Source organism: Aulonocara stuartgranti, assembly GCF_965226115.1.
Source record: "Aulonocara stuartgranti genome assembly, chromosome: 19".
Lineage (NCBI taxonomy): Eukaryota > Metazoa > Chordata > Actinopteri > Cichliformes > Cichlidae > Aulonocara > Aulonocara stuartgranti.
The window spans coordinates 9,567,406-9,619,832 of NC_138955.1; the positions used below are offsets into that span (position 1 = coordinate 9,567,406).

General features: G+C 37.5%; 4 protein-coding genes and 1 long non-coding RNA gene across 11 annotated transcripts; 3 read left to right on the forward strand and 2 right to left on the reverse strand.

The window, feature by feature from the left end:
• Positions 1-7,638: 7,638 nt before the first annotated feature.
• LOC309695062 (immunoglobulin lambda-1 light chain-like) lies at positions 7,639-39,938 on the forward strand. 2 transcript variants are annotated; one of them, XM_082515464.1, is made up of 4 exons: positions 7,639-7,795; positions 7,888-8,210; positions 38,632-38,665; positions 39,306-39,938. In XM_082515464.1, exons 1-4 carry the CDS (start codon positions 7,744-7,746, stop codon positions 39,626-39,628), a joined length of 732 nt encoding a protein of 243 aa, XP_082371590.1. In that variant the 5' UTR covers positions 7,639-7,743; the 3' UTR covers positions 39,629-39,938. The 2 variants fall into 2 exon arrangements, with proteins under 2 accessions (XP_082371590.1, XP_082371589.1); XM_082515463.1 differs by having other exon boundaries at positions 7,888-8,206; positions 38,628-38,665.
• Positions 9,382-22,621, forward strand: slc1a8b (solute carrier family 1 member 8b). The gene is made up of 11 exons (XM_082515456.1): positions 9,382-9,755; positions 11,042-11,121; positions 11,451-11,666; positions 14,020-14,062; positions 14,185-14,398; positions 15,321-15,420; positions 16,331-16,564; positions 16,717-16,911; positions 17,025-17,159; positions 17,254-17,383; positions 18,247-22,621. The coding sequence occupies exons 1-11, from the start codon at positions 9,591-9,593 to the stop codon at positions 18,391-18,393; spliced, it is 1,659 nt and encodes a 552-aa protein (XP_082371582.1). The 5' UTR covers positions 9,382-9,590; the 3' UTR covers positions 18,394-22,621.
• Positions 20,796-29,498, reverse strand: elavl1a (ELAV like RNA binding protein 1a). Of its 5 annotated transcripts, none has more exons than XM_082515461.1 (7): positions 29,372-29,498; positions 27,399-27,458; positions 25,705-25,885; positions 25,148-25,251; positions 24,409-24,562; positions 24,018-24,243; positions 20,796-23,906 (listed from the first exon to the last, which is right to left on the reverse strand). In XM_082515461.1, exons 2-7 carry the CDS (start codon positions 27,432-27,434, stop codon positions 23,582-23,584), a joined length of 1,026 nt encoding a protein of 341 aa, XP_082371587.1. In that variant the 5' UTR covers positions 27,435-27,458; positions 29,372-29,498; the 3' UTR covers positions 20,796-23,581. The 5 variants fall into 5 exon arrangements, with proteins under 5 accessions (XP_082371587.1, XP_082371585.1, XP_082371584.1 ...); XM_082515459.1 differs by having other exon boundaries at positions 24,400-24,562; XM_082515458.1 differs by having other exon boundaries at positions 25,705-25,896; positions 27,398-27,458.
• On the reverse strand, positions 30,894-35,956 carry tspan37 (tetraspanin 37). Of its 2 annotated transcripts, none has more exons than XM_082515021.1 (7): positions 35,870-35,956; positions 34,101-34,292; positions 33,938-34,012; positions 33,713-33,811; positions 33,078-33,230; positions 32,892-32,975; positions 30,894-31,819 (listed from the first exon to the last, which is right to left on the reverse strand). In XM_082515021.1, the coding sequence occupies exons 2-7, from the start codon at positions 34,206-34,208 to the stop codon at positions 31,742-31,744; spliced, it is 597 nt and encodes a 198-aa protein (XP_082371147.1). In that variant the 5' UTR covers positions 34,209-34,292; positions 35,870-35,956; the 3' UTR covers positions 30,894-31,741. The 2 variants fall into 2 exon arrangements, with proteins under 2 accessions (XP_082371147.1, XP_082371146.1); XM_082515020.1 differs by lacking the exon at positions 35,870-35,956 and adding an exon at positions 35,373-35,810.
• A 3,968-nt stretch (positions 39,939-43,906) lies between the features above and the next one.
• LOC309696216 lies at positions 43,907-45,773 on the forward strand. The gene is made up of 2 exons (XR_014273386.1): positions 43,907-44,618; positions 45,259-45,773. It is a non-coding gene; the product is annotated as an uncharacterized lncRNA (long non-coding RNA).
• Positions 45,774-52,427: the final 6,654 nt, after the last annotated feature.

Here is a 52,427-nt window from a genome sequence, read left to right on the forward strand (position 1 = left end):
TTTGGACAGTACACTTGTCCAGGCAGGTAAGAATTTTTAAGAAAAACCTGGGAAATCTGCATGAGGTGTTTACATTTCTATCAGAAAACGTCTCTCTGTTGCTAACCAGAATATACTAAAAAGCTGTATGTATAAAAAGTTCTTGCAATGTAAGAAAGAGTAAGGCCAGTCACTGTCAGTGGTAGCAGTGAAGTTGCCCTTCAACTGAAAGCAAATACAAACACATTTTCTCAGAAGAGGTTTTATTGAAACAAAAAGAAACACATACTCTTGTGTCACCAGTGCACATTAAAGGAATGTTAATTACACATAAGCATATATTACATAGATGTGCACTCTTCAAACAATTTATTAGGTACATCTTGGTAATGCTGGGCTGGACCGCTTTTTGCCTTCAGCATTGCCTTAATTCTTTGTGAATTAGATTCAAAAAGGTGCTGGAAACATTCCTTAGAGATTTTTCTTCATATTGGCATGATAACATCACACAGTTGCGCTCACGTTTTCATTCAAACTTTGACCACGTGGCAAAGGTGCTCTTCTGGACTGAGATCTGGTGATTGGGGAGGTCATTTGAATACAGCCCCCCGCCCAGTCTCCTACTGCGCAATTTCTGTGAAAAATGTAGCCTCAGTTTAAAGTTCTTAGCTGAGAGGAGTGACACCCAGTGTGGTCATCTGACGCTGTAGCCCATCTGCATCAAGGTCTGATGTGTTTTTAGTTCAGAGATGCTCTTTTGCATACCTTGTTTATAACAAGTGGTCACTGTTTCCCTCTCAGCTCGAAGTACTCTGTTGTACCTAATAAAGTGGTTGCTGAATCTTGCTAGCATGACTTTACTGGACTACACAGTAATTGGTGCTATGTTCTCAGTTTGTATATTTTTTTTGTGTGTTTTCTGATGCATATAGTTGCATAATTGTGTCATTTCAAGGTTTTTATTCAGTAATCACAGAGATGAAGTGATGTACTAGCCTTTTGCAAGGATGAGTCAGTTAAAATGCCTTAACGGTTTTTAAAACTGCATTAAGAACAGTAAGAGTGATGCTCCTGATGTGAGAATTACACCAAAGTGATTGAGAACAACTTTAATATCTCAGTGTTGACTCTTGATTCCAGTAGCTTATGACAATAAAAGTTGTATGTAGAGTGTACTTGTCTAGGCAGGTCTTGATTCTTAGGAAAAAGGGTGTTTATGCAACATTGAAATCTTGTGATTTCAATGTTGGCAACCAAGATATATTAAAAACCTGCAATAAGCTGTTGAAGTGAAAGAAAACTTTTTAAAAGCGTTTGAAACTTTTATATAATAAAAACCAGTCGTGTTTTTTATAAAAGAAAATAATTATTGTAACAGTGGAAGTAGCCACTGCCTGCAGCCTCGCAGCTTTACATTTGTGTAACAAAAACCACCTCACCCATGGATTTCTGTGTGTTTACAAGGTGAGTCACAGCAATCTGAGTAGACAAAACCTTACAGCAAACAACCAAAGTACAAAACAAATATTGTTCAGGACATATAACTCAGATCTTTCTAAACTGCTCGTTAATCCAATACAGAGAATGGTCTGAAAAACAGAAAGTGTCAGTGAGCGGTAACGGGTGAAAATACCTTGTTCATCTCATGGTCATTGGAGAATGAGTACCTTGACCTGATAGGAAGGCAACAGCACCTCAAATAGGCATTTGTTACAAACAAGGTATGCAAAAGAAGACCTATGAACGCACATGGCACAGATGGGCTACAGCAGCAGAAGACCTAGCTCTTTATTAAGTCTGCCATTTGCCAGCTAATAAAGTCTGTCGGGCGAGTCCTGCATTTGGGTCCACTGCCTGGCACACAGTACTTCATGATACCTTCAGTCATCACATCTCAGTCGAGTAGAGCAACTTTGGGATGTGACTGAAGAGGAAATTTGAATGAGGAGCTTAAAAATCTGCATTACACTTTTGAGAACTGCTTTAAGTGAGAAACTGTAAAACAGTCATTAGATAATACAAATAACCAGCCAAAAATAATAACAGATTCATTACACACCATTTCAAATACTTCACAAAATGTAAATAAAAGAACAGTTTTCACAAATTGTAACACAGGTCTTTCCGAACTCTGCTTGTTTCAGTTCTACAAAAATAATAAAGATGTGGGGACCAACATATGCCAAGAAAATATCACTCGTATCATTATTGTACATCACTGGCACTGGTTGAACTGTTGATACAAGCCAGTGTGGAACTGTGCTTTCATGTGTGTATGTCAAATTCTGACCAAACTATCCGAATATCACAGGAGAAATCGAGACTTATTATACCAGCAAACATTTTCCAATCCTATTTTGTTTAGTTTTGGTGAATTATAGTTTGTTTCCTGTTCTTACCTGACAGGAGATGCATCCTGTGTGGCCTTCCACTGCTGCAGTCTATCTGGTTCAAGGTTTGAAGGATCGCTTCTGCATTACTTAGTTGTAATGAATGATTATTTGAATTATTGTTGCTTTCCTATCCTATTCTCCTTTGAACTCTGGTATCAAAAAACTCCCAAAAAAACATGCAAATAAAGAAAACAAACACATTGATACTGCCTTCCTTGGGCATTTTCTCTTTTTCAGATCATAAGATGATTGTCTGTAAACCCTAGAAATTTCTTTGTGGGAAACAGAACAAACAGCTGGCACAAACAACTGTGTCAAATTCAAAGTCACTTAAATCACCTGATTTAACTGCTGCTCAGTTTGAAGTTCAGCAGATCATCTTGAACATGACTACGTGCCTAAATACAGTGAGTAGCTGCCATCATTGTGTCTTGAGAGATTTGTGTTATGCTGTGGCATCCAGTGTACTTAATAAAATGGCCAGTGCTTTTTTGAATTCTGTTCATATGGGTTTTCATTGCATGTGCAAAAATATAGTCCAACATGGTTACAAAAATTTCATTTGAAATTGCTGTTCCTGATCTTTGTCTCCGTCTTCATCTTCATCATTTCTTTCAAATGGTTTCCATCTATTTCTGGATCCACCTTCAGCTCAGATTTGCCTTTACTCTGAACTCACTCACATTAGTTTCATCACATCAGTAGCAACAAAATGCAACAATTTTAGAGATGTTTGTTCAAGAAATAATGGTTATCAATAATGATTGATAAGCTGTGTTGAAATTCTGCCTTCAGTGGTTATCATTATACATCACAATGGGAAAACTACAAAAAATGTGTTTGGCTGCAAGAGAAGATGTTCAGAGTTTTGCAGAAAAGTTTTACCAACCAGTTTCTTGACTCATTAAATTTGGTTTATAGAATGAGATGTAATACTGGGATTTTGACATGATATTAATGACTAATGGTAATCTAGGAGCCACTGAAAACTCATACATGAACATTTAAAGCTTGGAACACTGTTGTTGCGATACAATCTTGGTCTCTGCAGTGTTTCTAACGTCACGGATGAAGCACCAAGATTAACTGATACACATGATCATGGACATTTACCAAGAGTTGTTGTGAATTTGGATTGTCAGCAGAGGGCAGTCTGCGACTATCTATGGTTGAAAAGACCTTCCTTGGCTTCCTTGGGTAATCTTGCAAAGATAAGAAAGCCACAGGCATGGAAGTGGGAAGTCACATTTCTGCATATTCAGTCCACAGGGATATGCAGAGTTATCTTACACCCCCCTCTCTCAGTTTCACAGGGACAGATGTGCCCAAATGCATTTTGCATGATTTTATGCATCACTGATCTTTGGAGTTTAAGTTCTCCTTTCAATGAGAGTCTGAACTGTTTTCATGCACTCACACTGAAAACTGCATCAAGATGATGTTGATAGCAACTCTGACTCTCGTGTTGGGTTTTCTAATGCAAGGTGAGAATTTCTAAACATTTATTAACTTTTTCATTTAAATGTTTTAGTTTTATCGTAATCTTCGCTGGTGATTATCAAGGTTTTTTTTTAATCAGATTTAATTTTGTTTATCATTTCAGATTCCTTGGCCAATAAATTTCTTACTCAGGCTGATAAATCCAAACCTGTCAGTCTTGGTGGGACTGTGACCATCAGCGCCACAGGAAGTTCAGATATTGGTGCTGATCTCAGTTGGTACCTTCAGAAACCTGGACAGCCTCCCAAACTTCTTATATATCAAGCATCAACTTGCTCCTCAGGAACTCCGTCTCGATTCAGTGGCAGTAGATCTGGTTCTCAGTACACTTTAACCATCAGTGGGTTTCAGGCTGAAGATGCTGGAGATTATTACTGTATGGGTGTGCATACTGGTGATACTCCACCAGTATGCACACCCATACAGTGATTTAGAGCTGCACAAAAACCTCCTTCAGTCTGAGTGAAGGCTGCAGGTGCAGAGTGCAGTGAAGAGACTGTGATGAGAATAACCGGTCCACTGAACACAACAATAGAGTCATCAAACACATACACAAAATAAAAGTTTATAATAAGAAGTTTTAACATAAAAATGTATATCATTTAATCAAGCCCCGGCTTGGACAGTCTCGGTCGTTGTGTCCTTGGGCAAGACACTTCACCCGTTGCCTACTGGTGGTGGTCAGAGGGCCCGGTGGCGCCAGTGTCCGGCAGCCTCGCCTCTGTCAGTGCGCCCCAGGGTGGCTGTGGCTACATTGTAGCTTGCCATCACCAGTGTGTGAATGTGTGTGTGAATGGGTGGATGACAGGTTGTGTAAAGCGCTTTGGGGTCCTTAGGGACTAGAAAAGCGCTATACAAATACAGGCCATTTACCATTTACCATTTATCTTTTCTAAAACATGGCTGCTGCGATGGATGCATTGATAGAAAAAAATATTACATCCCCATAATTTTCCCCTACTGCTATTGTAAGTATAATATAATGAACATGTTAATCTTTATCTTTAACTCTGTTGCGCAAAAGTATGAGATTCACAATGCAGCATAAGGTTTAATAATTAAACATAAAAGCTCTATTGCAAAACTAACTAAATACAAACACAGTGTTTTATTGTACTTTTATTTCATGCTGTAAGTTACATTCCTTATTATCAGAGATGGGCAGTAACGCGTTACAAGTAACGCGTTACTATAATCCGATTACTTTTTTCAAGTAGCAAGTAAAGTAAGGGATTACTATTGCAAAAACCGTAATTAGATTACCGTTACTTTCCCGTAGGAACGCTGCGTTACTGCAACCGTGATTTTTTGCGAGAATGTCTCATGACAGTGAGTAAGCAAGTGCGACGTTCGTGACAACAGCTGTGTGCAGATCAACAATGGATCATATATGGAATGCAGGAGAGAGTATGAGCATGCAGCGTTTAAAGCGTGGAAGTACTGACCTTACTTTGAGTTTGATTCCATAAAAAGTGACAAAAACTTTAGCGTCCGTTGTGCGTAGGAAGAAAACTTCTTTTTACAGCGAAAAAAACCCCTAAACTTCCAAGCAAGCACGTAATGGGAAACTCAGAGAAACTCGCGGATTCTTCCACTGACCGCTGCGGCACACCTGCACCAGGGTAAACCTCCGCCTACCGCAGTCCTGCTTTACAGGTGAAAATAGAGCAAAATGACCGCTGAGTATTTGACTTTATTTATTTTCTGCTGTGTTTTACTTGCATCTATTTGAAAGACTGAGTGTAAACACAAAAAAATATTTTATTTTATGTGCTGGAATGTGCAGAAAATAGGTTTAAATAGGTTTAAAACAAATTTCTTCCAGTCAGAGAATGTTGCATATAATTAAATTTTTGCTTGATGCATAAAGTTAAAAGATTAAAACTGATAAAACAAGTTTTAAAAAGAGACTTTTCCATTTGATTACATTTTGTATGATGGATTATGCAGAAAAAGTAGAATTGGGCTGAAAGATCTATCGCTTTATCACCTCTTCAGGTTGTAAATCGTGTTTTTAAAAAGTAACTAAGTAATTAATTACTTTTGAAAATAAGTAATCAGTAAAGTAACGGGATTACTTTTTGGGGGAGGTAATCAGTAATTAGTTACTGATTACTTTTTTCAAGTAACTTGACCAACACTGCTTATTATAGTGGGCAAGAAGCAGAACATGAATATGAACATTTCTCGAAAGATCAAACATAGTTTTACAGACACACTGGAACAGAGATCTGTAGATTCGAAAACATCATTTGTAGACAGGAAGTGTTGCTGAAGCTCTACTCTGAGCAGTGGTCAGGGTCCAGGGTTTGAGTGACGGGGCTCTGTCCACTCAGACTGGCCTCACAGCTAACTGAGCCCGCCTTCCTCCACTGGTCTGCAGAGAGGCTCAGGGTGCTGCTCCAGCTGTAACGACCATCTGTCCCCAAGACCTCCAGGCTGTTTGACAGCCCTGAAGATGGGCTACAGCTCCCCACCTTCCAGCCCAGCTTCCAACCTGAGGGGAACCCTCCAGTGGCCAGACACACCAGAGTGGCACTGCTTTTCTTCTCCTCCTCTTTAGAAGGAGGGAGGACAGTCAGGGTGGGCCTCAACACACCCACTGGAGGAGACAGCGCAGAGAGAGGAGAGAGTCAAAAAGGTGAAGAAACTTTGAAAGGCAGTTATATGGTAATCTATTCCTATATCTATTGAATAATACTTCAAAGTGAATAACTCATCTCTGTGATAATGTTCCTACATATAAATGAACCAAGCTGAAACACTCATGTGAACAGTCAAATCTTTGTCATCTGTTTCATTCACTTCCTTTAAACTACATTTAAAGTTAATGAGCCATGAACACCAAGATGATCTGCAGTTACTCTAAAAAAATCACTTTTTTAATTTGGCAAAACTACGGATCACATTTTAAATCTAAAAATAAGCAGATATTGAAATAATGAGCTAAAATATTACAGCTGCTCTTCTGCAGTGTTACATTTTTAATTTATTAGTTTATTTTGACTTTTCTAAATATTTTTAAAAAATATAAAGTATGATGAAAATAGATAATTGTTCATTGATTCAATGAATTTAACTGCAGCTTGGAAAGAATACGTTTTTTTCTCATTTTGTGACATCAGCATTTTTTCAATTTAACCTTAATTATTAGCAACATACAAAAATCTAAAGTTCATTAATTAGTATTATTATTAGTATATGTAGTATTATTAATACTACATGTTTTGCAAAGTAAAAGTTTTTGGTACTTACAGTTAACGATGAGTTTGGTTCCTCTGCCAAAAGTGTACCACAGTGATACAAACTCACTAAGTGGCCACACAAAAACCGCCTGCACTCAGAACAAGTATCTAAGCACTTAGAAAATGTCTGCTACCCCAATACTTAATCTAAACGGCTACATTTATGCTAGTTTTAATCTAAAATGCTTTAAAAAGAACAAAATAATTTTCCTACAAATAAAGATAATATCTTGACAATCTACAAACTGGAAATAGAAACAATTACTGTCTTTGTAACAGAGCATCTAACAAAATGCTTCTCAATACTGACTACTAACAAAGCAAATTTAAAGTAAAGTAAAAAAAAAATCACAATTTTCTATACTTTAGATTTCATACTAATCACACTCAAAATAAAACGTATCAATTGCAGCCATGGACACCTTAGTTGCAATCCCAATGTAAATATTTTCTTCAGTTGTTTCACGTTGCCTTCAGTGTGTTGAGAGCAGAGAAATCATTTCCATAGAGAGGAGGCTTTGCATCATCAGCTGATCCTCCAGAGAACTGAGAAGGTTTATAGTCCTGTGACTTCAACACTGCAGGACTCACATCTGTCAGTCAACACAGCAGAAAGCACAACCACCATGACTCTCATCACCATCCTCATCTGGACGCTGACCTGCTGCTGTTTTACAGGTTCATTCACTCAGCAACATTTCAAACATGATGTGCTGCTTTTTCTCTCATTGATTTCTGCTGATAAATGAATGATTTGTTTCTGTCTGCAGGATGCAGCGGTCAGGTGACTGTGACTCAACCTCCAGTACTGACATCTACTCCTGGATCCACTGTCACTCTGACCTGTAGGACCAGCCAAGCTGTTGCTAGCTGTCGTGATGGTCTGTGTATGTACTGGTATCAACAGAAATCTGGACAGACCACAAAGCTCCTAATTCGACATGTGAGCATAAGACATTCAGAAACACCAACTCGATTTAGTGGCAGTGGAAGCAGCTCTGACTTCTCTATGACCATCAGTGGAGTTCAGGCTGAAGATGCAGCAGTTTACTACTGTAAGAGTATCCATGTAATAAACAGTGCTGATGTGTTCACACAGTGATTTGTAGCTGTACAAAAACCTCCCTCAGTCAGACTGCAGAGACACTGAGCTGTTACAGCAGGAACTGACTGCAGCTGCTGAAGAGGAAGAAACTCTGACACAGACCCCTGAACACAGAGCTGGCAGTAACCTCACTAAGTATACATTTCTTATTTAAAGATACATTAAATTAAATATTTGATTCTGATCATCTGAAATATATATATAAATATATATATATATAAAATAAAATTGTTTCTAGATGATACAGTGGTGACAGCTAACAAAGCAACAAATTCATACACAAACACTAGGGGTGGTTTGCTATTCGCTTCACTTATAAGAGGTTTTACACCCACGCTGAGGTTTTAGCACTGATGGTTCTGTAAATATTTAAATAAAATTATATTTTTAATAAGAATAATAGTTATTGTTTGTTAATGTTAGTGTATGATGCATTTGAAAGTAATTTGGGGCTTTTGGCTGGAGGATTAAGATTTAAAAGCAGAGATAAATAGATAAGTAGTAAGTATTTGTTTGCTGTTTGTTCCATCCACTAATCTTACTGCGTGCATTGTCCAAGGATTAAATGCTATTGGACTGGTTAAAGGTAATGTAGGAAGACATTGTTAGAATGCTCAGTGTCAAATTTGGATCTCTTTCCAGGTCAGTGTGGACTAAAAGGATTAGCAGACATCAACAAAAAGCATTAAAACAGCATGCAAACAGCACACTACAACAGACAGCTGGTAGCTCAGAGTACTCAGCTGTATTGATCACTAGTTTCCCGCTGCATAAGACAATACTTTATATTTTTCCTTTAAATTCTTTATATGATCAATCTGGTGTCACTAGCTATAAATTTAATTCTGCTTGAATAACAGTGTAGATTGTAGTGTGTAAACCATGCTAGTGTGAGAGTGGTCATCTTTTCCTTCACAGCCTGCAGGGTTAAAGTTCATGCCTTCAACTACAAACTAATTTGAGCTTCTTTTTGTACCAAGATGGTATTATTTACTAGTTTAAGTGACAAATCATGACATTAAAGCTACCCAGTGTATGTCCAGACCTCATAACTCATAATGAGCTTACCTTTAGCCTCTTTAATAAGCCTGAGTGTCTCTAAAGGAGACTTTGTTCGCATGGGATAGGGATAATCCTTTTAGACACTGCTTTACCAGGAACAAGTCAGCCAACGTTTCCTCCTTCAGACTGGATGAGCTCCTCAGAGTTAAACAGGACCCACATTTCTTCAGGTACACCTGCTCTCCTCTGCCGTGGATCTCGAGAGATACATACCGACAATTCTCACTCATCAAGAGATTCGGATATCTGCTGCCAGCGACGGGGGTGGGGGGGATTTGCTGGGATACAGACTGAGCCTGAATCAGGATGGAATGTCTGCAGAAGTTATTAGAAAATATAGTGTCTCTGAAAGTCAGGGCGTACGTGAAGGACTACTGCAAGAGGAATGGTCTGCTGACACTCTCGGTCTTTGCGGTAGTGACCGGCTGTGTGCTTGGATTTATACTCCGGTCATTCAACCTCTCCACACAGGTATGAATTAATGGATGAATGTATGAATAGAGAGAAAATCAAACTAAGACAAAGTGACTCACTTAGGCTCTAACAGACATTCGTTACATTAGAATGTTGTCCAGAATATGTACAAATTAGTTAGGATAACTCCAGTTAGGATAAAAGGAATAGGCAATGAGTACTCCTGACATGTTGACATGTCTGCACTGAGGCTGTAGATAAGGTCCGTTATGCAATAATGAGAAAGAACACAGACACAGACAATCAGTTCAGAGGTAAGAGGAGAAGATAAGCATAAACAACTGAACAACTGTAAAAATTTTAAATATCAATACTGGATTATATGCAACTTTGTGTATGTGAAATAACCCAGGATTCAATCAGTTTTATGGAGTTTATGAAATGTTATTGGTTTGATTCACCAAAAGAAAGAAAAATTAATCTGTTTCCTTTCAAATACAGTGGTATAAAGAAATAACTTGTCCATTATTTGAGCCTCATAATATAAAATAAACAATAAACACAATTTCCAGATTCAATAAGTTTAGTTTGTTTCCCAGGAGTAGTTGAAAATGAATGAATTAGTCTGTCATTCCATACTGAATTTCTCTCAATGTTTTGTTTTTTTCCAGCCTGTATTTATGATTTTATTTCCATGTGTAGCAATGTCTCATTCAAGGTTACAGACTACAACCATGAAGTCACTGTGATGTAAGACGCTCTTAAACTGAGAAGCTTATGTGTCCAGTGTGGATCCTCAATGTAATCTTGTCTAGTAGCAGGAATGCTCTAAAAGTACATTTTTATTTCCATCCAATGATCAGTGAAAGAATCTGTGAAACACAAGCATAATACTAACTTTCTTTATTATTAAGAATTTAATATTAATCAAAATTACTACATGTGACTTATGCAAGAGCAGAGTTTGGATGTTCTCTCTGCTCAGAGAGTTACTCTGACCTCCTCCCACAGTCCAAAGCCATCCACGTTAGATTAACTAAATTAATTTTAAAACCTAAATGTAATTTATTGGTGATTCTAAGATTGGGTTAAGTCTGGATACGATAGTGTGTGGTTTCCTTTTTTCTGTGTGTTGACCATCTAATGAGGTAGCAACCTGTCCAGTGTCTACCCCTAACCTGACTACACTACACTACAACAGGTGACATATTCTGTACATACTTCTTGTAAATAATGATTTTTTTTAACTGTATTGAGCTCATTGCAGCCCCCCCCCCCCCCCCCCCCCCAAAAAAAAAAAAAAAAAAACAAGTCCAAAGCTTAACTGTTCCTGTCTTTAACAGGCCAAGATGTACTTCTCATTCCCTGGAGAACTGCTGATGAGGATGTTGAAGATGTTGATTCTCCCACTTATCACCTCCAGGTAAACGATAGCTTTGATTTTTAAATCAAATATATATTTGAAGGAAATATTTTTACAGAATTTAGAGGTGTGGAATGTCCTGGTCACAAAGATTAATGGTACAGTCATTCAAGAGCTGAGATGCTGGCTTTGAATTTGGTCTGGGACATGTGTTGGATGTCATATTTCCTATTGCTCCACTTCAGTTTGAACACCACCAGTTAAATGTCACTTCATCTATTGAAAATCTGCAGCCTTAGAAAAACAAACAACTAATTCAAATCTACTTCAGTTCCAGTCTTTCGTAAAGCCAACATCCATAATCACACCTCTTCTACTTTCCTATCCAGTCTTATGTCTGGCCTGTCAGCCATGGACACCAAGGCAAGCGGTCGTCTGGGAGTCCTGACCATCACTTATTACCTGTGGACGACCTTCATTGCTGTCATCGTTGGTATCGTGCTGGTTATCATCGTTCACCCAGGGACCGGCTCTGAAAAAGACAGTCACCATTCACATTCAGGGCCTGTTATGACCTCCGCTGATGCTCTGCTGGACCTCATCAGGTTAACATTCACACAGAAACAAAAGATTTCAGTCTTTCATCTATTCACACTACTATTCATAGCAAACCATGCCATATCTGGCGTTCAAACATATCATCTCTACAATGGCACCAGAGATTATCTAACGAATTATAAGATTTTTCACTGAATCAGGACATTTTAAAATGCTGATGCTGCTGGATGAAAGCTAGCAGTTGTGTCAGCAGGATGTGCTTGGCAAAAAAAATAAATAAAAATAAATAAAAATAAAAAATGGCAAATTACTCAGCAGCAATCTGAATCTAAATTGTATATTGTTGCAGTGAACATTAACAGAGATGCAAACTCTGTATATAATTACTTTTTCAGCAAGCTTTCTCTCTTATATATACATATATATATATATATATATATATATATATATATATATATATATATATATATATATATATAATTACTTTTTCAGCAAGCTTTCTCTCTTATATATACATATATATATATATATATATATATATATATATATATATATATATATATATATATATATATATATATATATATATATATATATATGTGTGTGTGTGTGTGTGTTTTAATAGAGCATTTCACAAGATCAGCTCTTAGAGCTCCCGGTAAAGTGATCTCTCTTATATCTGTTTCATATTCCTTAATTAATCTCAAACTAAAATAAATAAATACACAAATAAGTAGAAAACGACTTAATTTGGTATTATTTGGAAAATCATATTTCTCACAAGCAGTACTTTATTAATATGCAGAAAAACCCTCATTCAGGTTTGGTCAATCACAAAATCTCCTCAGATAGGTTAGATTTCCAGAAAGACATGAGAGCTTTGCAGAAATCTGTATTCATCAAAACATTAATTTACATTTGATATTAAACTGTTTCTGGCAACAGTGGAGGGATTTTTAACACAGAATTTAAATGATAAGCTTTAACATCATCCTTTAAAATCCTTGTAGCATTGTTGCAATGTCACTACCCTTGCAGCAGCTTGACTAAGAATAGGGAAAGAGTTAATTGTGACTCTTTAAGCTGACACTTTCTCAGAAGATCCTACTGCAGAGTCACTTTGTTAGATTGAACCTGTACTCCTGTACAGGCTCAGGCTTATTGAAGGGCCATTTATGTCAAAGATCCGCTTATTCTTAAATGAGATTAAACTGGAGAGCTGTGGTGAGGTGCGCATTTCAGTCGTCTTATGTGTTTGGTGCCAGTGTCACTGACGCAGGTTGAATAAAAACAGTCTGATGATGCTGGCTCTACCTGTTCAGCTTCCATCAACCTTAACATGTGAAACTCTCTGTGCTGTTATACTGTGTGAAAACGTAACCTGTGTTTTTCTCACTATTCTTATAAAAACTCATTAAATCTAGGAAACTATTTTACTTTAATGAGTTCGGCCACTGGAGACATTTACGGTATATGATGACATATGAGTACAAGTAGTGGGCTAAATAAATATCCGCTATGTAAAACTTATTATTGTAAGAATAAATGGAAGTATCAAAAGTTAACATACTCCAGAAGCAAGAGAATTGAGAAATGGCAGTACTGTTCAAGCCACTCGAGGTGCTTTTTATATTCTACTGGCTCATTTTAAAGTTGATCTATTTTACAAAATGACGCAAAATATGCAATTTCATTTTTAGTACTAGCAGTTAGATTCACCATCTACAAGAACTTCCTACTGTAAACAAAAGTGAGACTGTGTTTTATTTATAAGGTTTACAGTATAATTGCTGGTTAATCATTGATGTTATTATAACAAAGTCTAAATGTTCAATAACTGAACACCATGACACTTTTTAATTGATGATTTGAGCCTAATTATTTACATACCCATTGCATATTTTTACATTTTAAGCTTCTGAAGATTTCTACTGTGAAAAACTGTATTTGTGCATCCCAATAGTTATACTGAAAAAATACTAACAATTTGTTTTTAATATGTTTTTCACCCTCAAAACCATCACAAACAGTACATACTTTCTTCAAACATAAGATTAAAATATTTAAAAACTCAAAAAAGCTGTCTCACCACACACATTTAGTATCTAGCTTTTCATGCTATTTACCAGTAGATGCATAAATGAGGCCAGTTGTAAAAGAATTATAGAAAATCACCTGCGGCAAGCTTTTTTCTTTTACCCGAGCAATCCAAGCACTTCTCATCCGTGCTTATTTGGTGTCTAACACAACCCATTATTGTTTTTAAGGTCAACAATAAGTGCTGACCATCATTTCAGAATCTGTCACACACAAGTAAATGATCTAGCTGCCATCAGTTGAACTGTATATCATCCTACACATGTGATCATATGGCTTCTTTCTTTTTATTGTACATTGCAGGAACATGATCCCATCAAACCTGATTGAAGCAACTTTTCAGCAGGTGAGTCGACAACATGGAGTTACTGATTGAGAACTGCGCAATATTATTCAAATTTCAAATATTCAAATTTCAAGATGCCCGTAGTAAAAGATCTATATGGTTGTTCTTTCATTTCGTGCCAGTACCGGACAGATTTGGTACCCATTGTACAGAACAATGACGCAAAAGTGTCTCAGGCCAACTATGTATACGTCATGCCCGATTACCACGACCCTCGCCTGGGTCATCCAGTCTTCCTGGAGATCACCCCTGCACCTGACATCAAGTATAAGATTGTCCCAAGTACAAGCAAAGGCATGAATGTATTGGGGATTGTCATCTTCTCAGCTACAATGGGTAAGACAATCACCATTCAACTTTAATGTTTTATATAACAATAACCATGGGATTTTAAAATAAGCCAGCCTATTCAAGCTCATAAATAAGTTACATGCTGACCATGCAAATGCATAGATACATTATTGCATTGGTTATATTACAGGACATAACAACTTTTGCACTGGCAGGCTGTCTCATGCCATCTCTCCACATGTCTCCATTTCAAAAGTGATAAACTAATGACTTTTGATATCAGAAGCAATGTCTCTATTATCAGCATAATGTGCTTAAAGTTTCAAAAGTAAATGTGATGATGCATTGGCCGATGTCATATATGCAGAGAAAGTAAAATTACTTTACACAGTTCAGTTGTATAGTTCTCTCTATAAAGGAAAATAAGTTATGGGAAGTTTAATACAACAGTAAAAAAGAAATAAAAAAGGATGTGTTGAACAAGTAAATTATATCCACTAAGTGCATAATATTGGATCTGAACATCTGAAAGGGCACAAGAAGGTGTGGTTTTAAAAAAATTCTTTATTTTGCAATGTGGCACAAGCAAAAGATTTTGTAGACTAGTTTTAATTTGCAGCAATGCATTGTGGTATTTATGTTTTTTACAACTTTGTCTGAAAAGTACTGAAGTTCTGATCATAATATTGAATACCTGAAGTGGAATTCAAAAGTACAGTATTTTCTAATTGAAATATTGTACTCTCACAGATCATGGAGACTCACTAAAAGGAGCTAAAGATTTGAGATTTATTAGCAATGTCAGCAAAGCAAGAGCTGCTCTGCCTTATAGCTTATTTATATGACTAACCAACTAACTACTATGCAGTTAGTTAAATTTTGTAAAGTCTTTTTTTCTTTATCGGGATAAGAAGGTTGCACCACAACTATTAACAAACAACTGTGCGACTGTGTTATCTGTTCTCAGGTCTGCTGCTGGGGAAAATGGGGGAACGTGGCACACCACTCGTCAATGTGTGCCAGTGCATCAACGAGTGTGTCATGAAGATCATCAATGCTGCTATGTGGTAAGGCTGCACTCTCTCTGTCTCCCTGTTTCTTTTTCTGTCACACACACAGATACACGCTACTGTATCACGCACATGCATCCAATAAAAGACAGACTACACAAAGTTCACACAGCAGAGCCAGATTAGATCCAAAAATAGATCTCATGGCGATTCGAGGAAAACTCAGTGGTGTATCTAAAGTGACCTCAAAGCTTCTCATTGGACATGAGTTGACACTTGAAATACAGTTATATGAATGGAGCAAAGAGGACTCTTTCTATGAGGGCCCGGTGGCGCCAGTGTCCGGCAGCCTCGCCTCTGTCAGTGCGCCCCAGGGTGGCTGTGGCTACGATGTAGCTTGCCATCACCAGTGTGTGAATGTGTGTGTGAATGGGTGGATGACTGGATGTGTAAAGCGCTTTGGGGTCCTTAGGGACTAGAAAAGCGCTATACAAATACAGGCCATTTACCATTTACCATTCTATATAAAATTAGTGCTACAAACTCATAGGTAAATACATCAGGCAACTCACAGGCACCATGCATGTACGTCAGAAAAAAACTTGGAGCTTCAAAGACTGATTGTATCCATGTGTACAATATGTGATTTTGAACATGTAAAGTCACGTCTATGAGCTTCAGCCTGCTGCTATAACAGCTGGCACTCTTCTGATGCCTGGCAGCATACAACATGGGATTTACTCCCATTCAGACAGAAGAGCATTAGTGAGGTCAGCAAACTGATGCTGGATCACAGTTGATGTCTCAAATAATCCCAGTGGAGTTGTTTGGGGTTAAGGTCAGGATGGAAATCCTTTCCTGTAGGGACACACACTCAGAAAGAAACAAAAAAACTTTCATATATTTTCAGGAGTCAACGTGGTAAGAAAATGAATGTAATTCATATTCTATCTTCTCTTCTTTGAAGGTATTTTCCCTTCGGCATTGTGTTCCTGGTGGCAGGAAAGATCCTGGACATGCACGACCCAGCCCATCTGGGGGAGAAGCTGGGCATGTACTTCATCACTGTCCTGTGTGGTCTCTTCGTGCATGGCCTCATCCTGCTGCCTCTCTTTTATTTCTTATTTACCCGCAAAAATCCATTCACCTTCATCAGAGGGCTGCTGCAGGCTCTTGTCATTGCACTAGCTACATCTTCAAGGTAAGAGAAAACAGACATTTTTATGTGTTATATCCCACCAATGTAGATCTTTCTACATTTCTAACTAGGACATTTTACCAGTCCTTGGTTCAGATTGAAGTCTGCTGACTAACCTGACATCCTTTTATATCCTCTGATTTCTTTCGTTGCAGCTCAGCCACGCTGCCAATCACTATGAAGTGTCTCCTGGAGAACTGTGGAGTTGACCGGCAAATTGCTCGATTTGTGCTTCCAGTGGGAGCCACTATCAACATGGATGGAACAGCCCTGTATGAAGCAGTGGCAGCCATCTTCATAGCTCAAGTCAACGAGTATGACTTGGACTTTGGCCAGCTGGTCACTATCAGGTGAGAATAAATACTGAGAACAGATGCTCCCCTGAGAAGTTCCTTGTGTTGAAAATCTGTTTCCCTTTTTTTTTTTTTCTGTTTCCCTAACATCTTTTCCTCTGTCTCATCAGTATAACAGCAACCGCAGCCAGCATTGGAGCAGCTGGGATACCTCAAGCGGGTTTGGTTACAATGGTGATTGTCCTGACCTCTGTGGGTTTACCACCTGCTGACATCTCCTTGATTGTAGCCATTGACTGGGTGCTGTAAGTCCCACAAAAGTTATTATCTTTAAGTAAGTCTTAGTATTTAGCTAAATTGGTCAATTTGTGATGAACTTTTCCCCTCTCATTTCATCAGTGATCGATTCAGGACAATGATCAATGTTCTGGGTGATGCCTTAGCTGCTGGGATTATGGCTCATATATGCAAGAAGGACTTTGATAAATCAGCAACCGCTGCTTCTGCTGCTGTAGCCAATAAAGAACGGGTAAGGACTGTTTCTGTTAGTATATATCAAAGTTCACATAAATGAAAGATTTCAAAAATTCTCCCAAAATCCAATCCTGTATATAGTTAATGAACTAGAAACAAGAGTCTGCAACCTCAGTTTGCAGGTATTTATCCTTAAATAATAACAACAACAATTTGTATAGCACTTTTAAAAACACAGAGTTACAAAGTGCAGTTTAAATAAAGCCACATATTGATGATACGTGTACATGTTTAAACATACATACAGACACATAATCAGCCATACTGACATACATTCATTCCAACATACACACATACATGCAAATAGTTGCAAACTATGGCCAACAATGAAGGGGGAAAGATTAAGCAAACAAAAAAATCGAGTTTTCAGCAATCGTTTGAAAGAAATAACAGAGTCAGCTGATCTGATTGACTGAGAAGTCTGGTTCAGTTTGGACGGAATAAACAATGATCACCTCTGGTTTTAAAATCAGAGCCTGGAACAGTTAGGAGACCCCGTTAGACAATTGGAGAGGCCGGCCACATGATAAGGTCTTAGAAGCTCTGGTATATAAGCAGTTCTGCTGAGGACAGAAGGCCCACCCACCTGCTGTTCATCCCTTTGTTTATGAGGGGCAGCCAATTAAGAGAAAGTGAGCTTTAAAGAGCTGGAGAAGCGGCTGGTGCTAAACCACCTGCCCTTCAGTAGAGAAACCTTGGTCCATAAGTACCTAGGTAAGGTACATGCTGTAATTATTTTGAACTACAAATCAAATATAATGTCAAACTTGGCAATGGGAAATGAAAACACATCAGTCCTCCCCAACACCTCCTACCTTTGAACTAACTGTAGACCTACCGCTGTCATCTTCCCTACAGAGAGACACAGTAATCTCCTTTGGCAATCAGAGCGTGGCACTGTCTGATGCTCCGCTGATCACACATCGCTGCGATTATGTGTTTGAAGTGGATGGAGACAACGTGCTGGAGAAACCCGTGCCCTGCTACAACCTCTGTCAAGTCTGAGACACTTTTACACGATGCCTTCTACAGCACGTAGATGCACCTACAAAGGCACTAACGGAGGCTCTAAAAGTTCACTCAAAGCCTGTGCCATGCAGAAACCTGTACTACTTGATACAATGTACAAAACAGCATGTCTCTATTCAGCTTTGCATGTAGAGAGATGTGAGGAGATGCATTTTATTAAATCTTGAATGCCACATTGTCTGAATGCACTTGCAGACAGGAACATACGTCACGATGACATGCATTGGATGGAGATCAGTGTTTATCAGTTCCAGGGGGACAATTAAAATCCACAGTAGACCCGTCATAATGAAACATGACTGCAGTTTTAACTTAAGTCTAGGTTTTGAAATGCCTTAACGTTGCCTCATTTTTGACAATAATGCTGAGACCTTGAAAGACTTGAATGTTATAAGGAGCTAATAGACAAAGAGCAACAGAACAGGGGCTTTCTCTCTGTTAGACAAGGTGTTTATGCATAAATATTAAAGCAAAATTAAGAAATATACCAACATATCCCTAGCAAATGAAAATTATAGCATAATCTGTGTTTTTATACCACTGCTTTTAATTTTGTGTTCATTTCTAATAAAAACCTGCTACATACCAGTGCTGTGAAAGTTTTTATTTTAATAATTAACCTCAGAGACTATTGAGCTTAAGTATATGCAGTGCTCATGATACATGCTGGATTATACTTGGCAAGGTAAAAAGAAAGTATAGCATCTGTCAGTTATAAGGTTTTTACATAATCTGGTCCTTCAGGAGATCTTAAAATTCTTTGAATACAACCTCTGATGAACAACAACATGGCATATTACAGAGTTATTAAACAAAAATTAAACCAAAATGCAGAAGCAGTGTGTGAAAAACTAAGTGCACCCAGTGATTCAACAGCTTGCATAACCACCTTAAGTAGCAATGACTTAAAAAAATTGTTATGTATGAATTTATGTGCTCAACTTTCCTTTTTTCCCCTTTTTCCTAAGACAAATAAATAAATTCTGTACACTTAGCTTGAAATTTAGTTGGATTTTATAGAATATTTCATGCAAGAAAGTTGACAAGCACAAAATAATTGATCAAAGCTGTCATGATATTTAGGGCAAGATTTAGTAAGTTTCTAGAAAACCTCTGTTGTCTACAAAAAGGCCAATTGTTAGTTTTGTGACTGAAAGCTCCCTCTGGGGTAATTAGCATTGAATGATCCAACAGTGCACTGATTTATGTACAAAGATGCAGTCACTTGAAAAAATTACTGGTACAGGGCAGCAAAAATTAGTGGCTCAGGAGCACAACTTAGGTCTTAAAAATAAAAAAGTATAATCAAAGGCCAGGGATTAATCCCACACTCTAAACACATTAACAGTTGGATTTTGACAGACATCCCCACATTGATGGGCAGCAACAATTGCTTCTAAGATCATTGTAAGATCATTGCTGAGGTCTTTCCTCTGTGGCAACATGAATACCCCAAGACCAGCAATTTGTCAAAACTTTGTACAGAGCTGCTTACCGTCTTAGTTCCTGTGGAAGCAGTAAGGATGCGCTTTCAATTTTCCACAAACACCATTTCAGCATTTTGGTTTAATTTTTATTATTTAAATAACAAAAAGACAAAGACAATGCTTTACGTTTTGGTAATTCGAATTCAAAATGGACCATATCCATCCAAACCAAGGCCTGGGGAGTAAAAACGTAAAATAAAACCACCATTTCTGGCATTCTTCTAGCTGGTTGTTGTTCAGGATGAGCCCATGCACTGTCTTGTATGCTGGTCATCCTGTACCATATTTCACTGCCAAGAAAAGTTTTCACTTCAAGCTTTCAAACATCATCGCTCACAAGTGCGAGTTCTTCTGAAAAGGATGCGAGTCTCAAAACAGAAAAAGGGTCCTGCTTGAAATGACAATTTGCTACAACTTAGCTATTTATATCTGAATAAAAGAGTTTTTAGCATTCCAAAGTCACTAAAAACAGAATAGCCAGACTGGTTTCAATTTTCTCTTTCCTTTCCAAGCCATTTTGAAGAAGCTGTTTTTTTTTTTTTGTTTTAAATATGTGTAGGTGTCTGAAATTGTATATTCATATTCTACTTTAGAAAACTCAATTTTTGGCTTTAATTTTAAAGTTGAAGGAAAACTGAGACAAAGAGCTGCAGAAAAAATAAGCTTCAGGATAGACTCTGCTCACTGTCCCCACCATCTGGTTGCAGAAGGTTCCAACTCCGATCTACATGTCAAGTCTACTATTAAATCACATCTCCAGATTTCCAAGAATGTGCAACAATACTGTCATATCACAGCAACACTAACTTCAGTAACATGTACATAAAAGTGCAAGTGCACATCTACTCATCTTTTTTCAAGAGAATCACGTAGATCAAATCCACAACAAGCTTCTAAATACACATTTAATTTTCCTTTAATTTTTTTTTAAAGCCACCATGTTTTTATTGAAATGTTAGAAGACATTTAACGGACTTCAGCTTAGTGTCAAAAGTGTTCAAAACCAAGAAAACAAAACAATCCATTAAAAACACTGCAATAAGTATCAAGTATGACCACAAACACTGTCAAATAAATAAATGCGCCTCCTCTGATGTAAAATACACTATTTCCTCTTATAAATTAAGGCGGAATGCAGTTTATTTTCACTGCCCCTTAAACGCACTTGCACCTTTCATGCAAACCAAACTAGACTGCCAACATAACTACACAGTAACGTCAATAGAAAATTTTATATATTTTTAAAAAAACCCCAAAATGACAGTCGATGACTATAACAAATGTCTATTACCTGCACTGAGCAAGTCATGAAATATTGCACAAAGTTAAGGATCCTGACACAATAATAACAACATGGAGATACTAAATCAAGATTCACAATAAGACCAAAGTTTCAAGCTCACAATGTGAGCATTCCTTTATGATGGGCCAGACAATTTTAACTATATTCTCAAGTGTCAGCTTAATTATTGCTGGGGAGGGAGAAAAACAGTTTTAAAACAGAATCTGAAAAATTTTGAACAAGTTTTGTAGCCAAGTATATTCTTAGAAATACATCTCCAAGTGTTATGCTTTTTAACTCCTGCTGAGCTTGAATCAGAACAACTGCAGCACCGATGCTAACGGCATTTTTAAAGAAACATACACAAAGGTGGACATAGTTCTTTTCTAACTGGGTGAGTCTTTTACTAATAGGTGAACAAAGCCATGTGGTAAAAAGTAATCTCCATTAAAGATCAAAGCAGTGCGTTTGGTTTTAAAAGCCTAAATCTTTGACACTTCTAGTTAAAATATGGAAACTAGCTTGTGTACAATCACTAGTTTCATTAGATACCTACACTGACAAGTGGACAATTTAGTGTGAATACAAAACTAACAGCCAGATATTAAAAGCAGCTTCATACAGCCAGATGTCTATTGATGATACTGAAATCGGATTAACTACAGGCAGCAAAACTATCAGCAGTGCCAACAGACTGATTCAGTTTGCTGTTCTTCTGCAGTTAAACTTGTGTCATGTTTCAAAAATCATTGTGGAAAACATCTAACAGATGCTTACTTGCCTTAAAATATCGGTTTTGTTTAAGTAGCATCAAATCCTCTCAACCTACATTGGTCCATAAGTTGTTAACATCTCAAAAGTGTAAAAGCTTCCAGTGAAGAAACTTTTGCTTGATAAGTGTTAGGAGCGCTCTAAATTTGCTACCGAGGGAAATAAAACAAAACTGAAAAACAATTCTAAAAGGGTAAATAAAATAAAAAAATCAAACAAACAAACCAAACAAAACTTGCAGCAAAACAAAATAAAATTTAATGGTTTATGTTCAAAGGGAAACAAGCAAAACAAAAGAAAGGAAGAAAATTAAATCTAAACTGAAATCCATAACAAAGGCCATTCGAGATAAGCACTCGTTAAAACAAGTTTGTAACTTAATACGGTAACAAAACTGTATGAATCTACAAAGAAATATAATCAAAAGAAAATAAACTCAAAAGGAAAAGGAAAAAAACAAAACAAAAATCAACAGATCAGCAAACAGCTAGTGGCATTGCTCTCAGTAAGAATCAGTATTATGTGTAAATAATTAGTACCTCATCAAAAGAACAAAAGAAAAAAATTAATAACTAGAGCTCAGCTGATAGCTGTAAATCTCAGCTTAATCACAGAGGTTTTAAGTATCTGCAGATTATGGTGAACAAAAAAAAAAAAAACCAAACATTGGCCAATGAGAATCCAGTATTAGTTGGGCTCCAAAATATTTATCTTGAACATCTGCTTAGAAAAACTCTTGCGAGGTTATCAGTATCTCTCCCTGCCTTTGGTCCATTTTAATTTGTGACTCACTGACTGGGGTTCATTTGCAACTCGCATCAAACAACTTATAATTAAAGACACTTTACATATGGATAACAAAACAAACATTTCCCTTCTAGGGCTCACTGTTTCTTTTAAGAACTCTTAAACCTGCCTGGAAGGTATACAGAAGTAATAGATTACCATCAAAAGGACTGATATACAGAGCAACCTAAAGCTGGCTGGCTAAAAGTGCTATGCTCTTAGACTGACTTGTAGTAGTGAGTAGTTAAAAGGTCTACTGGATGTCCACTGTATGATCGTTTAAGGCATCTATTTCTACTTGTGATGAGGAGCCAGGACAGAGCACTGCTCTTCCACAGTAAAACTGTCTCATTAAAAGGGGGAGGGCAGTCTTTAACCCTATCTTTACACCAAATCATTCATTGAAAAGTTCACACTTGGGATCTTTTACAATGTTCTGATTTGTTTGTTTTTAGTGCACTGCTAAGAATCATTGGTTTGCCTCCTTTATGCAGTTCCTACAGCTTTACATGCAACACATATAGACAGGATTTTAGTTTTTGAGATAAGTTTCACAAAAAAATGTTGGTGGTAATTTGGGATTTTAGCCTCTCCATCCACTCCAAATTAAAATTGAGTGTCCTTGAACCCCAAACAAACAACAATGGAGAAAAGAAAAGAAAACCTTAGACACTTTTGAGACAATTACAAAGGTGCAGAAGAGTGAACATGTCACTTAACTCTGAATATGATGAAACTGAAACTGGTGTGTCTAACATTGAAAACTTAAGCTTTCTGCAATAAAAGCCTGACATGGGTTACTTCCCGCTTTCTTCTACACCTGATTGTCCGGCTTATTCTACTTGTGGCCCTTGCTGGTCTTAAAGGACACTTGCAGTATCTTGTCTCCAAGCCGGTAGCCATTCAGGCTGGCGATGGCCATGGCGGCCTCCTCGTAGTTTGTCATGGTAACGAAGCCGAAGCCTTTGCACTTGTTGGTGTTGAAATCTCGGATGACCTTGACATTCGTCACGGCACCAAAGGGACCGAACATCTGCCACAGGATGCTCTCGTCTGCGTCCTGGCCTAGGTTGTATATAAAGATGCACCAGCCAGAGGTGGAGTTTCCAGGGACACTGACGCCTCCCATGCTGCTCATGTGATCGACACCCATGGGAGAAAACCTGAAAGTGAGAGTATTGTTTTTTTTTCTTAGATAATCAATGAAATATAAAAATGGTAGCATTTCAAGCATCAGCACCATTCAGTTTATATGTATGTAGCTCTTCCCTCACCTAAACCGCTGTGCCTGGTGGTGTAAGGGTCCTCCAAAGCGTCGGGATTGGTTGTGGTAGAGCTGAGAGAGGAGCTGTGTGTTCTTCACCTGGTTTGGGTTGGCTGCAAATTTTACTGTGATTGGCTCAGAGGCTCCTGGTGGCTTTTGACCATTTAGGTTTTTGACAGCCTCCTCCGCTTCTGCACGCTTGTCAAAACGGATAAAAGCCACTCCACGGGATGAACCTAGGTTTGAGAGAGCAGCTGTAACCACCTACTCCGATACAAGCCGCATGAACTGCATTTAGCTACTTAGCAGTAACTGATATCACTTTGTAAAAACAAACTGTTTATTTAATTTCAACAAAATTTTTGGAAAAAAAAAGCAAGGAAGCCATTCACCTTGCGTACCTGTACCTTGATCAACAAGTACCCGGGAATTTATGATATGCCCGTAACGTGAGAACATGTCCTCCACGTCCTTCTGGGTCATGTTCTTGGGAAGTCCGCTGATGTACAGGTTAGCATCCTTTATTGTGTCCGAGCTGGGCCGTGCATATGACACCTGGCGACAGGAAGCAACAAACGCCTGATTAAAACTCTGATATGCATGCAGAAATTGAAAAAGAATTGCCAAAGTAAAACATCTAAACAGTAGTTTGATTGAACAGAGATTAATATAGCAGTGGTTTGGTCATATTTATACATCTTTTTATTCAGCTGAACACTGCTGTGTCTGTCCATCAGAAAGCAACATTTTGGATTAAAAAAACTACAAAATAATCTGGTTGTTTTAGACATCAAGTTTTTGGTCTGAGTAAAAAAAATAAATAAAACAAAAATGGGTGAGGGGGAGGATCAGAAGCAACAGAACATTACAGTGATAAAAAAAGAAATCAAATTGATCATTTTGAAAATTAAATACATTTAATACACTTACTGTGACAGAATGTGTCAAATAAAATAAGTTGAATTAAAGTCAAACACCAGAGACTTATAAGATAGGGCAGTAAGTGAGCGTTAAAAGCAGTATTTCTTTCCTCGGGCTGACATGTACTAGCTAGATAGCGGACAGCACAAGAGCCACAGCAAAGTTAAATGACATAACATCTTTGCTTTGAGAATTGTAGAACACCTTATTGCACGTTACCTTGATAGTTTTGGACTGTAGCCTTAGTCCATTCAGTGTACTGATAGCTCTTTCTGCATCACTAGGGTTAAGATAGTTAACAAATCCGTACCCTAAACTGTGGCCTAGAGAAAAAAAAGGAAAACAATAAAATAAAACAAAAAAACGTTTTATAGTTCAAAAAAATCTGCAAACAAATAAATATTAAAAATAAAAACAAATCTCAAACATTGCATGCTAGAATAAACAATTAAACAGGGCTGGGCTGGTTGGAATCAATAAAACAAGGCTATGATAATCAAAAATGTTCAGGAAACTACTTCCCAGCGTGGGCAGGAAATAAATTTGGGAGATCTCTCAAATAAAAGTTACAGAATCACTGAGGGCAGAAAACAGGCCATTAATAAACAGCGTCCAAATAAATAAAATTATTATAAGACAAATCTCCACCTCGACATGGTCTGGCAATGCCACAGCATGTATTTTTGGCCAAGTCTAACAGGAATCCTTTTCTATTTAATCCAAGATCTTGTTTGGATCTGATCTGACATGATTTATTGCTTCAAAACTTTGCATACCTGCAACTTTGTCTCTTATTAGCTTGGCAGACTCCACCTCCCCAATGCTGCTGAAGAGGCTCCGCAGCTCATCCTGCGTCATGTTCTGAGGGAGGTAGTTCACGATCAGGTTGGTCTTGGCATCCTTCCCCTCATCCCCTCCCATGTGGTCTTCATAACCGTTCGACATGTCATACACCTCCTGCAAGTCAGCCAGGTGGGCCGAAAACACAAAACAAGGTAAGCACGTTGGGTAGAACAGAACTGCTGCTGAAACCGATTTAATTACTTACAGAAGACGGTCATTTGGAAGTTTACCCCAGGCCGTTAACTGCAAGTACGTGACCTGTAGTAACCTTTAGATTTTGAACTATTTATTAAACAAAATGATGCAGTAAAAATTAGTAATAATAGTGGGCATACTGGACAGTTTTGATAGTTACTAGAATTAAAGAAAAAAAAAATGGTTTGCACCAAATGAACAAAAAGCTCCTGTACAAGATCCAGATGCCTCCTTTTCAACTATACGGTTAATAAGAAAAGGAGGTCACGCCAAGTAAAATCTGATTATTGTAGTCAACACGGTAATCTTAGTTATCCATCACTTATCCATCTACCGGACTTAAAACATGTGTCTTTTTCAGAAGATTTATTTGAAGTTTAATTATCCATCATTCAAAGTCCATGACTCTTATAACGTGGCAATTTTTGACCATAAAGCCTGTCACCTAAAGAGAAATAGTGGTCCCTGTTTGCCTAAAGCAAACTTGTCTCAGGTGATCTGCATGGCAGCCACAGGCTGAGTGACAGCACACAGCAGACCAGGTTCCCACAAGAGAGTATGAAAAGAAATGTGATTTTTCTTGTTTGTTTCTGTAATCATCGGAAGCCGAAACTGTAATAGAAAGCAAATGCCAAATACCTACCAAACAACTTTTCAACTTTCCTGTGTGTGATTCACTTTATATCCCAGTCTGTCAAGTACAGTAGAGACACCAATTGTTAGGTGCAAAAGAGACTTTGAATTCACACTTTAGTTCCCTTAACTTCATTAATCCTGGGACTTTCTGGTCAAAAAGGCCAAGACCATTCATACTGCTTGTAAGTGTCTAGAAAGGATAGTAAATACTGGAATACAATTAAGTCATAATCCCAAATATATTAGACAAAGATGTGAATGGATGTAAACTTTACCTATGTCAAAGCAGTGATTTACACTAAGCTAACATGAATATGCACATTTTAAAAACATAACAAAGCTGGTACCTAACGTTAATCCTCATGATTATGTCTAACACGAATGATCTGCAATGTGGTCTTATGACACATTTGATAGGACTAACATTATTTTAGATGACTAGAAAATGTCTTAAAATTATTATTTTTAAATACCAATTCAATTGTTGTTTTCACAGCCCACACTACAGAATACACTAGTTGAAGACTGAAATGCGATTGGGCCAAGAGTCAATATTTCAGCTACATAATATTGTTTGTGTGTCTGGCTGATAACTTTTGATTATTTGCTTGAATTGCAGTGTGCCTTTTGGATTTTTATTATCTTTTACAAACTTGTTACGCTGTTACTATATAACAGCCAACTTGCTTTAAGTTGTAATTGATGCCATTAATATGTTGTACACTGACCATACTGCCAAACAATATGGTCAGATACTACAGTACTCACTGAAATGAAAGCTGGCATTCGTACTCACTTTCATATACTTAATGTGTCCTCGACGAACTGCCATGAAGACACTTCACTGCTCCTGAAGCTACGCGGAGAAAAAAACAAATATCAAACAACGTCAGGGCAACTCAACAAGCAAATAACATGCAATAATAATACTAAGTGCAATAATCCTTTCTGTCATCGTTGTATTTTTACTCAGTTGTATATAGTATTTGTATTCTATTTTTATCTTATTGTATATTTATTTTATTTTATTCTACTGTATATAGTATTTTATTTTATTCTATTCTGTACAGTTGTGTACTGTATTTATTCTTATTGTATTCTAATTTTTGCCTCATAACTTTTGCACTGTCCACTTCCTGCTGTGACAAAACAAATTTCCCACGTGTGGGACTAATAAAGGTTATCTTATCTTATCTTAAACCTACAATCTGATCAAGATGACATTAAGATGCAGCACATCTTATAATACAGAACCTTGTATTGGACATTAAAGCTCTACAAATTCCTTGAAAAATCATGCTACCAGATTGTCTATAATGCTTTAAAGGAGGCAGCTCTCCCAGCTTAAATGCTCTCCTGTTTACTTTGTTTCTCACATGGGGCGCCTATGAATGAAGTCACAAACTGGACTGGTATGCACATTGTGTAAAGAGACCATAAAAAGTGCAATTAATTTTACATTAAATGCATCTCTCTCTCTCATATCTATCTATCTATATGATAGATATAGTTTAGCAGTAAAGTTATTCTTAGTTAGTGTATTGTCTGTCTTGTCTTAATGTTGGTTTAAAATGGAGCACTGTAACAAAAAATAATTTCCCCCAGGGATCAATAAAGTATTCTGATTCTGATTGATTAAACATTGGGTCTCACAAAATGGGCATACATGGAGGTCACCAGCCAATCCCACTCTTATCTCCTGTGAAACACATCTTTTATAGGAAACGGATAGATAACTTTTGGATCAAATTTTATTTTCCTAACATAACCTCCAAATAAAACCAAACTATTGTGAGAACAGAAATGGTTTGTTGACTCTGCAAAGACAGGGGTAAGGGAATACAAAAAAAAAACAAAAAAAAAAACAACTATTCACCACATAACAACTTAAAGAGTCCAGACAAGCCGAACTGCCGTGCAAGATAAATCGTTTTAGAGCAGTTGCTGAATATTAACTGTTAAAGCATGGAAAGTTTCAATTAAAGACGCTCTTACATCTTTTCAATGAACACAAGTAATCCTGATGAAAAACTGGGCTAGCGCACTAGTATTTTTTTTTCCATATTATCCAGTCGGATATGGAGCGGAGCTGATGTAGCAGCAGCATTTGAATGTGCAATATTTGAATGAACAGCTTCCAAGAACAAGGGAACTGCGAGCTACTGTGCTCACTATTTAACGCGGCTAAAATAAAATAAAAAAAGCACTATTGAGAAATCTTAGATTAATTTCTACAGTGACTCCGCTTTAATACTGCACTTTTGTTTTAAACACACGGGTGAACAACACATCGACTCGCGAGCTCAAAATCTAAATCGGAAACGTGCACGGGCCCGGCTAGCAAAATTTTATAGCATTAGCAAACTAGTGAGCTGCATACTCCACGCTTTTCTGTGCTTACAATGATTACGATGACAAATGTGTACATCGGGATTAGCAAACAGAAGGTAAATTTCTTATTCTAACTTAAATGTTATAAGGGTCCGTAATAGGTCGCAATGTGAAAAGTAAAGTGACACCGACGCCGGATAGCTAACACAAAGCACCGCTGCCCCATTTTTGAGAGCGTCACATGAATGCTTTTCTGTCCCTGTGCCGAAACCCCAGCGGCCTGCTAACAGGCCACAGAGGCTAACGCTAGCCAACAGCTATACAGGCCGCGAAAGTGGCATGGCAGTCATTTGCCTTTGACAAACCTTTGCACGTCGAAATATCGACGCAAAGGCTAGACGACTCCGTGGAAGCATTTGTTACCATGAAAGCTCTTACCAGCTTTTAAGTGGTGCTTTTTGCTGTTTCTGCTCCCTTCGCCTATTTCTTTTCTTCTTGGCAACGTCCACTTCCCTCCAAGTCGGCCTCACGTAACGAAGGAACCCAGAACGAAGCTAAGTGACGGAAACAGCCACGCCCCCTCACGGATCTGAAAGACGAGCTGTTAAATCGGCACGCCTCTGCAGGAGACGACGGTGGGATCCGCATCCAGTATGGCTAGTTCGATCAAAGCTAAAAATATTTCCTCTGTAGATATGATTAATTTGAATAAACTCCGGACCCCATGAAAGGCATGCTGCAACACATAAAAACACAAATACTCTAGAGATGAAGAGATTACCGAGGAGTATGCGAAAAAAGAAATATTATATTACTATTTTGAAAATAAACTAAAATAATTTAGATTTTTTTCCTATACTATTTGAGATTTAATCTCAAAATAATATTTCACGATTTATCTCGAAATTTCGACTTAATTCTAAATTCAGCAATAATTATAACAACAACAACATCAACAATGATAATAAACATCAATCCTTCCAATTTTGTAATTATATTTATCTATGTTTTTTATTATTTATTATATTTTTATTAATAATATTATCATTAAAACATCTTTGTAAGGAGGTAACGTGTATTTTTATTTTCCGTTTTTAACCCTTTAAAATAAATACTTGACATTAGGGAGTCTTATTGGCTTATAACCCTTATAACCTTCCCACAAAAACTGACCCCAAGCCGTAATGAAAAATTGCCACAGGCAGATATTTTCTTGGGCCCTAAAACACAGCATCTCATATTCTCTCTCTCTCTCTCTCTCTCTCACACACACACACACACACACACACACACACACACACACACACACAAACTATTACAGTATGAGTACAAAAACACAAGCTACTCATCCATCAGAACTTCATGTTTTGTGCTAATTTCCAGCGCTGCTCACATCCAAAGTCCTAGCACTACACTCACACTGCCCTCTCCTCCCCTTCTTTTTTTGAGCATTTTGAGCATTTTTCTTTGCTTGCTTAACATAATTTAAAATGACTCTCACCTGGCTTACTATACTGGAAAACCAAATTGTTTATTTTGACAGGTTCGGACATTTCAGACAAATGACTGGGAGTATAGGATTAAGAAGTACAAGTAACTAAATTCCCAGCATGCAAATCCAACATAAAAACTTTTCAGAAAAGTTGCCCTTTTTTACTTAGTGGAGTTTGAAATAGCTAATCATTTGCAGCAAAAAGTAAATTAGTAAGGAAAATCTATACAGTATTAAAAAAAAAATACATGACATTACATTCCTGTGTCAGGTGACCTCAATAGATCACATGATAGGATCTCACAGTGGTTCAGCCGAAACATCTGGTGGTAATGATCCACACCTTTTTTCACACCTTGGCTCACATGATGAGGCACTTGATAAATAAGGGATAACCAAGCTTCTTTGATCAGAGGGCATTATTGTTAAAGGCACGTCTATATAAAATAGAAAATAAAATAACAATAATTTGGCTTTCCAACAATGGCATCATTAGGTTTATTTTTCATCTACATCAAATGGACAAACCCCAGGTTTTGGCAAAGGGTGAATATTTCTCTGGGTCTTAAGGAAAACGAAAAATAGTTTGTTGGTTGACTTGTTGAAAAATATTATTATATCTTAAAAGTCCATGTCACAATTTAGTGACCATAGGGATAGGGATCACATGTGAATATCAGTGCAGAGAAGCTTAAATTGCTAAATGCAATGTAAAGTATACAATTAGTTTCCACTTCATTTATATTTCTTTTATAAAGTAATTCTGTATGCACCACTTTCAGTCTAATAACAAAACATTATTACACAGGCAGTGATGGAATTCTCCACATACAGTAATGCACTGACAATCAAGATACAAACTTACCACAATTCAACCACACACACTCAACACAAATATTGCTTGAGAGAGCTATAGCAGAAATGTGCCAGCTCTCTGTAGGCCAAAAAAAGTCTGACAGTAACTCATATTGATCAAACCTAATTTAGGATATATCTCTAAGCCCTTTGCCCCATCTTTGCCTACATTTTGTCAGGCCAGAAGTCCACACAGGCCAGTTCTGCAGTATGTTTACATAATTACATAAGTTCTTTAGGGATTATTAAAGTATTCTGATTCTAATGTTTATTGCAAAAAACTGTCAGTCTTTTGGTGACAGACAATCCAGTGATAACAATAGACATCTGTACATGTATTACACAAAACGACTTTCTCCAGTTTTACATGTTTCATAGTGTACCGGCAAATGACTCAATAGTTTTGACATTTGAACTATATCTATTCAAAGTGTAGTGATCTTCCATCCATTAGAGCATCTTTAGTTTTTCTCCAGTACTTGGTACCTCGTAGATCTATTTGTTCTCATGAGCTGTTTCACCATCACAAACAACCCAATCTGCAGGAGAAGAAAGAAAAAGAGCAGGATTTTGGTTATTGGCAAATAATCACCTTCTGCAGCCTGTGTTAAACATGTGTAAGAATTTATGATTAAAAGCTCAATCTAACACCACTAAATGAAGTAAAACCATTGATAAATTGCATGATGCAGAAGATGTTTAGGTGGATTCATCATTGTAACAGATGAGCTTTTATGTTGTTAACCACCTTAGTTAACATGTGTGATGTAGAGAAAATGGAGTGTGAAAAGTTTAAATATTCATTAAAATGTGACACATTTTAAAGATTTTAATAAAAAACTATCAAATTATTGTTCATGTTTTTAACGACTGCTTTAAACAACATTTTTATTTTGCCAATGGAATAAATAACACTATATGTCAAATGGACTTCCACACAGGCAGTGATAATGGTGCGCAGTGAAATGTTATTTCCAATGTCACAAGCTTAGGACCTGAAAGTTGTTGAGCTTTACTCGGCATCCAGCTGGCAGCACATCTTTGTAAACAGTCCTTAATGTTAAAAGGTTGCTACTAATTGAGTTGGATTTTAGATTTTTTTGTTTGACAAAATAGGTCAATTCAATATGTCAGTCCAGGCTTTGGAAATTTTGTTGTGCATTTGTCTATTTTCTGACATCATACTGGTTATTAATCTCTTTTTCTCTTCCAAGGCATGTGGAAGAAAGATGGCCACCCTTCCCTGAGCCTGGCCTGCTGGAGGTTTCTTCCTGTTAAAAGGGAGTCTTTCCTTCCCACTGTCGCCAAAGTACTTGCTCATAGGGGGTCATATGATTGTTCGGTTTTTCTCTGTATGTATTATTATAGTGTCTCCCTTACAATATAAACCACCTTGAGGTGACTGTTGTTGTGATTTGGCGCTGTATAAATAAAATTGAATTTACATATTAGATATTGTGCTAAATATTTGGCCAAACTAAAATTAAAGATAAGATTAAAGCTTGCTCTCATGATAACAGTCTCCCAGTGTTTCATTTTTCTTTCAGGTGTGCATTTTATATGCAATGTATACACAATATGCAGTTCAGAAATGTTTAAAGTCTTTCAAACCTCCACCACATAAACTAATAGGGAGCTCCACATGTCCATTTTCAGCGCAAACTGTATGACCTTCGACAGCTCCTCTTGGCAGCCCTGAAAGATTGAGTCAATGAACAAGAAAATCAGAGAATCATATGGGTCTAATCAAACCTTCATGAAGAAGCTTGATGAATTTATCAGGATGCACATGTCTACCTGTGTGTAAATTTGCCATGGCTGGTAAACAGTGCCATTACAAGTGGGGAAAGTAACGTTGCAGCAACTGTAAGGAAACCTGAGCCCTCCACTTTTATTAAACCAGGTGGTTTCCAGCCAGTCCGTGTAGTTCTTCACACCACAACATTTGAGCTAACGGAGACCAAAAAAAATCACCACAAGTTAGTAAAAGACAGTGGAAACTGTCAAAATGTACATATATTATATTTGATTGACATGAGTATGAACAGGATTTGTTTTTTATTAGAATTTCTTAATATATCATGTATTATATCTGACCATAATACATTTGTCCATGTATTATGGACAACTTACTTTAAGCCTGATTTTTCTGGATGAGGTAAAGCAGATCAGGGCTGAAAATTATAGCACTTTATAGGCATCTTATGGGACGCTTTCAGTCAATACCTAAATATCCTCTTGAGTGAAAATTTCCATTAAGGAAAGATTATATATTTTGATTTTTAAAACATCATCTATTTAGAAGATATAGCTGTTGTTTTAGTATTACTGCTGCACAAGCTACACAAGTTTTACAACAACAACAACAACAACAAAAAAAAGCTTTTGTAGGGATTCATAGTCATGTCCATTTGACATATTAAAGTACAAACCTCCTCTTGCATAGCATCCACAGATCGAGAATTGGAGTCCTCGCTGCTGCCGGTGTAGTTCTCAAACACTCCACTGAAGGGAGCCATCTCTGTATCCAGCTAAAGAAAAAGTTGGAAGAGACAAGGAGCAAAAACACATATGCCTCTTTATCCCAAGAATAATCTTCTTTTATCATGAAAGCACAATTGTCCAATGCTTATTAATTTTTAAGTAATCTTACATACCGTCACTGAGTGGAAATAAGCCAGTGCTGAAGCCGTACTTTTCACACAAAAGACCACAACTAGGAGGTAAACAAACTGGAGAAGAAAACACTTTTTTATGTAAACTCCAAACACTACATACACATAGAGATAATCACAGTCACAAACAGACTGACAGCCTCACCAGTCCCTGTAGACAGATGGAATCCTTGAGGCTCACCCAGGAGCCGAGGCATCCGGTGACCAATAGCAACGCAGCACTAGTGACTATGACCAAAACTGTCAGGGTCATGTAGGACTCTGAAAAAAAGCGGCTATTCTCTCCATACTTTATCAGCAGGTAAACTCCATTCAGCCACACCAGTATCCCCACTGCCTGATAAATTAGAATAAGAAATTATAAAAGTTATATTTACACATGCTATATACAGCTTCATGGGTTATCACCACAGATAACCACACATCTTTTCTTTATGACAATAACTTAGTAAGAGGTCTCCTGTTTTGCCAAGCCATCTTTGCTAAGCTCAATATCTGCCAACTCTTCTGGTTTCATCGTACACACAACAACGTGTCCAAAGAGAATAACTCTTTCTTTTACAAGATACTTTGTTCAAACCTATTTTCACCTGGAAGCTTTCTAACCTAGCAGCTACAGAAGTGTTACTACACCAGTTGGGCTACATGCCTCACATCATAGTTCTTGGAATTCAGCTGGCAACCTTCCACCCACTGATGCATTGCTGTTGGCTTACCCTAGCTGTTATAACTGTGCGTTAATTTAATTCAACACTGTTTCAAGAAAATCACAGAGGTATGATCAAATTTAAAAAATAACTCACAGCAGTTATACATGTTCCTTATTCTTTTGTCCAGGAAATTCAGAGGAAAATTCAAATATGAATGGCTTAAAATGAATTATTTGAAGAACGAGGAGAGCATTGGTTCTTTCTACTGTTCTCAGGTGTGTAGCTTGTTTTTTATGTTACTAACTTTGTTAAAAAACTCATACAGTTACCACAGAACTAATCATAGGTTTGCACTGTGTAACAATAAAATAAAATAAAATAAAGGGAAGTAAACATGGACTGTTAAAATGTACAAATACGTTTTTTAACAGGCATGATTATAAAAAGAAATATAATAATAAATCTTCCACTCTCCCTTACTCTGATTTTTCTGTAGTTCCTGTTTCTCACATGACCTTCTCTGTCGCGTGACATGTGACTCGGCACTAAGGTTTACATGTAAAATCGCAAACAACATCTTTTATATCAGTAGCTTTTTTTTTTTAAATACTGTATTTACTATTTTAAACAGAAGAAAGAATCAACACTTGGCAAAAGTAAAAACCCTATTAATCACTCTAATAAAGTTAATTTTGGTAATATGATTGGAAGGAGAATACAAGATAATACAGTAAAAACTGTAGCAAGGCTGAAAAAGTCTCACCTACCAACATTAGTTGAGAAGTCAACTGAAGTGCTGTTTTTAAACAGTTTGTTCTCGGATCACTCATTTTCAGAGTAGCCTATATAAGCCGAGAGAAGAGAGCGCGCAATAATCGACGCCAGGTGCGGATGCGTTAAAGCAAAGATGACATAATGATAAATGAATCGCGAAGCCTCTGTGGGTCTATGCAAAGTAAAGACAATCTATCTGATAAAACGACGTGCGCCTGGAAGCACCTTAGTTAGAACGTAGACTAGTTAAACTTCCCTTCCGCACTGACCAAAGATCAACTTCCCGTAAGAACGCGGAAACCTCTTTATTGTAAAAACGTAATAGAAGCTCCACTAAGCCTCCAGCAAATATCTTGTGGTTGTTTAACTTATGGTGGAATCACCAGTTCAGTCACATACTCCAAGTAAGAAATCCTGCACAAGACCTCACACGCTGTGCATTTGCTTTTGTAACGCTTGGTGTATTTCACCTCCGTATATCTGCACTCACCTGTGTCGCAAATGGAAAACGTTACTTTTTCGAGCAGACCCCTACCTTCCCTTTGCAATCCTAGTTTACGTCAACACTGCCCTCTTGTGAATTTAAGCGAAATTACGACCAAGTGAGAGTTATTTTTTGATTGTGCCACAGTGCACGATCAGTGATTGGTGAGTAGGTCTAACTCAAACAACTAGTAAAAATTGTAAAAGTATTTTTTACAGCTACAAATGCAGGCATATTCTGCAAACATTTCCTCGAGTTTAAAAAGTAAAAGCAATATTGTGTTTTCTGTCAACAGCACCCTGGATTGGAAAAGAAAATAGATGCACTTGTATCTGCATACAATTTCATTTTATGCACTTACATTTTTGCCTCAAATTTGTAAAATTAAATTTTGACTGAACATTGTGATGAATGATAATGCACTATGTCTTTATTTAACGCCAAAAATATGCTTATATCTGCAAGACTAACATAGTGCCTGCAAATTTATGAATTTATATGAGCGCTAATCTGGGTTTTTGGTGATGAAATTATTTTCTGTGTTTAAAGTATTTCTGATCTATTAAACAGTTGTAAGTCAGAGTGTGAATGAGGATGGTGATGGGAGTCATGGTGGAACTGCTGGAACATGTTGGACATGCTTTTAGCATGATCAGCAATCTTACAGGTCATGTTACATTATAAACGTAACATGACCTTTAATATTATTATTACTATTATCATTATTATATTTAAACAGCCACCTTTGTCAGGAAATGTGAACAGAACATAACTTGGTGTAAGAATTTTTAAAATCCCTATTTCAAAATTCAGACAAAATTCATGTAATACAATCAATCAACCTAAATCTGTAATTTGTACTTAGTGAGGTTAGAGTCAGCAAAACACTCTCCAGTATCTACAGCCTGTATATCACTGATGATTAAAGATGAACTTTTCTTAAACTGGTAAAACTGGCAATCATTCAAAACAAAACCCATACAGTCAAACCAATATCGTGTTTGCACGAGAGAAAATTTGTGTGTGAAATGCAAAGTGAAATAATTATTCAGCTTTGTTACATTAGTGACCTGATGAACCTGTTAAAAACCAAAATCACAGAAAACTCTTATAACATCAGACTGTTCACACCCTACATAAGATCAGTGATACTTGAGTTTTTGTTGCATCTTAATAAGAAATAACTTTGAATTGAAAGCACACAAGCATTATGCTTTGAAATGGGTCAAATATTATTAGATCATCCAAGTTATTCCAAGGATTTTTACTGTATTTCCTAACATAGAAAATTAATTTGTTATTGTAATTTTTTTCTTAAATTTTTAGAAACCTCACAGAAAAAGATTTATCAGATTCACTAAGTCTAGATTTTGATGGTTATAACTGTATTGCTTGTAAATCTTTCACAAGCATTAAAAAGAAATGTCTGAGTCTTCTGTGTGAGGCTGTGGAGTTTTATTTATTTATTTTTATTATTTTATTGGGAATCCTAAACCAATCAGTGAAAAGAAATAGTGTGACATTTAGATTGCCACATCTTTTATATCTGTTGATATTTGATAGTGGAAAATGTTTTTGTTTTCAGTTATAATAACTGAAATGTGTACTCGAGTAAGAATTGTTTAATTTTGTACTGATTAAATGGGAACATAAAATTAGTTATGTGGTGTCTTTAATTCTTCAAAATATCTTTCTATAAATTACACTTCAGAAATATAGTAAATAATGATTATTATTGCTTGCTTAAAGTCTTTGAGCACTCATCAGCTCTGTGTTCAGTGGTCTGTGTCAGAGTTTCTTTCAGCAGCTGCAGTCAGTTCCTGCTGCAACAGCTTAGTATATTCGCAGTTTAACTGAAGGAGGTTTTTGTATGACTACAAATCACTGTGTGAACACCCATGCACTGTTTATTTGATGAGCACTCTGACAGTAGTAAACTGCTGCATCTTCAGCCTGAACTTCGCTGATGGTCAGAGCAGCATCAATACCATTCCCTTTTCCGCTGAATCGAGCTGGAACTCCACCACTGGATGGTTTGTTTATACCATTGTAAATAAGAAGTTTTGGTGCTTGTCCAGGTTTTTGTTGATACCAGTGTACTCTGCTACCTCCATCTGTCCAGGTATAAACTTTTGGATTGGTGTTGCAGGTCAGAGTGACAGTGGATCCAGGAGTAGATGTCACTACTGGAGGTTGAGTCACAGTCACCTGACCGCTGCATCCTGCAGACAAAAACAAATCATTCATTTATCAGCAGAAATCAATGAGAGAAAAAGCATTGAATTAATACCATTAATAATTTTATGCCATAGAGAAAAACATATTTGGAAACATATTTATGTATTTTTAACACCTGGATTAAAATGGCACTCTGGTCTGTATGCTTATTTTTGATTTTGATATCATAAATACAATATACCTGTATAACGTTCTTAAGTATATTGTCATAGTTTCACAATTCATGCTTTTTGAGGCATTTCTGGTTGCTGTTTTAAACAGTGTTTTGTGTGTTTTAAAAAATTTATATGTGTAATGTGAAAATTCCGTTTTGTCGTTCAGTTCTTAATACTCAAAATACAGTAATGACAATTATGATTCAAATTCATTAAATAATTTTAAGTCACTTTAGTCAAATCATCTTCTGCATTTAATCAGGTGTACTGTGATGTTTTACTTGAAAAAAAGGTTCATTTTCAGTGGTTAGAGGTTTGTTCAGAGTGCAGGAGGTTTTTGTACGGCCACTTAATGAGTTTGTATCACTGTGGTGGACTTTTGGTGGAGGAACCAAACTCATCGTTGGCTGTAAGTACCAGAAATTCGTAATTTTTGATAAACATAGTATTTATTAAGCATTTAAATCAATCTATTAAACAGAACTTCGATTAAATTCAGTGATTATTATTAATGTCATGGCAACATTTTGGAAGAAACTTTTCTTTAATCAATATTCATTCGGTCTTTTAAGGAACTGAACTTACAGAAAACAAATTTTGATGGTTTTTTGGGTTCATTTCACTTTAAATATTATCCGGTTACAATAATAAAATCTGTGATAGTGACGTTTTAGCTGACTTTGATTTGAAATGTATTTTTACTCAGGAATTATAAAATAAAAACAAATATTGAATTATGTTTTGTCGACTTATATTAGAAAAAAGAAATTAACTCAGTATATTTAGATCAATTTTGTGTTCGTGGTTGATCAATTTTAAATGAAGTTTAAAGGAAGTGAAAGAAACAGATGTGAAGTTTTAACTGTATTCTCATGAGTGCTTTAGCTTTGTCAGTTTCAAATAAGAAAATTATCACAGGGTCAAGTTATTAACTGTAAAACATCATGAAATAATAAAGGTTTGATCAATAATCCCTAAATATATATTTATTCCTATGTTTGTACATTTGTATCTCTTTTTTCGGTTATCTTCAACCTTTTCTCCTCCAGCGGGTGTGGTGAGGCCCACCCTTACTGTCCTCCCTCCATCCAAAGAGGAAGACAAACAGAGTAGTGCCACTGTGGTGTGTTTGGCCACCGGGGGCTTCCCCTCAAACTGGAATTTGGGCTGGAAGGTGGGGGGCACCAGCACATCCTCAGGAGTTTCAACCAGCCTGGAGGTCTTGGGGACAGACGGCCGCTACAGCTGGAGCAGCACCCTGAGCCTCTCCGCAGACCAGTGGAGGAAGGCGGGCTCAGTGAGCTGTGAGGCCAGTCTGAGTGGACAGAGTCCCGTCACTCAAAGCCTGGACCCTGACCACTGCTCAGAGTAGAGCTTCAGCAACACTTCCTGTCTGCATATGATGTGTTTTATATTTTGATGAAGCTACATGTTTCTGCTGTTGCGATATTTCTGCAAACATTTGACTTTCTAATGATGTGCATGCTAAGTTTATCAGCTAATATTATCCATGTCGACTTTAAAAAAGGGTGTAATAAAAGTAAAAATCACAAAATAAAATCACAGCTTAAGAAAAATCACTTTTGTTTTGTTCTTGGGGAGAAGCTTTTAAAGGCTTATTTGTGTGCAAAGTCAGCGATTGCTGTTGACCTTTGAAACAAAAGATAAAGATACCAACTAAAATCCAGCTTTATACTGGTGAAGAGTTGGAATATTTTCCATCACGAATGTAATATGGTCTTATATGTTGCAAAATGTAAAGTCGCTGCTGCCCTGCTACAGCTGAACTTTCAACCTCCCAAATCCAACTTTAACACCTGATTCCAACCCTGTGGTAGGAAACTGAAAAAACAAATACAAACAACATTTTCATGTATGGAATGCAATCATTGTTAAGTTCAAATCAAAGTAGCTGATTAAGTTAAAAACTGTGTACAGGGTCTGGGTTCAATATTTGGTTTTGATGACTAGATAAATTTTCTGTGCAAGTTTTTTGACTAAGACTTGGATTTTGAGCCTCTAAGCCCATCCAGTCTGGTTTTCTCAAGGAATTAATACTGCAAAAATCTGACTCAAAGTATCATCAAAGAACAACACATGTTCTCTTGCATCCCTTCGTGGCCTTCTGGCAAACTGTAGAATTAATATTAAAATTTTACTAATCAAATTAATAAAATTAACCAAATACATTTTTCTGCAATTTTTGCTAGTTTTCGTTATCCCGATCATGTGGCGGTTTAATTTTGACCTTTGTTGTCACCAATTAGTTTTAAATATGTATTTATGTGTGCTGTGATATAAAAAAGTATTTCTTATAATTTGATTTTATTTAAAATGTGAAGCACCCTATAACTTTGTGATTTAAATGTACTGTATAAACAAAATTATTTTCATATTACCTTATTATCCACAGCAAATTAGAAGTAATACAAAATGTAGTGAGATAAGCATAATATATTGCAGATTCTAAACAGTGTTACTTAATTTAAAATCTTCTTAATGATGTGATCAGGAATGAATACATATTTTAGTTTCCACCTCTGAAAGTGGACTCAGTGAACCAGTGATGCATGTCAGAGTCTGTATCAGAAGCTCACAGCTGCAACACTGCAAATAGTAACTGAGGGAGGTTTTTGTACGACTCTGAATCACTGTGTGAATGCTGGGTCAGAATACACTCCCATACAGTAGTAATCTCCTGCATCTGCAGCCTGAACTCCATTGATTGTCAAAGTGAACTCAGGCTCAGATCCACTGCTGCTGAAATGACTCGGAGTATCAGACTGGCGTCTGCTGATTTTGTAAAACAGCAGTTTGGGAGGCTGTCCAGGTTTCTGTAGATACCAGCTGAGATCATCATCAACTCCTTTACTGGCTGTACAGCTCAGAGAGACTGTCTCCCCCAAAGCAGCAGCTTTAAACACAGGAGACTGAGTCACAGATGAACTGGCATCTGATCCTGGAAATTAAAATATGTTACTTTGTTAAAATGACAGTGTGATGTAAAGTACAACATAACAGAGAATATAACAGAACCACATCACTCATCACCTTGAAGTCTGAGCATGATTGTGATCAGCAGTGAAGTTGGTAACATCATCATCATTATGAAAAATCTCACTGTCAGAGACTCTGCACAGATGTTTCCCGCTGGTTCTTCTTAAACTGGTTTAGGATCAGTGAAGCGCAGCAAGCATTCAAAACAGAACCTACAAACAAATACCTGTGTGTGTGTGTGTGTGTGTGTGTGCGTGCGTGCGTGCGTGCGTGCGTGCGTGCGTGCGTGCGTGCGCGTGTGTGTGTGTGTGAGAGAGAGAGAGAGAGAGAGAGAGACTAGTTATTCTCATTGCAGTTGAAAACTCTACACCCGCAGCCTTCAGCCAAAGTGAAGAAATTTTTTATGCAGCCATGAATCATTGTGTAAACACTTTACTACCATGGTAACCCACAGTAATAATCTGCAGCATCTACTGCCTGAAGATCACTGGTGGATAAAGTGTACTGAGAACCAGATCTACTGCCTTGGAGTCAAGATGGAGTTCCTGAGTTTGGAAGGCTGTCCAGGTTTCTAAAGGTACCAAGTCCAGCAACTCCCTGTGGTGCTGACGGTCACAGTCCCTTACAGGCTTGGCTTAACAGAGTTAGAAAACTTTTGGCAAATGACTTTGAAATGAGGACTAAAATGATGTGAATCTTGAGGAAAAAACAACAGAAAATGTATCAGGTTAAATCAGAGAAACATGAGCAGCACAAACAGAATTAAAAACAAACAAATAAAAAAACTCTCACCTCGCCAAACATTATAACCTGAGTTACTGGAAACATCACTTGACCCTGACCACTGTTCAGAGTAGAGCTTCAGCAGTTACACTGCAACCCAGTGTTTTCTGTTTTTGTTTTAAGTTTTATTCTGGGAATTGTGGCTTTCTGTCTTGTATTTCCTCTTTTACCTCTTTTAAAACACCCACGTCCAGTGTTCAGTGTTTTGGGTTTTGCTTCACTGTTGTCTTGTCTAATTAGGGTCAGCTGTGTCTCCCTCCTGTCTGCCATTTTCTTGTTACTTTTGTGTGTATACAAACCGTAGCTTGCCTCCACCAGTGTGTGAATGCGAGAGTGAATGAATAGTGGCATTGTAAAGCGCTTTGGGTGCCTTGCCAGACATGAAAGAAAGCTAAGACTAACTGGCAAAGACTGCTGGGTCAAGAGAAGGCTTTTTAAGTAACTGTTTAACTACTGCCAGCTTGAAGGCCTGTGGTACATAGCCGATTACTAGAGACAGGTTGATCATGTTTAAGATTGAAGCATTAATTAATGGCAGGACTTCTTTGCGCAGTCTTGTAGGAATGGGGTCTAAAAGACATGTTGATGATTTGAGGAAGCAGTTACTGAAGTTAACTCAGAAAGACCAACTGGAGAAAAAGACTCTATATGAATATTAATGGCACTGAAAGTTGCTGTAGATAATGTTACATCTGTGAGACGATTATGAGTATTTTTTCTCTCTAATGGTTCAAATTTTATTTGTGAAGAAGTTCATGAAGTCATTACTAGTTAACATTAAAGGAACGGTTGAGTCAAAAGAGCTCTGATTTTTTGTCAGCATGGCTACAGTGCTGAAGAGAAACCTTGGGTTGTTCTTATTTTCTTTAATCAGTGATGAATAGAAAGATGTTCTAGCTTTACAGAGGGCTTTCTTATAATGCAGCAAACTAAAGCAAAAAGATGATCTTCTAACTTTGTTTTACGCCATTTTGTTTCCAGCTTATAAGTTATCTGCTTTAAGGTGCGTGTTTGAGAGTTATACCACAGAGTCAAGTACTTTTGATTTGAGGATCTCTTTTTCTCATGAGCTACAGTAACCAGAGTCATACTTAGTGAGGAGGCAAAATTATTAACAAGATGATCGACCTCTGTTGGAGCAGTGTTCAGATAGCTGCCCTGCTCTATGTTGGTAAAGGGCATTGAAGATGATAAAAGGGAGTGGATATTTCAGAATTCCCCAAAAGAAGTGTAGATGAGTATTTAGTGCTTGGTGAGGTTACTGTCAGCTCTGTGTTCACTGGTCTGTGTCAGAGTTTCTTCCTCTTCAGCAGCTGCAGTCAGTTCCTGCTGTAACAGCTCAGTTTCTCTGCAGTCTGACTGAGGGAGGTTTTTGTACGACTACAAATCACTGTGTGAACACATCAGCACTGTTTATGTAGTGGTAACTCTGACAGTAGTAAACTGCTGCATCTTCAGTCTGAACTCCACTGATGGTCATAGAGAAGTCAGAGCTGCTTCCACTGCCACTAAATCGAGTTGGCGTTCCTGAATGACTTATGCTCACTTGCTTTATTAGAAGTTTTGGTGTCTGTCCAGATTTCTGCTGATACCAGGCCATACACTGACGACTATCACCACAGTTGGAATATGTTGCTGGGTTGGTCCTACAGGTCAGAGTGACAGTGGATCCAGGAGTAAATGTCAGTACTGGAGGTTGAGTCACAGTCACCTGACCGCTGCATCCTGCAGACAAAAACAAATCATTCATTTATCAGCAGAAATCAATGAGAGAAAAAGCAGCACATCATGTTTGAAATGTTGCTGAGTGAATGAACCTGTAAAACAGCAGCAGGTCAGCGTCCAGATGAGGATGGTGATGAGAGTCATGGTGGTTGTGCTTTCTGCTGTGTTGACTGACAGATGTGAGTCCTGCAGTGTTGAAGTCACAGGACTATAAACCTTCTCAGTTCTCTGGAGGATCAGCTGATGATGCAAAGCCTCCTCTCTATGGAAATCATTTCTCTGCTCTCAACACACTGAAGGCAACGTAGGCACAAAGTCAGAAGAATAATTGATTGAATTAATACCATTAATAATTTTATGCCATAGAGAAAAACATATTTGGAAACATATTTACGTATTTTTAACACCTGGATTAAAATGGCACTCTGGTCTGTATGCTCATTTTTGATTTTGATATCATAAATACAATATACCTGTATAACGTTCTTAAGTATATTGTCATAGTTTCACAATTCATGCTTTTTTGAGGCATTTCTGGTTGCTGTTTTAAACAGTGTTTTGTGTGTTTTAAAAAATTTATATGTGTAATGTGAAAATTCCGTTTTGTCGTTCAGTTCTTAATACTCAAAATACAGTAATGACAATTATGATTCAAATTCATTAAATAATTTTAAGTCACTTTAGTCAAATCATCTTCTGCATTTAATCAGGTGTACTGTGATGTTTTACTTGAAAAAAAGGTTCATTTTCAGTGGTTAGAGGTTTGTTCAGAGTGCAGGAGGTTTTTGTACGGCCACTTAATGAGTTTGTATCACTGTGGTGGACTTTTGGTGGAGGAACCAAACTCATCGTTGGCTGTAAGTACCAGAAATTCGTAATTTTTGATAAACATAGTATTTATTAAGCATTTAAATCAATCTATTAAACAGAACTTCGATTAAATTCAGTGATTATTATTAATGTCATGGCAACATTTTGGAAGAAACTTTTCTTTAATCAATATTCATTCGGTCTTTTAAGGAACTGAACTTACAGAAAACAAATTTTGATGGTTTTTTGGGTTCATTTCACTTTAAATATTATCCGGTTACAATAATAAAATCTGTGATAGTGACGTTTTAGCTGACTTTGATTTAAAATGTATTTTTACTCAGGAATTATAAAATAAAAACAAATATTGAATTATGTTTTGTCGACTTATATTAGAAAAAGGAAATTAACTCAGTATATTTAGATCAATTTTGTGTTCATGGTTGATCAATTTTAAATGAAGTTTAAAGGAAGTGAAAGAAACAGATGTGAAGTTTTAACTGTATTCTCATGAGTGCTTTAGCTTTGTCAGTTTCAAATAAGAAAATTATCACAGGGTCAAGTTATTAACTGTAAAACATCATGAAATAATAAAGGTTTGATCAATAATCACTAAATATATATTTATTCAGATGTTTGTATATTTGTATCTCTTTTTTCGGTTATCTTCAACCTTTTCTCCTCCAGCGGGTGTGGTGAGGCCCACCCTCACAGTCCTCCCTCCATCCAAAGAGGAAGACAAACAGAGTAGTGCCACTGTGGTGTGTTTGGCCACCGGGGGCTTCCCCTCAAACTGGAATTTGGGCTGGAAGGTGGGGGGCACCAGCACATCCTCAGGGGTTTCAACCAGCCTGGAGGTCTTGGGGACAGACGGCCGCTACAGCTGGAGCAGCACCCTGAGCCTCTCCGCAGACCAGTGGAGGAAGGCGGGCTCAGTGAGCTGTGAGGCCAGTCTGAGTGGACAGAGCCCCATCACTCAAACCCTGGACCCTGACCACTGCTCATAGTAGAGCTTCAGCAACACTTCCTGTCTGCATATGATGTGTTTTATATGTTTCTGCTGTTGCGATATTTCTGCAAACATTTGACTTTCTAATGATGTGCATGCTAAGTTTATCAGCTAATATTATCCATGTCGACTTTAAAAAAGGGTGTAATAAAAGTAAAAATCACAAAATAAAATCACAGCTTAAGAAAAATCACTTTTGTTTTGTTCTTGGGGAGAAGCTTTTAAAGGCTTATTTGTGTGCAAAGTCAGCGATTGCTGTTGACCTTTGAAACAAAAGATAAAGATACCAACTAAAATCCAGCTTTATACTGGTGAAGAGTTGGAAAATTTTCCATCACGAATGTAATATGGTCTTATATGTTGCAAAATGTAAAGTCGCTGCTGCCCTGCTACAGCTGAACTTTCCACCTCCCAAATCCAACTTTAACACCTGATTCCAACCCTGTGGTAGGAAACTGAAAAAACAAATACAAACAACATTTTCATGTATGGAATGCAATCATTGTTAAGTTCAAATCAAAGTAGCTGATTAAGTTAAAAACTGTGTACAGGGTCTGGGTTCAATATTTGGTTTTGATGACTAGATAAATTTTCTGTGCAAGTTTTTTGACTAAGACTTGGATTTTGAGCCTCTAAGCCCATCCAGTCTGGTTTTCTCAAGGAATTAATACTGCAAAAATCTGACTCAAAGTATCATCAAAGAACAACACATGTTCTCTTGCATCCCTTTGTGGCCTTCTGGCAAACTGTAGAATTAATATTAAAATTTTACTAATCAAATTAATAAAATTAACCAAATACATTTTTCTGCAATTTTTGCTAGTTTTAGTTATCCTGATCATGTGGCGGTTTAATTTTGACCTTTGTTGTCACCAATTAGTTTTAAATCTGTATTTATGTGTGCTGTGATATGAAAACTTATTTCTTATAAGTTGATTTTATTTAAAATGTGAAACACCCTATAACTTTGTGATTTAAAATGTACTGTATAAACAAAATTATTTTCATATTACCTTATTATCAACAGCAAATTAGAAGTAATACAAAATGTAGTGGAATAAGGATAATATGTTGCAGATTCTAAACAGTGTTACTTAATTTAAAATCTTCTTAATGATGTGATCAGGAATGAATAAATATTTTAGTTTCCACCTCTGAAAGTGAACTCAGTGAACCAGTGATGCATGTCAGAGTCTGTATCAGAAGCTCACAGCTGCAACACTGCAAATAGTAACTGAGGGAGGTTTTTGTACGACTCTGAATCACTGTGTGAATGCTGCAGAATACACTCCCATACAGTAGTAATCTCCTGCATCTGCAGCCTGAACTCCATTGATTGTCAAAGTGAACTCAGGCTCAGATCCACTGCTGCTGAAATGACTCGGAGTATCAGATTCACGGCTGCTGATTTTGTAAAACAGCAGTTTGGGAGGCTGTCCAGGTTTCTGTAGATACCAGCTGAGATCATCATCAACTCCTTTACTGGCTGTACAGCTCAGAGAGACCGTCTCCCCCAAAGCAGCAGCTTTAAACACAGGAGACTGAGTCACAGATGAACTGGCATCTGATCCTGGAAATTAAAATATGTTACTTTGTTAAAATGACAGTGTGATATAAAGTACAACATAACAGAGAATATAACAGAACCACATCACTCATCACCTTGAAGTCTGAGCATGATTGTGATCAGCAGTGAAGTCAGTAACATCATCATCATTATGATAAATCTCACTGTCAGAGACTCTGCACAGATGTTTCCCGCTGGTTCTTCTTAAACTGGTTTAGGATCAGTGAAGCGCAGCAAGCATTCAAAACAGAACCTACAAACAAATACCTGTGTGTGTGTGTGTGTGTGTGTGTGTGTGTGTGTGTGTGTGTGTGTGTGTGTGTGTGTGTGTGCGTGCGTGCGTGCGTGCGTGCGTGTGTGTGCGTGCGTGCGTGTGAGAGAGAGAGAGAGAGAGACTAGTTATTCTCATTGCAGTTGAAAACTCTACACCCGCAGCCTTCAGCCAAAGTGAAGAAATTTTTTATGCAGCCATGAGTCATTGTGTAAACACTTTACTACCATGGTAACCCACAGTAATAATCTGCAGCATCTACTGCCTGAAGATCACTGGTGGATAAAGTGTACTGAGAACCAGATCTACTGCCTTGGAGTCAAGATGGAGTTCCTGAGTTTGGGAGGCTGTCCAGGTTTCTAAAGGTAGTAAGTCCAGCAACTCCCTGTGGTGCTGATGGTCACAGTCCCTTACAGGCTTGGCTTAACAGAGTTAGAAAACTTTTGGCAAATGACTTTGAAATGAGGACTAAAATGATGTGAATCTTGAGGAAAAAACAACAGAAAATGTATCAGGTTAAATCAGAGAAACATGAGCAGCACAAACAGAATTAAAAACAAACAAATAAAACAACTCTCACCTTGACTCAGAAAGCCAAACATTATAACCTGAGTTACTGGAAACATCACTTGACCCTGACCACTGCTCAGAGTAGCGCTTCAGCAGTTACACTGCGACCCAGTGTTTTCTGTTTTTGTTTTAAGTTTTATTCTGGGAATTGTGGCTTTCTGTCTTGTATTTCCTCTTTTACCTCTTTTAAAACACCCACGTCCAGTGTTCAGTGTTTTGGGTTTTGCTTCACTGTTGTCTTGTCTAATTAGGTTCAGCTGTGTCTCCCTCCTGTCTGCCATTTTCTTGTTACCTTGTGTGTATATTTAGTGCGTGGTTACCTCTGTTCTTCGTTGCCAGTACATGTATTCCGTTACTCCCCAACACTGGAGGCTATAAGCAGATTCTGTTTCTGTGCTGTGATGAGCTCTGAAACATGACTGAAACTCTTCAAATAAGCCATTCCTCTGCAGATGATCTGTTAGCTGTTTGACAACTACTCTTTCAAGAATGTTTGACATGAAAGAAAGCTAAGACTAATTAGCTAAGACTGCTGGGTCAAGAGAAGGCTTTTTAAGTAACTGTTTAACTACTGCCAGCTTGAAGGCCTGTGGTACATAGCCGATTACTAGAGACAGGTTGATCATGTTTAAGATTGAAGCATTAATTAATGGCAGGACTTCTTTGCGCAGTCTTGTAGGAATGGGGTCCAAAAGACACGTTGATGGTTTGAGGAAGCAGTTACTGAAGTTAACTCAGAAAGACCAACTGCAGAAAAAGACTCTATATGAATATTAATGGCACTGAAAGTTGCTGTAGATAATGTTACATCTGTGAGATGATTATGAGTATTTTTTCTCTCTAATGGTTCAAATTTTATTTGTGAAGAAGTTCATGAAGTCATTACTAGTTAACATTAAAGGAACGGTTGAGTCAACAGCGCTCTGATTTTTTGTCAGCATGGCTACAGTGCTGAAGAGAAACCTTGGGTTGTTCTTATTTTCTTTAATCAGTGATGAATAGAAAGATGTTCTAGCTTTACAGAGGGCTTTCTTATAATGCAGCAAACTAAAGCAAAAAGATGATCTTCTAACTTTGTTTTACGCCATTTTGTTTCCAGCTTATAAGTTATCTGCTTTAAGGTGCGTGTTTGAGAGTTATACCACAGAGTCAAGTACTTTTGATTTGAGGATCTCTTTTTCACATGAGCTACAGTAACCAGAGTCATACTTAGTGAGGAGGCAAAATTGTTAACAAGATGATCGACCTCTGTTGGAGCAGTGTTCAGATAGCTGCTCTGCTCTATGTTGGTACAGGGCATTGAAGATGATAACAGTGAGTGAATTATATTCTTAAATTTAGTTACAGCACTTTCAGAAAGACATCTACTGTGATGAAGTCTACTCTCCACTGCTGTGTAATCAATTATTGTACTTAGAACAGGATTAGACCAGATAAGGTTTTCAGGAAACACTGTTAAATGTTCAGTTTCTATGCCACATGTTAAAACAAGATCTAGAGTGTGATTAAAGTGGTGGGTGGGTTCTTTTACATTTTGAGAGAAGCCAATTGAGTCTAATGACAGATTAAATGCCTTGTTGAGTTTGTCATTTTTAGCTTCTACATGGATGTTAAAATCACCGACAATAATTATTTTATCTGAGCTGAGCACTAAATCAGATAAAAAGTCTGAGAAATCAGACAGAAACTCTGTGTAAGGCCCAGGTGGATGATAGATGTGAACAAATAAGACTGTTTTGGGGGGGTTTTCCAGCCCGGGTGAATCAGAATCAGAATCAGAAACTTTATTGTCATTGTCACGAGAACAACGAAATGAAGAATGGTCCCCGATCATTGCATCATCCCTAGCAATATCAAAATATAAATAAAACAATAAAATTCAATAAATAAAACATGTTTAAGCATCAGGCTTTGAAATGAATTAAAACTCTGTCTTGGTCTGTGGTTGGTTAATAAGCTGGTGTGATAAACTGCTGGCACACCTCCGCCTTCGAGGTTTCTTGGAGGTGTTGATTCATTTAAACTAACATAATCATCCTGCTGTAACTCAGACTTATTCTTCCTGCCCTTTAATAGAGACCTGGAATTGTCTTCAGCAGGACTACATCAATCAGGAAAAAAACCTATCTGCTATTTGTTGGTCTCATTTTAGCTGCTAAAACAGCCCTGAACAGTTGAAACATGGACTCCATTAGATCTCTGAAAGTTTCCTGCTGTATCATTCAATTCCTGTAAGTTGTAAGGTGGGGCATCCATGGATCAGACTTGTTTGTGCAGCGCATCTCACACATGTTTCGATGGGATTGAAATCTGTGGGATTTGGAGACAAAGTCAACACTGCAAACTCATTGTTGTGCTCCTCAAACCATTTCTGAACCACTTTTGCTTGGCAGGAGAACACATTATCCTGCTGAAAGAGGCCACAGCGAATAAATATAATTTCTACGAAAAGCCTGCAACAACGCTTCGGTAGGAGGTAAGTGCCAAAGTAGAATCCACATGGATGGCAGGACCCAAGGTTTCCCAAACAGATCACACTTCCTCCTACAGTGCATCCTGGTACCTGGTGTTCTTCAGTTAAGCAATGCACACACATGTTATTTAAAAGAACATGTGATTAATCAGACAACATTCGCTTGCCCATTGTTGGCGCTTTTAGTGGTGGGCACCCTGACTGGTCTGTGACTATGCAGCCACACACACAACAAACTGTGAGATAAGATAAGGAGAAATAATCAGTGTTATTCACTCGCGGCTCTCCAACGGGAGATTGAGAGACCAGTGTTGGACTGTAGAACTGCTTTGAAATTAATATGAGCTGTTCGCACTAAAGTAAAAACCACCATCACTTATGCGGATACCCCTTTGGCGCCAGCTGCGGTCTCAAGGCTGGAGCTGAACAACAACACCCTGATAACGACTGTTTTTAGTCTGTTTCTTCCCATTCCATGCAAGGCCACCTGGGTTGGCTGGAAGACTGTTTACTTAGCCTACCAGGGCGAAGGACACTGTCTCAGCTGAACTCTGGACACGCACACACATACATATACACTGATATGCACACACTCATCCCCCCTCCCTTTCCAAACGCCTTCGACGCTTATTCCCTTCCGATGCTGACGGTGGATCAAAGACACCAGCGCACGCAGGCCCGGATGTACTGTCCGGCTGTCTCTCACCCTTTACCCACCCCTGTTGCTTTTCATGTGTTTCTTTGGTGTATTAAGAGTTTTTTCATGTGCTATGTGCAGAGGTGTTTTTTTCTGTTCTCAAACTGATCTCCCTGTTGGAGCTCAGTCTGGGGGGAGTTATTTTTTTCTCCTTATCTTTCCTCATGTGGTGCATTTTCCATTGTTACACCTCTCTGACCTGTCTTCCCCATGTGATGTTTTGTGTAATGTATGTATGGTCGGAGGGTAAGATGGCGCCGCCATTGCGTGCAATAGTTCGGCAGCCTTATGAAATTTCCCCTTGTGGGACTAATAAAGGTATATCAATCAATCAATCAATCAATCAATCAATCAATCAATCAATCAATCAATCAATCAATCAATCACTTCCCCTGTCATTGGTTATAATGATATGCCTGATTGGTGTATACAGAATACAGAACTTCTTACAGTCCTTTTGCATAGCAAGTAAATAATGTCTGCCTGTGTGTGTGATGGCTGCAAATGCAGTCACACTAAATGAAAAAAATATATATATATATGGAAAAGAAAAAAGTGACATTACAGTGTTTTCATCTGCTGAAAATCAAAAAATTTTAGAAAAAAAAACAGGAACATGGCTTTGGTGTGCTGGCAAAACATACTACCTAAACTTGTTATGATCTATTAAACGTCTTTTTTTTTTTTGTCACATGCACATGTTTTATCCACCTGATGTAACCCAAAAAAACCAAAGAAGGAACCTGATGTCCAGTGCAGGAAAGGTTATTAAGTCCAATCTCATCATGATCTGATGATGAGATCATGATTCCTTATATATGACAGACTCACACCCACGATAGTCAACATGAGCTTATTGCGATAACCACAGGTTGTCCTTTTGGTACTTTAGGTTTTGTACTGACAGAACTACTGATACAGCAGCACTCCAAGGCTTAGCCAAGAGAATTGGTTGAAAGTAGATCTGTGGTAATGCAAAGATCAGAGAAGCTGGGCATGAACTCGCAGTGGGAAAAGTGAAACGAACAATATGATCAATATGATTTTTGAAGAAAACTTTGTGTGAGAGAGATCACTGCTAAAAAGTGCAGACAACAACAAGTTAAACCTTCGATCAAGCTTTAATGATTTTCATGGGACGATATTGGGAATATAAAGCTTAAAAAATATAAACAAACAAACAAACAAACAAACAACAAAGTCTTAATGCAATGTGACTATTAGGGGAATGTAAAAAAGAAACAAGAAAAGTGTGAATCGGTGGAACCA

Excerpts from the sequence above, each read along its gene's own strand:
- LOC309695062 (XM_082515464.1), top strand. The coding sequence starts at position 7,744 with ATGACTCTCATCACCATCCTCATCTGGACGCTGACCTGCTGCTGTTTT. Across the intron at positions 7,796-7,887 it reads GACCTGCTGCTGTTTTACAG|GATGCAGCGGTCAGGTGACT; the intron begins GTTCATTCACTC and ends TTCTGTCTGCAG. Across the intron at positions 38,666-39,305 it reads AACCAAACTCATCGTTGGCT|CGGGTGTGGTGAGGCCCACC; the intron begins GTAAGTACCAGA and ends TTTCTCCTCCAG.
- tspan37 (XM_082515020.1), bottom strand. The coding sequence starts at position 35,435 with ATGAGTGATCCGAGAACAAACTGTTTAAAAACAGCACTTCAGTTGACT. Across the intron at positions 33,812-33,937 it reads CTTATTTCCACTCAGTGACG|CTGGATACAGAGATGGCTCC; the intron begins GTATGTAAGATT and ends CTTTTTCTTTAG. Across the intron at positions 31,820-32,891 it reads TATTAGTTTATGTGGTGGAG|ATTGGGTTGTTTGTGATGGT; the intron begins GTTTGAAAGACT and ends CTTCTCCTGCAG.
- elavl1a (XM_082515457.1), bottom strand. The coding sequence starts at position 27,434 with ATGGCAGTTCGTCGAGGACACATTAAGTATATGAAAG. Across the intron at positions 25,897-27,397 it reads ACACATTAAGTATATGAAAG|CTGACTTGCAGGAGGTGTAT; the intron begins TGAGTACGAATG and ends CGGCCCACCTGG. Across the intron at positions 24,563-25,147 it reads TACAGTCCAAAACTATCAAG|GTGTCATATGCACGGCCCAG; the intron begins GTAACGTGCAAT and ends TCCTGTCGCCAG.
- slc1a8b (XM_082515456.1), top strand. The coding sequence starts at position 9,591 with ATGGAATGTCTGCAGAAGTTATTAGAAAATATAGTGTCTCTGAAAGTC. Across the intron at positions 14,399-15,320 it reads CATCTTCTCAGCTACAATGG|GTCTGCTGCTGGGGAAAATG; the intron begins GTAAGACAATCA and ends ATCTGTTCTCAG. Across the intron at positions 15,421-16,330 it reads ATCATCAATGCTGCTATGTG|GTATTTTCCCTTCGGCATTG; the intron begins GTAAGGCTGCAC and ends TCTTCTTTGAAG.